The sequence below is a fragment of the Lepus europaeus genome, unplaced genomic scaffold (assembly GCF_033115175.1).
Source record: "Lepus europaeus isolate LE1 unplaced genomic scaffold, mLepTim1.pri SCAFFOLD_44, whole genome shotgun sequence".
Taxonomy (NCBI): domain Eukaryota; kingdom Metazoa; phylum Chordata; class Mammalia; order Lagomorpha; family Leporidae; genus Lepus; species Lepus europaeus.
Genome location: NW_026909316.1, coordinates 28,088 through 100,176, shown reverse-complemented (window position 1 = coordinate 100,176; position 72,089 = coordinate 28,088). Strand labels below are relative to the sequence as shown.

At 41.2% G+C, this 72,089-nt stretch overlaps 1 protein-coding gene and 1 pseudogene across 2 annotated transcripts; one reads left to right on the top strand and one right to left on the bottom strand.

Annotated features, from left to right (window-relative positions):
* LOC133755406 (ubiquitin-conjugating enzyme E2 variant 2-like) overlaps positions 1-396 on the bottom strand; it is a 438-nt pseudogene extending 42 nt beyond the window's left edge.
* A 16,147-nt stretch (positions 397-16,543) lies between these two features.
* On the top strand, positions 16,544-57,140 carry LOC133755407 (zinc finger protein 260-like). Of its 2 annotated transcripts, XM_062185513.1 has the most exons (7): positions 16,544-16,779; positions 28,974-29,102; positions 40,299-40,603; positions 48,900-48,957; positions 50,730-50,856; positions 51,110-51,202; positions 53,033-57,140. In XM_062185513.1, exons 3-7 carry the CDS (start codon positions 40,578-40,580, stop codon positions 54,952-54,954), a joined length of 2,226 nt encoding a protein of 741 aa, XP_062041497.1. In that variant the 5' UTR covers positions 16,544-16,779; positions 28,974-29,102; positions 40,299-40,577; the 3' UTR covers positions 54,955-57,140. The 2 variants fall into 2 exon arrangements, with proteins under 2 accessions (XP_062041497.1, XP_062041499.1); XM_062185515.1 differs by lacking the exon at positions 40,299-40,603.
* Positions 57,141-72,089: the final 14,949 nt, after the last annotated feature.

The window sequence follows — 72,089 nt, the reverse complement described above, 5'->3', positions numbered from 1 at the left end:
CATGTTTGCTTTGGACACCATTAGACGTCTTGGCTCTTGAAGTACAACTTGAATGCTATATGCATTTTGCCATTTTGCTACTACTAGTATGCTCTGTGCAGACATCATTCCACTGGTGTTATTTATCCCATTCATATTAATATTCATTATAAATCTAAGTGATGGAGGAGCTTCTGGGTATTTAGGTGCACATTCTACTTTCAGGCTATATATTCTGTTCTCATAATTTGTCCTTGGTGGCCCCATAATCATGCCTGTCCACCTTGTAAGTGTCATATCTTCATCATCTTCAAGGCCCTAGCTAACTGTACCATCAACTACTCCTTTTTGTCCTTCTTCAAGTTCTTCCAACAAGCAAAAATTATGAGGAATTTTAACTCCTGTGGGGATTTCCATCTTCTCCCACAGTCCAAGGCAGCTGCTGCATGCATGGGACAACCACCAAAATGAATTTTTAATTTCAGTTACCATACTTTTAAACACAATTTCTATTTCATTCCTTTTTATAATAGCTATTTTTAAAATTGCTATTCTACATTGGGTAGCACATTTTTTTTGGCAGGCAGAGTTAGACAGTGAGAGAGAGAGAGACAGAGAGAAAGGTCTTCCTTTTTCCATTGGTTCACCCCCCAAATGGCCACTGCGGCCAGCGCACTGTACTGATCCAAAGCCAGGAGCCAGGTGCTTCTCCTGGTTTCCATGCAGGTGCAGGGCCCAAGCACTTGGGCCATCCTCCACTGCATTCCTGGGCCACAGCAGAGAGCTGGACTGGAAGAGGAGCAACCAGGACAGAATCTGGTGCCCTGACCAGGACTAGAACCTGGTGTGCCGGCGCTGCAGGCGGAGGATTAGCCTATTGAGCTGCGGCATCAGCCAGGTAACACATTGTTCTTATACTTTTCTGTAATTTTTGGACATGGGTTTTTAGTTCTCTGAAGATATTTGACACAGTTAATTTGGCCAGCGCATGGGAGACCAAGAAGAAGCATCTGACTCCTGGCTTTGGATCGGCGCAGCATGCCAGCCATAGCAGCCATTTGAGGGGTGAACCAATGGAAGGAAGACCTTTCTCTCTGTCTCTCTCTCTCTGTCTAACTCCACCTGTCAAAACAACAACAAAAAGACAATTAATTTAAGCCTATGTCTAGTAAATAGAACACCTGGGCTTCCTAACAAGAATTTCTGAGGACTGCTTTTTTTTATCTCTGTATTTATGTGCTATATCTTGTTATATTTACTGTTTTCCTTTTATATTTTTTGTTGAAAAACGCACATTATGAATAATATAATATGGCAACTCTAAGAATTACATTCTATACCCACTCAACAGGGCTTGTTGTTGCTGCTGTTTATTTTAGCCAACCTTCCTGGAATATACTTTGTATGTTATCCACTTAAATCTCTGTTAATTTTGTTAGTATATAGCCAATTATTAGACAAAAATTTTCTTAAATTTCTTAACCTACTTATTACCCTATTATTATTTTCTTAAATTTCTTAAACTACTTATTACCCTATTAAACTCTGTATGTGCTGACACATGCTTTCATCACTACAAAGTAAACAGCTCTGCCTTAGCAATCACTTCCTGTTTGCACACTCCATCAAGTCCAAACAGAGGTGAGAGTTCTATGGCTGCTCATTTTCTCAGTCTGCAAAAAGCTGCACAAGTGTGTGGCCTTCTAGATCTCTGGGAACATTTAGAAGATTTTCAAAGCCCACTACAGTTATCTCATTTCCCATATTTTCACTTTACATTTTTTGGTCAGCCTTTTTTTGGCCTCAACTAGAATCATTGTCTTGGACAGTTATAATGTTAAACAATTACTTCTAATTGTTTTCAAAAATAGGACTAGCAGTGAAGTTTTTCTCACAGAGTGTGCACTGAGTCAGGTCAAACACATGTCTTGTAAACACTGCCTTTCCAGGGAGCTGTCAGTCAATTTAAAAAGCAACAGCTCTCTGGGGGTGGGGCTTCTTGGAAGCTCTATCCTCATTTTGCCTTTTCCACTAGCTGCTGGGTTACTGGATTTCACAGCTATTATAAGGCAATTAAAGGGTAATATTTCAAGATTACTATGGAGCTTAGGAAATGAAAATGAAAATAAGGCAAGTTAAAACACCACAAACCTTATTGTTCCTATTGAGATTCAGCATTTTTCTTGAATAACTTCCCATCAGATTGTTGTCATCCTTTGGTTGAATTCCAAAGGTCTCAGAAAGCTGATTTGGATAATATTGCCATGGTTCTTATTGGCTTAACAAATGAACAGCTTATCAGAGGCTCTTATTTCTATATTTCACAAATACTTCACATCATTCATATTTAATGTATTATTTCATGTTTATTTACATTTTATTGCTCCTCTTTGCAATAATAGGATAAAGGTTTCACATAAGATACTGCGAATTCATAATTTCATACTACATTCAAATATTTCCATTAATGGGTTAAAAGTTAATTTTTTTTTAAATTTACCCATTTGAGAGATAGAAAGAAAGAATGAGAGACAAAGAAAGAGCATGCTCCCATCCCCTTGTTCACTCCTCAAATGTCTGCACCGGCTGGGAGGCCAAAACCTGGAGCCAGAACTCAATCCAGATCTCTCAATGGGTGGCAGGAATTCATCCTCCAGAATCTGCATTAGCAGGAGGCTAGAATGAAGAGCTAGAGCTGGGAATTAAAGTGAGTTACTCCTATATGGGATACAGGTAAGTTTTTTAAAAGATTTATTTATTTATTTGAAAGGCAGAGTTATAGAAGGAGAGAGAATGGTCAGAGCTAGGCTGATCTGAATCCAGAAGCCAGAAACTTTTTCTGGGTCTCCCACATGGGTGTGAGGCCCACGGACTTAGGCTGTCTTCCACTGCTTTCCTGGGCACATTATCATGAAGCTGGATGGAAGTGGAGCAGCTAGGACTCAAAATAATGCCCATATAGGAGTCTGGCACAGAAGGTGGTAGCTTTACCTACTACACCACAGCAGTGACCCTGGATACAGGCATTTTAACTGGCATCTTAACTGCCAAGCCAAATGCTCACTCTAGGAATTTAGTTTTTGAAGGCTTTATGTATTGCAAATATCCTTAGCAAATTATTATATAGGTTGCACTTTCTCCATCTAAGATAAAGCAATACATTATGGTACCATTTAAATAGTCAGGAGAGTGAAGAGGCAACAGACAGAATGGGAAAAAATATTTGTAAACCATGCTACAGATAAAGGATTAATAACCAGAATCTACAAAGAAATCAAGAAACTCCACAACAATAAAACAAACAACCCACTTGAGAGATGGGCCAAGGACCTCAATAGGCATTTTTCAAAAGAGGAATCCAAATGGCCAACAGGCACATGGAAAAATGTTCAAGATCACTAGCAATCAGGGAAATGCAAATCAAAACCACAATGAGGTTTTACCTCACCCCAGTTAAAATGCCTCACATTCAGAAATCTACCAACAACAGATGCTGGTGAGGATGTGGGGAAAAAGGGACACTAACCCACTGTTGGTGGGAATGCAAACTGGTAAAGCCACTATGGAAGTCAGTCTGGAGAGTCCTCAGAAGCTTGAATATAACCCTACCATTCAACCCAGCCATCCCACTCCTTGGAATTTACCCAAAGGAAATTAAATCGGCAAACAAAAAAGCGGTCTGCACATTAATGTTTATTGCAGCTCAATTCACAATAGCTAAGATCTAGAATCAACCTAAATGTCCATCAACAGTAGACTGTATAAAGAAATTTTGGGATATTTACTCTATAGAATACTATACAGCAGTAAAAAAAAAATTAAATCCGGTCATTTGTAACAAAATGGAGGAATCTGGAAAACATCATGCTGAGTGAAATAAGCCAGTCCCAAAGGGACAAATATCATATGTTCTCCCTGATCAGTGACACCTAACCGAGCACCTGTTAAAGTGAAATGGACACTATGAGAAATGGTGACTTGATCAGCCCTTGTCCTGACTGTTGATGAACTTAATACTTTATCCCTCTTAGTATTTTTTGTTTGTTTGTTCTACTTAATACTATTGGTTGAATTCTGTAATCAATACACAGTTATTCTTAAGTGTTGAAACTTAACTGAAAAGTGATCTCTGTAAAATATATGAGTGGGAATAAGAGAGAGAAGAGATGTACAATTTGGGACATGCTCAATCGGACTTGCCCCAAATGGTAGAGTTAGAAATGTGCCTGGGGATTTCAATTCAATCCCATCAAGGTGGCATGTACCAATGCACATCACTAGTCCAAGTGATCAATTTCAGTTCACAATTGATCATAATGATAGGTCTAAGAGTCAAAGGGATCACACAAACAAGACTAGTGTCTGCTAACACTATAACTGATAGAATTAAAAAGGAAGAGAACGATCCAACATGGGAAGCAGGATACACAGCAGACTCATAGAATGGTGGATGTCCTAAACAGCACTCTGGCCTCAGAATCAGCCCTTAAGGCATGCAGATCCAGCTGAAAAGCCCATGAGAGTATTTCAGGCATGGAAAGCCAAGACACTGTGGCAAAAAAAAAAAAAAATGACCTAAATGAAAGATCTCTGCAAGTGAGATCCCAGTGGAAAGAACGGGCCATCAAAGAAGGAGGTACCTTTCTCTGAAGGGAGGAAAGAACTTCCACTTTGACTATGACCTTGTCTAAATATGATCAGAGTTGGCGAACTCAAAAGGCTTCCATAGCCTTGGGAACTCATGACAAGAGCCTAGGGGGATTATTACCATAAAGAAGAGTGTCAATTTGTTACATCAACAACAGTAGTCACTGTGCACTTACTCCTCTTGTGGGATCTCTGTCCTTAACTAGTACTAAAACAGTATTTTACACTTTATGTTTCTGTGTGGGTGCAAACTGTTGAAATCTTTACTTAATATATACTAAATAGATCTTTTGTATACAAAGATAATTGAAAATGAATCTTGATGCAAATGGAATGGGAGAGGGAGTGGGAGATGGGAGGGTTGCAGGTGGGAGGGAAGTTATGGGGGGCAAAAAGCCATTGTAATTCATAAGCTCTACTTTGGAAATTTATATTTATTAAATAAAAGTTAAAAAAAGGAATCTCAAAAATATCTTTTAGAGTTTAACCATTGTTTCCTAATTTTAGATTTTTGTTTTATTTTCTACTTTCTGTAACAGGACTGCCCTCAGTCTGCATGTAACTTTTATAATAGTTCTTGCAGATTCATTAAGAAGCAGTATATTTTTTTAAGATTTGTTTTATTTATTTGAAAGACAGGGTTATAGAGAGAGGCAGAGACAGAGAGAGACATCTTGCATCTGCTGGTTCACTTCCCAGAGCTACACTAATCTGAAGCCATGAGCCAGGAGCTTCTTGTGGGTCTCCCATGTGGATGCAGGGGCAAGCACTTGGGCCATCTTCTGCTTTCCCAGGCCATAGGAGGATTAACCTACTGCACCACAGCACCAGCTCCAAGAAGCAGTATAAACATCAGTCAGTACAAAGAAACGTTTAACCTAATTCATCATTTCACATATTTGTACTTCTTTGTCTTCCCATTAACCTTTGCTGGTTTTATGATTACATAATTTTTTAAATGCTGGTTAAACAGGAATGCTTAAAGCTTTAAAAGTTAACACTCTTAAACATTTTTTGCCTTTATTCCACTGCAGAATAATATTTTTATTCCTACTTTGAGTTTTGTTCTGTATCATGTCTTATGCTAGAAATACTTAAATGATGTGAAACAATGCAGGACTAAGTTGAACTTCAGCTGGCCTCTGTCATTGTGATGGTGATACATGTCATTAGTTGCCACTTCTTCAGGGTGATCTATAGTTTGAAAACTAAGAACCCAAAAATAAATCTTTCAGAATCATCTAGTTCTGTAAAACTGACATTATTTGTTGGTTATTGATTTGCCTTTTTTCTTTAAAACAATGTCCTTTCTCTGATCCCTTAAGAAAGCTGCACCAAATCATTTCCCTGTTGCTTTCTTGGTACTTATGAAAATAGAAGTTTTTATTGCAGGGGTTTCAGCTTGTATCTTTGTTATGAATGATGCCTTTTTATATTTATGAATATAAAATTCACTTATGAATAAACTTGATAATGGAAACAAAATAAATCAAGTGCATGTGTGTCCTTGACCATGTTCTTTTTCTTATGTAATAGACTGATTATTGAGACATGAGAGTTGACCCGCACCTTTTGTTCAGTCATGGAACCTGGTTTCCTTTTACCATGGAATTGTCTTACTTGGAAACGTTGATCCTGATGAGAGAGAAGATGGTGCCAAAACTGTCTTCAGATGATGCGCTCAAATTTTCTACCTCTTCAGGGCTGATATTTCTAACTGAACTGCTGCCTATGGTGTCTTTTGGAAAGCTCCTTCAAGGGTGATTTTCTGTTAATTTTTAACAAATTTTTAAATCATGTTCTGCTATACCTCTTCTGTTCATATACAGCAAAACTTCAAAAATTACCAGCTTTGGTGAAAGGTCAAATTAGATAATTTGGAACCAGGATGATAATGGTTTTTCATCTTGACTTTTATTATATTTTTAAATCCTAACATAAAGTGAATTTGACTGGCAAGGCAAGTAGCTATTAGGGAAGCGATTTGATATTTTTAAAGAATTATCTGTACTTTTTTTAATTGAAAAAATATAGAAATATATGTAAAAAATGTAAGACAAGCGTACTGAATGGATGACATCCTAGGCTTTTCCCTCCCTTTGTTTTTCTTTTAGCAGCAGGAAAATAGTTTATGCCCTCTCCGCATTACCTGTAACAGTTAATTTTCTAATGTTAATTACATTGTATGTTTATAGTTCTAAGCTTACTGTTGAGCATATGTTGGGAATAAAACTACACAGCATTACTTGAAAAATTAATAATGTGTCCCAGCTGTTTTTTCTGTCTTACTGTGTAACATTTTTTGAAGAAGGTCTTAAAGCAGTGGTGCTGCCATGAATTTTGTAAGTGCATCTGGAGAGAAAAGATTCACCAGGAGCACAACTGCAATCCAGTGTATATAGATGGCTGTATACACATGCACATATTACACTTTATCTTAAGAAGAAAAGGCATTTTAAACATTGAAACATTATAAACATGTAAACTCAAAATTGCTTTATGCACCATGATCTCTGGTGTATTTTGCAATCATTTTAAATCAAAATATTGGTTTAATGTTAACCTCTGCTTTAGAATTCTTTAATTACTGTTGATGGTCCAGTAGAGTGACTCAAGCTGGATGATAATTCTGCCACTGGATCAAGCACCTGGCATTGAATAGCAGACACTCAAGAAGTGGATGAACTATGTAATAGAAAAGTATGGTTTAAAGTGTCTAAGTGAAAGCTAATCTATATAAGTATTAAAAAATAATGTTTAAAGTTCTCTATTTTCAGTTGATAAGGCTATGATAAAGCTATTGCTCATTCAGTTCACCTTGTGCAGTATACCCTTACCTTGTTCATTCTAGAAACATACTTCGATGTCACCTATCAAAGAATTGTCCCAAAAAACTGTTGTTTAAATTTTTTCTTCTTTTTCTCGGCCAACCTAACTCAATGTAATTCACTTACTGCACTGCTCAAAACTAATTAAAAGCATGACATTCCAGGCTGCTTTGTATTTCACTATGGAATCTCTAGGAGAGGCAAAAGGCCAATATCCCTTTGAAAGACAGAATGAAAAATAACTATACATCACCCGCTCCTGAAAGTGGGCTGATATGAGAGACCCCAGGATTCTTAGATTTCTCATCCAAGGTGGGAGAAAAGTCCCTTGGGCCACAAATTCTTCTCTAGCTCCATAAGTTCAGTCATGTATAATGACTTTTGAAAGTCTTAACCTTCTCTACTGTGCAGAGACTATACAGAGTATGTACAGTCAGCTAGACTCTGACACATCCTAAAATTAAGCATCATCATTAAGGAATCCTTGCAGGTTTGAATGTTGGTTTTTCCACTTCTTTTTTAAAATTTATTTATTTATTTATTTGTCAGATAGAGTTAAACAGTGAGAGAGAGAGACAGAGAGAAAGGTCTTCCTTCTGTTGGTTCACCCCCCAAATGGCTGTTATGGCCGGAGCTACACCGATCTGAAGCCAGGAGCCAGGTGCTTTCTCCTGGTCTTGTTATGCCCAGTTCAGTTGTCCCCAAAGACCACCAAGGAGCCGATAGCGCTGTAAAGCACACAAGAGTTTTCTTACAGCTCTGGGCCTGGACTCTCAATCAGCACCGATGCAGTGGGTCTGAAGTGAGAGCCTCAACCCTTCAGTTAACAGGGTTTTTATAGGGTTTTCAGAGATATTCTATACATTATGGTACCATTTATCAAATCATCTCATCCAGCAGGAAATCAAAAGGACATCTCTTAGAATTGATTAGTCCATCCAGTGGCGGGAACGGACCTACTAAAGGTGGTTGGATGGCTTGGGGCTGATGCCTTTTGAATTGATTGGACAAAGCATAGGGTCTGAGCTGCTAGGGTATACGTGCCAAACTGCAGGGTCTCAGGAAGCTATTAATGACTTTATCTGCCCTGAGAAGACACCAGAAACTCTAGGTATTTCTCTGTTATCTGCTAATCGGCTGTTGCTAGGAGAGTTTATCACAAGGGGAGTTCATTTATTTACTTTTAGGAGCTTCTGGCTTAGGGTTCAGGGCCTGGTCAGACCCAAGTTACAAGATGGAGGCCTAATTTAAAATAGTTACACCTTGATCCAGGCTCAGGTCTCACAGTCTCTCATGCGAGTGCAGGGCCCAATGACCTGGACCATCCTCCACTGCCCTCCCAGGCCATAGCAGAGAGCTGGACTGGAAGAGGAGCAACTGGGACTAGAACCAGGTGCCCATATGGGATGCTGGTGCCTCAGGTGGAGGATTAACCCAGTGAGCCACAGCACCAGCCCCCAGTTTTCCCACTTCTTAGCAATAGCATCTTGGGAAATCTGTTCTTCTTCACCTGTAAAATAATAATAATAATACCTACCATTTAAGCAAGAATGAAATAGGGCAACATATCTGGCATATCTGGCATATCTGGCATGTCATGTCTGGCATGTAATTACTCAGTACTAGCTTGCCTTTATTACTACTATTGTCCCATCAGGCTAAGTCCAATGGGCCACACTTGAGTTTCTATACTCTGAGCCTATAATGCACACAATGCAGTCCCAGACATAATAATGTCCTCTGTATCCCCAGAGTGCTCTGGACCTCACATAGTGTAAACTATATCCAAAAGGATTGTAAAAAGTTCACAGGAGAAATGGAGTTAAAAGGTAAGTTAATGTTGGTATAATTTTTAAAAATCAGTATCTAGGTTTTCCCTTATAGACATTTTTTATTATTTTTTTTAATCTTTTTTATTTATTTATTTTTGACAGGCAGAGTGGACAGTGAGAGAGAGAGAGAAACAGAGAGAAAGGTCTTCCTTTGCCATTGGTTCACCCTCCAATGGCTGCCGCGGCCGGCGCACTGAGGCCAGCACACCGCACTGATCTGAAGCCAGGAGCCAGGTGCTTCTCCTGGTCTCCCATGGGGTGCAGGGCCCAAGCACTTGGGCCATCCTCCACTGCACTCCCTAGCCACAGCAGAGAGCTGGCCTGGAAGAGGGGCAACCGGGACAGAATCCGGTGTCCCAACCGGGACTAGAACCCGGTGTGCCAGTGCTGCAAGGCGGAGGATTAGCCTGTTGAGCCACGGTGCCAGCCGCCCTTACAGACATTTTTTAATGGAATTCTTGCAGACTCCTCATGCACCCTAGTCTCTACTATGGACAATATGTTGATGGCCAGAGTCCTCTTGCTTACACATTATCCTTTCTCATCTGATTTCACTCACATAAAAAAGCTATAGGAAATCATGGGGTAGCTATTAGGAGGTTAGGGCTCCCAACAGTCCCTGGGTTCCACACTCCCTTTTCTTAACTACTAAGTAAAGGAAAAAAATGTAGCTCTTTGTCTTCTCTTCCTGAAAACTTCACTTTCAAAACATTAAGTGAAGTCCTCTTTAGAAATTTCAAGTTGTATAAAGAACACAGCCAAGGTCTATGACCTAGATAGCTGATTATTTTCAGCATCTTTCGGTAGGAATTGTTAATGAGACTTTAATATGAAGAGCTTAAATCACCAAAGTGTTAAAAGCTTTAGTGAAGCATCACAGAACTCATGAAGAAAATCTCAACACTCTCTTCCAGGCAACTCCCTTCCTGACACCCACCTCCCAATAAAAGTAGCCAAGAGGGTTTCTCAGATCACAGAAACACACTCCAAGTCCTTGTTTATAAATTGGCTTTTAAATTGTAGGAGATTGAGGTAGTATACTTAAATCTCCAAATGCAAGCCCACAAGACAAAACATGCTGTGAGTTAGGAAAGAGGAGAAAGCAAGAAGCCACAGTCAGACTAGTTTTATTTGGAAGACTAAAACCTGGGAGGGGCTCCCTCTCAGGTGAACTCATGAAAGAGATTTGCCAATGAACACAAAATGAAAAAAGAACAACCTCCCTTACAGACTAGTGGTTTATATTATAGGAGTGGGAGTCTTCTGTACTCTGGCTGCTTGCTTGCCTGCTATGCTCCCCTGGAATTTATGACCTCCTGCCCCCCACCATCTCCCCTGGGATTTATGGCCCAATGCTTCCTGCCAATTCTTCCCCATGCCATCTCCTTTGTATGGCCTTCCTGCCACATAACATATATAGTCTTTACGTTTAAATGAACCAATGAACATGTTAGGTCCCAATTCCTTGCCATATAGAGAATAAGAAGATACCGGCTGGTAACAAATAAACCTCTGCTTTTGCATCCACGACTGTGCCTTGTGCATTGATTGGGAAATTCGGACACAACAATATAATACAAATGGGCTGGAAGGGACTTGGAGGTTTGAGCTAAAGCTGGGCTGCTGAGACAGAGGAAGAGCTTGGGCTAGTTTTAAAGGTCCTTTGAGACAACAGTGTGAGATGGGAGGGGTTTAGACTGAGGCTGGACTGTGAGGATGATCTGTGAAGGGGGAGACAGCTTGGGAGGAGATGGAGAGCTCTCAGACTGATATGAAGAGTCTTCAAATAGTGTTGTGTCCAATAGGCCAGGAAGGGCAGGAATAATCAATGTAGGGTGGGGTTGCATTAGCAAGGTAGAGAAACAAGGGAAGGCTTGTTATGTAAGTGAAGGGTGAACATGGATTTAAGGCTTTTTGTCCTTGCTCCATCACTGTGCATCAAAAAGTCAGAATAAAGCAGACTTTGATGAAGGCAAGTTCTGGTAGAAACTTTGTAATGAAAATTTAGCAATTACAATCTATTGCAGTTCAGATAGATTTTAGTCTTTAGCTAAAGAGATTCATGTTTGGTGCCTTTGAGCTGGAAACCTGAAGAAATGACTAACAAAGGTAAATGCAATAGGAGTGGCCAGAGACTCCTTTGTGCTCTACCAGAGGCAAAATCCAGTCCTAATGATGAAACTCCAAACCCCAATGAGTGGCCACACACATAACATGTTTCAAGTCTGCAAGGACTTTTGCAAGAACTCTCAGTAAAGCCTCACACTATGTGCATGCCTGTTTTTGTTTCAAGGAAATATTATTTGCTGGGCCTTTTTCAGGAAAGACAGGCAGAATGTTAGCCACAGTAGTCCCTTCTTCACAACTTCAAACATCACTGCTACCACCAATTCAGATTTAAGAGGAGGACAACTGCTAACTTTGAGGAAGGAGCAAATGGGATGTACTATCTGCTATCTCTTTACTCTGTTTCTAGCCTGCAAACCTCCTCTCCCCTTCTCTAGTAGACTCAGGTAAGAAGTCAGCTTGTTCACTCACTCACCAGACTGTCTTTCAAACCCTATGCTCTACTCTCCCTGTGTCAGATCCTCATTCAGATCATGCATGTGGGTTACTACATTGACCAACACCCAGTGTTGCACATACCCTTTGCACTGTGACTCACAACCTGCACACATTAACCAGAATCTCATCTGGTGGCCTCTCAGCATCACCCACCCAGGTTGTTGGGCTCAACCCAGGCTCAGCTAAGCTTAGAGGAGCATAAGAGGAAGGACATAGGATCAGGAGATCAGCCCACCTACCCAGGGCTCCTGCCACATCACCCCCTGTAAATGCCATTGCTATGGCAACTCTCCAACCTTGCAGCAGTGCTTTCTCCTTCCTCTGACTGTAGGTCTCCATGTATCTGTTGGCCTCAGCAGGCACTCCAGGTGCAGGCTCTGTCCTTGCATACTATGGTGCTGGCCAGACAGAGGCAAGGATAGCTTAGACTGCTGCCTACCATTCATTCCTAGTGTGCCAGTAGCTGCAGTCAGTATCACAAGGCCACAACTCACAATACACCTTCATGCCCTCTGTGTCTTGCCTCCCCTATGGGCAAATGTGTGATGAGGCCAGCCTCTGAGGCTTCTGCTGGATCCTTTGACCAATGGGTTCTAGTGAGTTTGGGCTTTTTCTCCCCATATGCTTTCTAGGGTGTCAAGATGGTGCCTGCCCCTACTTCTGGCTTTAGGGAATCTATCATTTTCCAGGAGCATGTACTCAAGAGGTGGGCAGCTGGGCATTTCTGAGCTATGAAGGATATTTTTTTTTCTTTCTTTCTCTTTTTTCTTTTCTTTTCTTTTTTGCTTTTTAAGGAGGACTCTAAGGTTGAGCATGACCAAAATCCCTTGCCTCAGTTTTCTCACCTTGCAGTACCCCCATAAGGTGAATTTTGACTCTTAAGATGAGTCTTCCATTTAGATGACACCTCAATATTTGGTGCACTCAACAAGTCATTATCATCTGCCCTCTGATGTGGGCCTGTGGGAGATCTGGTGGCAGGAGAGCTTTATGCTAAGAAGAAAATGCTAGAAAAAGAGCTTTCTTATGAAAGAGAAAACCTCTGGGTAAAAAGATTCTGGCCTCAAATGTGGGGAGCTCCCACAGTCCCTCTAGTCAGCCGAAGACAGAGATGAGTTTCTCTTTCTTAGTAATGCCTCTCTGCAAAGATATGGGCACCAGGATAGAGGCTGGGAGAGCTCAGGCTTGTCCAGGTTAATGATGGGCTTGACAGCCTCCCAGTTAGGACCCATGTTCAGGCCCCAGCTTAAGTTACCATGCCTCTATCTATCATTTGCCTATCTTCATTTCAGACTAAAGTGTCATTTCTGGACTCCACCACCTCTGAAATCTGACTTAATCCAATGTTTCCTGACTGTCATGGGGATAGTATCCACAAATGATGTAGGTGATTCTACTGTGCATCTACAGCTTTTGTAATTGTTTATATCTTTGTCATCTGTCCCCCAGGAATGTAAATGCCTTTATGGTAAGCACTATATACACATCATTCATGTTGTATCAATTATACCCAGGGAAGTTCCAGACATAATGCATACAAGTCACCCCTGTCTTCCTCCCTTCTCAGTCCCTCATTCCCACAGTGCTAGGGGCTCTTGCTCATCTCTTCCTCTGCCACTCCTCCTTCTGCACAGCTATCACCACCATGAGACACCCACACACCACGCTCCTGGCACCTTGTGCTCTCCTGCTCCAATGGCTCCAAACAGGATGATAGCAAACAGGATGATACAGCAAGTGAGTGAGGCTTACTGATATCCATGAAGCTAAGCTACTGTGCTCCATTCTCACTAACTGAATTGCAGATGCTGGCCCTGAATGCTCTGATTGTGCTCAGTTCATATGGTTTGATGACAAGTGAGAGCATGGTAGTCTCCTAGAAATAAAAAAAAAAAAATGCCTGCCTGCCTATTACATTAGTTAGGGCCCACAGAGCTCTGCAGCACTCTTGTTGGGGCCCTTTTCACTTCCTGTTCACATCTATTGCTTTATTCTTCTCTTTTTGCCCATCCACTCCCACCAGAGTAGCCAAGACACAGTGAGTTTATTTAACAGCCATGATGCTGACCCAGTGGCATGACACCCCACTTGGACTTTATAATGCATATTTTGTCTATTCTGGAAAATTCTTACTTATTTTCTGCTTCATTGCACATTGAGTACTTGAGGTTGTTGGATACATGAACTGTGAATTAGTGAGGTATGCCAAATTCAGCTTTGAATGATATAATCTTATAGGTTTTTTAATTTAACTTTTTTTATTTAGATTGTTCTTATAAACACTGATTATGTCTTCTAGTTTCTAAGTAACTACATCATAATAAGGATTATTGTATATGGTAGCAGTTAAAAATGTTTGGTTTGATGATTGACATAGGGCTTGTAGGTAGCATCAACCTATGAGATTGTGTCCTGGTTTTATGGGAATCCTATAAATTGATTGGAGGTAGACATTTATTATTGATGAACGTTATGCACTGAGAACACCTTGTACTTTAAATAATAAAATCCAATTTAAGATTTGCACAGTTTCCTTCTGCCTTCATCTACCATATTCAATTATTGAAATACTGTTGATTCTACCTTTTAGATCTCACTGTAATGTGTTGCCCCTTCTTCATTCACAACTGGTGCAGGTCCTACTAAATTACCTGTAAAAGACTCTTTGACTTCCCTGCCTTTTGTCTTTTTACTTTTGTGTGCAAAACCTTTCATGATTCAGCCCACTCTCTCTGCCTATATTTGGTTGCTTAGTATATCTTACTCCAATTGCTAAGGAAATCAAATGGCTGGTAGTTCTATCAACACACCACACAAAAGATTGCTCAATAAATGCTTATTAAATAAATAAATGGAATGTCTTACATAGCTAGGGTGAACATTTAACACGCATGGCCCTGGATGTTCTCTGTTTATATACTTCAACGCTGTGTAGTGATTTATATGCCCCTTTTATGATGAAATTTTTATCAGAACAACAGATTATATACCCATCTAATTGTGGCAGTCATCAAATAGACTTGGATCCTCTACTAGACAGTTTTTGGAGGTCAGAAATCTTATTTGTTTATTTTTTATATTTTCAATTATTCATTCAACTAAGAGACTGACTGTCAAGATGCTGAGCTACAATAGCAATGCAAACACATTTCATGTCTTCATGAAATTTTCAATTTGGCAAGAAAGAGGAATCTACTGAAAGAATATTGCCTAACATAGTAAATACTAGTGTGAAGTAAATGGATACAAATTTAACCATTCCTAATCCAGCAACAGCTTAACCCCATGGACTATAATGGACAGAAGTAATCATAAACATAGAACTCCATGTCATCCAGTTATCCAGTTACATTTTTACTTAAAAATTTTTTTAAAAACCCACACATATTCTTAAGAATACTCATATATGCTTTCTTGATATTAAACCTAAGAAAAATTGACCATGGAATAATAGCAACTTAGAATCTCCTTCCTTTTTTAGATAAGTTGTAAGTTATAATTGTTAGTGGTTCCCTATAATGTAGATTATTTCTCACTGTTTTTTCAGATGAGAAATCTGTGGTTTTAGAAACTGAGCCCCAAGACAAAAGAAAGATTTCGTAAACCAGTATTAGATTTTGGTTGACCTTGAACCCAGACCTTTTAGTGGGTAAATGCTGAACTCTTTGCACCTCAGTTTCTTCTTTGTAAACTCCTGATGATACTGTCTGCAGAATTAATCTAAGGTATAAATTATATGATGTAAGGCATTTAGTCCCTTAACCCAGCTCCTATAAGACACACAACAATGCTAATTCTGTATTATCCAGTTCCCTTGTTTGCTTCTGTGCTTGGTGAATTAAAAGATGGTAAAAAATAATTTGAAAAGAACTATATGTGGTGTAGCATGTAAAGCCACTGTCTACAGTGCTGGCATATAATATGGGTACTGGTTTGAATCCAGGCTGCTCCACTTCCTATCAATTTATCTGCTATGGTTTGGAAAAGCAGAGGAAGATGGCCCAAGTACTTGAGCCCCTGCATCCATGTGGGAGACCTGGAAGATACTCCTGGCTTCAGATAGGTCCAATTCCAGCCATTGCAGTTATTTGGGGGAGTGAATCAGTGCATAGAAGACCTCTCTCTCTCTCTCTCTCTCTCTCTCTCTCTCTGCTTCTGCTTCTCTGTAACTCTGCCTTTCAAATACATAAAATTCTTTAAAAAATAGTTATAAACATGAATAGGACACAAATAAAAATTGTATTCTCTTATTTGGATGTTAAACTATGCCTTCTACACCTCTGCTAAAAATTATATTGTATTCGTAGTCGTTTATTATTTGAGAGAAATTTCCATGGACAAAGTAGCAAATAAGACTTTTCCAGAAGAATGCATTTTATGAAGGAGCAAAGGTTTGGGTACCAGTTAGCAGCAGCGGGGGTCACTCATTAAGATTTTTGTTCAGGAAAGGAAGAATACCAACTGATCCTTGAGATTTTGAGGTGAGAAGGAAGAGAAGGAGGAATGTAAACAAAAGCAAATGCCCTCTGAAGCCTTTGGGAAGAGCCAGATGCCCCAGCCCGGACTCCATTTCCCAGAGTCCTCAGGTGTTCCGACGTATTCCGTGTTACGAAAGAATCTGTGCGTGCGCATTCCTGCCCATGAGCCTCTGAGTTAGGAACAGAGGAAGCTCATTCACAGACCAGAGTCAGTACCGAGAGCCTGCTCTGACTGCTCTTATCCTTTCCACACATTCACTGCCTCTCGCTCCGCACTGCAATCCCAGGCAGTTTGCAAGCACACACCCAGAGCCTGGCACTCGCTGTGCTGTGCCTCTTCATTTGCTGCCTGTGGATCCCACGTGCTGGGGATTTTTCTGCTCCACACTCTACTTTGCTCCTCGTGTGCCCTGAAGAAAGAGGACGTGCTCCCTGGACTTTCTGTGGCAAGTAGGGAGTATAGGAAGGGGCCGAGATGCGTGTGTGGGGGAGGGGTGGGTTGTAGGGTGGCTGGCGGCTCCCAGATGTGGCTCGCTTGCTTCTCAGTGATCCTGGTAGCTTTTCCCTGCAAAATCAGGGCTGGAATCCGGGCTGTCCTGCCTTCCACCGCTGCTTGCAGCCTTCCAGTGCACAAAGAGTGGCATGTTACCTCTCCCAAACTTTCCTTAACGTGCTTTATTTAGTGGTTACAAGGGGAAGGTTGTCGGATGGGGGAGCTGCACAAGCAGGACAGGTAAGAGCACAGCGAAGATCAGCGAGACTCCTGTTCTCTAAATATTTAAATATATTTATTAAAATATTAGTAAGGCTGGTTCTCAACTTTGAGTGGATCAGAGAATGCCATCTGGTTGGGCCTCCTGCTGTATCCAGAGGCTATTCCAGCAGGGCGGGGCTTGATGGTCTTCAGCAGGGAGCCCGAGGGGGCAGGGGTTGGTGAAGGAGGATCAGACTAGAATCTGCTTGATAGTCCCCATCTTGCACCTCATTGTTCCGATTGGGTCCTCGGGGACACCATTGGCAGCTGGGACCCTAAGTATTCAGCTGACTTTTTCCAAGCAGGAGTAATGAAAAGTGTGCTGTAGCTTTGTGGATTTATCTCTCTTCCTTGTTTAGTTGACAGACTTTTTTTCAATCTTGAATTTGAGGCCATGGAATCATAGCTGTTGATTTATTTTGCTGCTTTTTGAGGTCTGTCTTCCTTCTTCTGTTAGCAAGGATGTCAAGTTATTACTGTTAGGGAAAGAGTTGCAGATTGGTGCCTCCTCACACAGGGCACCACAGTGTTAGGAAAAGAGGCACAGAATAGAGAGGAGGCAGTGTATGAATTTATAGCCAGGCTGAATTTATTCAGAGAAAATCGTAGAGGTGTGTGACCAACTGCCTTCAGGAACATTGATGGAACTTGTGGCAGGATGCCCAGACCCCAGGGGCTATACCTTTTATATTTTAGAAGGGTTAGGGGCAGCAGGTTGAGGGGAATTCCTAGAACTGGGTGGGGCTTTGGGAACCTGAAAAGAATGCAGGGTGGGGAATGAAGGCTATAGGGTGTGAGACTCAATTGAGATTCAAGGGCAAGGATTTCATTCCAATGTTTATTTTGGGCAATGTGCAAGAATGGCTATGGTTTATATCCTTGTTCATCAATTAGCTGCCACTGATCCCTTTGCAATGTGAGCTGAAGTTAACACAATCTACTGTGTGGGTCAACTGGAGCTATTTCAATCTGGATTTGCATAAAGTGGAGGACTATAAAAACATAAATACAGAAAAGTAACACTTTTTCTCTGCCCAATTCTTTACAGTTACCCAATGATCCACCAAGGTGAATAACTTAATAGTCCATATGATTTTAAGAGGGCCCATTGTTTGTCTTATTTTAGGTTCTATGTTTAAGCCTATGACATTTTTGACATGGGAAGATATTAGTTCTATATTTTCTTTTTTTCTTAAGATTTATTTAATTAATTTGAAATACAGAGTTACACAGAGAGTTAGAGACAGAGAGAGAGGTCTTTCATCTGCTGGTTCTCTCCCCAGATGGCCACAAGGGTCAGAGTCACGCAGATCTGAAGCCAGGAGCCAGGAGCTTCTTCCAGGTCTCCCACATGGGTGCAGGGGCCCAAGCACTTGGGCATCTTCCACTGCTATCCCAGGCCATAGCAGAGAGCTGGATCAAAAGTGGAGCAGCCTGAACTAGAACTGGTGTCCTATGGGATGCTGGCACTGCAGGCCAGGGCATTAACTCACTGTGCCACAGCACTGGCCCCTAGTTCTATATTTTCATAACTGTTCCTTGGAAGCATCTATACAAGTTGTTAATGTGAGGAAGGGTAAGAAAGAAGAGAAAAAACAAAAAAGTGCCTCTCTCTCCACACAATGATGCCCATATAGTGGAGTAGAAGATGTGGCCTTGAAAACTATCTCTGACTTTCAGTATAATTAAGTTTTCACAAGCATAACTGTATTTTAGTGATTTATGTGTTTTTTGGTTTTTTTTGACAGGCAGAGTGGACAGTGAGAGAGAGAGACAAAGGTCTTCCTTTTTCCATTGGTTCACCCCCCAATGGCTGCTGCGGCTGGTGCACTGCAGCCAGTGCACTGTGCTGATCCGAAACCAGGAGCCAGGTGCTTCTCCTGGTCTCCCATGCAGGTGCAGGGCCCAAGCACTTGGGCCATCCTCCACTGCACTCCCAGGCCATAGCAGAGAGCTAGACTGGAAGAGGAGCAACCGGGACTAGAAGCCAGTGTGCCAGTGCCACAGGCAGAGGATTAGCCTATTGAGCCACGGCGCCGGCCTATGTGTTGTGGTTTTATCACAGGTTACTAATTGTTGAGCATAATGAGAATATCTAGGAAGTAAAAATAGGAAGTGAATCCTGGATAGTGTCCTTGGATAGCTCAGTTGGAAAGTGGATCATGGATAGAGCCTGGAACACCTTTTGGGACTCCCATGTGGTGGCAAGGACCCAAGTTGTTTGGTTTAAAATAACTCAGGATTCTGGCCTTTCATACCCCCAGGAGAAGAGATGGAAAAAGGAAACAGATCCACCTCAACAGAGACAGGGTGCTTTATTGGAAATAAAGAGGGGCCGCAGCCCATTCTCAGTAGAGGGCTGCTGGCCGGTGAGTTAGGACTCCAGGTTTTATCCAGTTAGGAAGGAATTTTTCACTAAGAGGGGTGGGGAGGTATAGAAGGCAGCTGGGGAAAAATGGTTGTCTCTTTGAAGCCTCAGGGGACTTTCCATTTATTTGTTTCATGAGATGCTCTGTGCCACTTATCAGCTTTTCTATTTGCATTGCAATGAGACAGGAAAGGTCCCTTTGGCACCTAGGATCTCCACAAAAGTGAGGAAGTGGGACAGGGAGCAAGGAAGGAGGAAGAAAGAGAGGAGGAAGGGGAGGGTGGGACAAGTCCTTTACAAGTGTTGGGCCATTTTCTGCTGCCTTTCCCAAGCCTATTAGTGGAGAACTGGATTGGAAGTGGAGCAGCTGAGACTTGAACTGGTGCTCACATAGAATGTTGGCATTGCAGGAGGTACCTTAAACCAGTGTGCCACAAAAGTAGGCCATCAATAGACAACTTCAAGTGGAATTAGTGGCTAGGAAAATGCACTCTATGGGGCCGGCACAGTAGGTTAATCCTCTGCCTGCGGTGCCAGCATCCCATATGGGTGCTGGTTCTAGTCCTGGCTGCTCACTTCCAGTCTAGCTCTCTGCTATGGCCTGGGAAAGCAGTGCAGGATGGCCCAAGTCCTTGGGCCCCTGCACTCACGTAGGAGACCAGGAAGAAGCTCCTGGCTCCTGGCTTCGGATCGGCACAGCTCCAACTGTTGCAGCCATTTGGGGAGTGAACCAACAGAAGGAAGACTTTTCTCTCTGTCTTTCCCTCTCACTGTAACTCTCTCAAATAAAATAAACAAACTTAAAAAAAAAAAAAAGAAAGAAAATGCATTCTAAAGTTACAAGGAAAATGGAAAAAAGTTTCTGCTAACTCCAGTAGGTTCTAAGGGCCTTTATTGGACATCGGCTCTGACTTGGCCAATAAGCAAAGCTAAAGAAGTAAGAACTTTAGTTATCATTTTACTCTAAATCAGAGATGAGGAACAGCCAATCTGTGGGCCATATAGAGTCCATGAAATCATTTGTTCTGGCCCTGCCAAGGCAACTACATGTGGTACTGGATAATCAATCTATGGCATATGAATTTCTAATTTGGTAATTTTGTGTGATCCATCAATGATTTTATAAATATCCAAGTGACTTGGCAGAAAAAAAAACATTCCCACCCCTGTCAAATGTAAATGACAGGCCAGCACGGTGGCTCACTAGGCTATGCCTGTGGTGCTGGTACTCTGGGTTCTAGTCCTGGTTGGGGCGCTGGTTCTGTCTTGGTTGCTCCTCTTCCACTCCTGCTCTCTGCTGTGGCCTGGGGAGGCAGTGGAGGATGGCCCAAGTGCTTGGGCCCTGCACCCACATGGGAGACCAGGAGGAAGCACCTGCCTCCTGGTTTTGGATTAGTGCAGCACGCCAGCCATAGCAGGCATTTTGGGGGTGAACTAATGGAAGGAAGACCTTTCTCTCTGTCTCACTAACTCTGCCTGTCCAAAAAAAAAAAAGTTAATGGCAAATCCAAGGCAGTTCACAAATCTGTTTGAATGAATGGCTACAGTTACCATTCCTGTGGAAGACAGACACTTCTAGACAACACATTCCAAAGACATCAATTATGTTTCTACATACTATCAAAGGATGTCAATCATGTGGTTGAAATTGATTTATTACTTCTCAGAAAGAGAAATAGGAATCCTGTGTGATGAGAGAGGTGTGTGCATCAAAAATAGTGTTGCTACTATTGGTTCACAAGGAGCCTGTTTCTGGAAACAGTCTTTTAAAATGGCATGTGGAGATGCATGTTTATGGCCAGTGTGCATGAAGTATTCATGTGTACAATTTGTACCAACTCATGTGCAGGTGTTCTTTTCTAGATGTGCATGATGTGGAGATTCTTCAGTGTCTGGTCTTTGTTGGGGAGATGAAGAGAGGATGCATAAGTGGGTGAATTGTAAAACTCAAAACTGGTCTCTGAATATCAGGTCTACCATGAATGGTGCTTCTTTAAAATATAGATTCCCCCACCTACGCTATTGGGTGACTTGGCTTTGCAAAGTTCATTCCCATGGAATATTGTGTTTGAAGGTTTTTGTAAGTCTTTTTCTTGATTCAGGTTCATTTTACCTGCAATGTGTATAGACCAAAGTCAGCTATGTATAGACAACAGGAAGCTGTCTGTTGATTTTCCTGAGTGACCATGATGTGCTGCTCCCCCTCAGTGGCTCCTTAAATCTGTGGTGGCTCTTGCCTGAGCATCTGTAAGCCAGAAAGATGAAGTCTCCACAAATTGAGATTTCCATTTTTTTTCTTCCCTAACTTTCTTCTCCACTTTTTCTCTTTGCTGTTTCTGCTGGTCTGCAAAGGGGGTGATGGCCCAGAAATAGTCACTGCCTTGATCCAAGATGCCACTTGGCCTCTCTCACTGGGAAGACTGCTTCTCGTGTGACTCTGGCCATTGAAAGAGACTCTGATAGACTCACATTGGGCACTTTCAAGTAGACAACTTGTCCTACCTTCCAAGGTTTTGTCAGTGGGGTGAATGCCACCACATTAACAAGTGTGGGTTCCTAGGGAATTTGATGGAGGAAAAACTCTGAAGAAACTCATCCATCTCTCATTTCATTGCTTTTCTCATTTTATTTCTCTGGTCTTGACATTATTTTCTAGCTTTTCCATTGATTCACATCTAGTAGACTGCATGTAATTCTGTTTTCATAACTGTCAGCTCTTGTCCACTTCAGGACATTTTTTAGACAAGAATAAAGGTGTTATCAGTCACCATAAAGCATTTCAGGCAGCTGTGTTTTCTTTGTGACTGCAAAGCTAAACAGCTGACTTCTCTTGGGACCTAACAGGTTTACTAAGGGGTTATTCTGGGACTCACATTGAGCACTAGACATAGTTGTCTTTTGTGTCTGGTTCATATTTCATGTTTCCTCTTGTGGAAAAGCTTTGCTCGTATTCTCTGCCTGGTTGGATGACACCTGCCCATAGTGGGAACTAAACCGTTATTTGGCTCACATGGGTAGTTTTCTTGACTCCTGGTAAGAATGGATGAATTGATGATGTTTTTTCAACCCACATTATATTCTGAGATTTATTTCACTTTATTTTCTTAAGAAAACTACATCTGAGCTTTTCTCCTCCTCTTCTGAAATTAGTATGCTTCCATCTTCTTTATAACCACAGATATGAATACCTTTTCTCCTTCTGTTTATGATGTTCAGAAGAGTAATGGAGATATTTCAGCTCTCTCCACTGTCAGCACATCTTCCTTAGGCTGTCTCCTTGAATTAGGCACTGGGTTAACTTGGGCACACTAAAGGGGATCTGCCTATTGTTAGTGTAACTTTACAGTAAAAGTCATCATAAAATCAACCTGCCTTGTAAACCTCTCATCTGTTATTTTGAAATATGTTGTAAGTGTGTTTTATGTCAGTGTCTGTAAGCTGGAGACTTCCCACTTAAGGCAGAAGGCTGCTGAGGGATACCACAACCATAGCTTTGCTCTGTTATTTGTATGTGGCTCCTCTTTTACCTTTTCCCTTTATTTGTAAGAATTAAGCATTTTATTTTAAAGGTAGATTTACAGAGGAAGAGGGAGAAACAGAAGGAGGAGGATCTTCAATTTGCCTGTTCATTGCCACAATGAACAGGATTGAGCCAGTTGAAAGCCTGGAGCCTGGAATTCCATCCAAGTCTCCCATGTGGGAGCAGGGGCCCAAATACTTGGATCATCTGCTTCTTCCCCAAGTGCATTAACAGACAGATCAAAGTGGAGCAGCTGTGACTTAAACTGGCACTCATGGGGCCAGCATTTTGGCACCATGAGCTAAAACCATTGCCTGCAATTCTGGCATCCCAAATAGGTGATGGTTCATATCCCAGTTGCTTCACTTATGATCCAGCTCCCTGTTAATCATCTGGGAAAAGAGTGAAGGATGGCTCAAGTGTTTGAGTTCCTGCTACCTTTGTGGGAGACCTGGTTGTAGCTCCTGGCTCCTGATTTCCACCTGACTCAGCCCTGGCTGTTGTGCCCATCTGGGGAGAAAAAACTGGCACTCATAGGGGATGCAAGCATTTGAGGCTGTGGTGGCTAAACCACTGTGCAACAATATCAGCCCCACCATTCCCCTTCTGTTGAATTGTGTGTCAAGGTCTGTTAAGATGTGTCAAGATGTCTGTTAAACAGGTGTCAGCAATACATTTGAATGTTGTATTTTACTTTGTCATTTGAGTGAGAGGTAGTGATCAAGGCTAGCTGTAATGTGATCAGTGGCTAAAGCTGCTATGCGTTAGGATGAAAATGACTCAATCTTTTTATTTCCTCAAATATAAGTAGAAAATGAAACTCTGAAATGGCATTTTGATCAGGACATTCTTGAGATTGTGGTCAGCAGGGTGGAGAAATTTTGTTTAACACATGTCTGCCTTGTCTAGTGCTCTGTGTTCTCCTTCCATTGTACATACAGGGAGCCTATGACAATGTCTGTGATTGATTGAAGGTGTTTGGGCAGCTCTGCAGTATCTGAAGTTCCCTGTGTGACCATCTCCAATTAGAAACCTAGGTGCAAAGTGAGGAGGATACTGTCACCCTGAAACCTTCCTGGGTTTGTGCCCCTTGCTCCTTTTCTTTTCCTTCAATACTGAAGCAGCCTTAAAAAGAGTTATGCTGGGTAGCATTGGTGCTTTTGATATTTGAGTGCTTGGAAAGCAAGATAAATGATTTTTCTATAGGAAAACATTAAGAGGCACTAGACAGCACTAGCTTTCTTGGATCCATCATATGTCAACTTGAGTCATAATATTTATGATCAGTTTTTTATTTTATAATTTTTTTTAAATCAGAAAGGCAGAATAACAGGATTTGTTTTTGTGTTCATTTCTTTTTAATTTTAATTTTTTTATTTTATTCTAGGATGTTCCATCTGCTGGTTCACTCCCCAAATAGCTATAACAGCCTGTGCTGTGCTAGACTGAGGCCAGGAGCCATAAGCCAGATTCCTGATGTGGCTGTAGGGGCCCAAGAAGTTGGACCATCCTCTGCTACTTTTCCAGACCATTAGCAGGGAGCTGGATGGGAAGTGGAGCCACCAGGAAATGATCTGGTACCTATTAGGGATGGTGGCTCTGCAGGCTATGGTTTTAACTAGCTGCACCAGAGTGTGGATCTTTTTTTAAAAAATGTTTATTTATTTACTTGAAAGGCAGAGTTAGAAACAGGGAAAGATACCTGCACCCCTACCACACAAAGAGATAGAAAGAGATAGAGAAACAAAGAGAGAGAAATGAATCTTTCATCTACTGGTTTGTTCCCTCAGTGGTCACAACAGCCACGGCTGGGCTGGGTCAATGCAGGAACCAAGAGATTCATTCAGGTCTCCTATGGAGGAGAAGGGACATAACTACTTAGGCTATCCTCTGCTACATTACCTGGAAGCTGGATTAGAAGTAGGGTAGCTGGGACATGAACCCCAGCCCATGTGGGATGCCAGTGTCATACATAGTGGCTTTACTTAATATGCCACAATGCTGGTTCCACATATGCTAGAAATATAATTAAGGGGTGTTAGAAGACCTGCTTATTGACATTGGATGCCATTCAGGCATGCCCTACAGAATCATTTTGAAATAAGTAACATTCTTCACATGACTGAATGACAGTCTACAAGACTGCTCCAAAGGGAGAGAGTTGCAGGGGCATATGGGGCAATGATGCAGAAAAGGGATGAGGGGTGAGGGAGGAGGGGAAAGCCAGAAGAGAGGTCAGGAAGTATTCAAAGGCACAAATAGGGCACAGGTCATTTGTGTAGATTGTCAAAATTAGCCTTTTATCTTTTAGAGTTTTTATTTTTTAAATTTAAAGTTCAATTTTTTAAAATAGTTTGTGATATAGTTGACTTATTTTTCAGTTTTTTTACGTAGATATTTTATAAAAATAGAGTAGAGAACTGCTATGATTAAATGCAAAAGACACTCCTAAATAAGCAGTTTTCATACAGGGGTGAATGTGGCTGTGTGTGTGTGTGTGTGTGTCCTTTGCTAAGAGCAGAAGTTTTATGACTGAATATGAAGTCATTAAAATCAGTTGTATAATGCAAATGCTGACCACTTCTACTGACATGGTTACTGCTGGCTCACATTCTACTCCCCTATACAGATAGTTCACATGTGAGTAGAATGAAAAGCGGTGCAGACCTGGAATAATGCACATGTGCCCTTTGCTTAAACCAGGGGACTGAAGGACAGATCGTTGTGTCAGGTTGCATTTTTCTGTAGAATGAAATATAGCCGTTTGGGTAAAGTGTCCTTTCTCCTAGAGGATGACTCCCATTGGCTTGCTTGTCCATCCACCTGACATCACAGGTTGATTTCCAAGGCAGTTGTTGGGCTATCTGGAAAAAAAGAAGCCTCTTCAGGGATGAATTATTTCCCCTGAAAAAATAATACAAATAGCAACAATAAAACGAAGAAAATCATGAGCTGTTGATTCCAAGACAATAATCCTGTTCAGTACAGAATATAGAAAAGAAGATTTTTTTTAAATGAAAAATGAGATAAGTAGTTTGCAAGAAGAGCTTCATGTAGGGTGCAGAATTCCCTAGGAACAGGACTGAAGTAATTTCCTTTAATTGTTCCTCCCTGGGGTAGTTCCTGATGCTCGTTGCTCAGGGAAATAATAATAATAATAATAATATTTATAGACCAATTGCAAATGGCCCATGTGTATCCTACATATGAATTGTCTACAGGTATGTTCCCCAAGGCTTTTAAAATAAGACTTTACAACAGAAAAGGTTGGCATTGTCTTCTGTCTTGTGCTAGAATCTGTGCATTTATTACCTGTTTATCACCCTGGCTCCTATTGTGCACATCTGTTGCTAGTTCTTTTTAGGTCACTCTTGTATCCAGATTCCTGAATAGGTGACACAATTTTTTTTTTTTTAAGATTTATTTATTTATTTGATAGGCAGAAACAGAGAGGCATCTTCCATATGCTGGCTCACTTCCCAAATGGCTGCAGTGGCTGGAGCCAGGATGATCTAAAGCCAGGAACCAGGAGCTTCCTCCAGGCCTCTCATACAGGTGTAGGGGCCCAAAAATTTGGGCTGTCTTCTGCTTTCTCAGGCCATTCATTGCAAAGGGCTGGATCAGAAGTGGAGTAGCCAGGACTTGAACTTGGGCCCATATGGGATGCCAGCATGATAGGTGGTGGTTTTTACCCAGTTCACCACAGTGCTAGCCCCTTGATGCAATCTTTGGCCAGCCTGTTGGTCTGCTCACTCAGTCTAAATTGGAGTTGGCTAGTTTGTGCACCCATTCCAGGTTAAAGGGGCCCAGAACTGCCATGGCTGGCTCTTCCTTCTTGCTCACTCAGGAGATGGACTTTGTTCACAGGTCCCAAGTGCATTGCTTGGTCCTCTTTCCTTGGTTCCCCTAATGACCAGGCTGATTCTCAGGTAGGCAGGAAACCTGTTGGCTCACAGCAGCGTCTGGGTTAATGTTTTTCTCTCCTCTGTGATACAGTTAAAGTTTTCTCTTAGATACCAGAAACCTTCAGTGGGAGGTATTATTTATGCTATACTGAGATGTGTCTTCATAAAGGCAGATATCACCAAGGACTCTGTCCTTGGGATCAGTTCACCCAGGCCTGAATGGAGTTCCAGGATCCTGGCTTCAGTTTGGCACATTCCCAGCTGTTGTGGGCATTTGGGGAGGTACCAGCAAATGGAAGAAATCTGTTCTCCTTCTTCCCCTGCTTTTCAAAGGAAATGAAAAAAATAAATAATTAAAAAATTGGAAAAAATAGATTTTGCCTTATGTCCTAAGGGGGATCAAAAATCACTGTTGCTGTATGTAGCACTCATTTGTACACTTTGCAAATATTCATAAATCTCAACTTAAAGGCTGATTGATCACTGCTGTCTGGGCTGCCTACTTTAGCTCCCATTCTGTGATCCATCCTTTTCCATCATCTGTAGTTCACTGTGAGTGTTCATAAATCACCAAACTGCCTCACAACTTTATATCCTTGTGTTCTTTATACACAGTTTGGCCATAATCTCACTTTCTTAGCAGCATGCTTATTTCTAAGATGCTTCACAGGCAAAAAGATAGTGAAGTCATTGATTTTTCTCTGAGCCTTCCTCCTAAGTGGATTATTTAATGAAGCTGATTCTGGGTGATTGGTCAGAAGTTGGGGTGCAGAGGTTGCTGTTAGAGGAATAGAGCTGTCACTGCCCATTCTACTCTGCCCCAACCCTGCAACCCATGCTTGCCTTTGGATTCTATTTTTAGAGCTTTGGAATGAGGCAGTAGTGATTCAATAAAAAAAAAAAGCTTTTAATTTTTAAACAGATTTATATTTATTAATATAAAGAGAACAGATTCCATGTATTTAATGGATACAATTCTAAGAACATAACAATACTTCTTTGCCTATTTCCTCCTCCTTTCTTCATTTTTGTTTTTAAGGCTTTAAGAAGTTGGTTTTATTTCTTAACCTTACTTTTATTACCTCTTCTCCAGTCTTCCTGTCCAATATGGTACTTATAGGTTTTAATTTTTTTCCTTCCTTTCATCTACTTTTTTGCCTACTCCCACTCCAGTTCCAAAGAAGGAATAATGAATAAAAATCATTAGTTATTGTTTCAAAGACAGGAATTCTATCTAGTATGGAATATAGGAAAAAAAATTCCATTTTTTTAAAAGATTTATTTATTTTGAAAGTCAGAGTTACACAGAGAGAGGAGAGGCAGAGAGAGAGAGAGAGAGAGAGAGAGAGATACGATGGTTCACTTCCCAGTTGGCTGCAACAGCCGGAGCTGTGCCAATCTGAAGCCAGGGGCCAGTTGCTTCCTCTGGTCTCCCACAGGGGTTCAGGGGCCCAAGGACTTGGGCCATCTTCTGCTGCTTTCCTAGGCCATAGCAGAGACCTGGATTGGAAGTGGAGCAGCTGGGTCTTGAACTGGTGCCCATATGGGATGCCGGCACTTCAAGGGCAGGGTGTTAACATGCTGAGCCAGAGCGCTGGCCCTGATTCCATTGTTTTTAAAGTTACTTGTATTTTTTTTTTTCTTTTTATAAGGTTTATTAATTTCCTTGAAAGGCAGAGTTACAGAGAAAGAGATCTTCTATCTGCTGGTTCACTCCCCAAATGACAATGGCCAAGGTTGGGCTAGACTAAAGCCAGGAGCTAGGCACTTCATTCAGGTCTCCTACATGGGAGCAGGGGCCCGAGCACCTGGGTCATCATCTGCTGCTTTCTCAGGCTCATTAGCAGGGAGCTGGATCAGAAGTCGAGCAGCCAGGACTCAAACTGGCACCCTTTGGAATGCCAGCACTAAAAGCAGGAGCTTTACTATGGCTATGCCACAGTGCCAGCCCCAGACTCCATTTTAACAAAAGACAATATAGAATTCTTCTAGATGGCTTTTCCCTGTGGCTACACCAATAGGAATTTATTTCTTCTTATAATGTGACCCAGATTAATTACTTCCATGTTTCCTGATTAACATTCTCTATTGGTTCAGGAGCTGGCAGGTTGGGAGGCCAGGAAAAGAGCACCTGTTTTCTGTTGTGCTGAGCTCCATGGAAGCCATACAGGAAGTTTGTAAGCAGGAAAAGTGAGGTTGGAGGCATGAGAGAAGGCAATGAAGAGGGTGAGTATAGAGGAAATAAGTGCACAGAAAAGTTTGGTAAGAAAACTAAGTGTGATCAGAGAGCTAGAAAGAAGAAAAGAAAGCTTGAAGATAGAGATCAAAAGAGATGGTAAGTGGAAGCATCTGAGGGAATTCTGATCACACATACACTTATTGAAGGTGTTAGAAAATGGGTTCTTGCACTCATTGGTGTGAGTGTAATGCAGTAGAGTCTCTTTGGAGGAAAGATTTGACATATCTCTCTACAAAATATTTTAAATGCAAATGTTCTTGGTATGATTTAACTGCATGAATTTATCTTACATATATTTGGGCAAATACATAAAGCCATGTAAGTTCTTTGTAATATTGTTCATCATAGGAATAAAACAGAAACAACCTAAATGTATATTGATAGAGAATGGTAAAATACATTATGGTATATGTGTACAATGAAATAGTGAATATGTAATGATCTGAAAAATGATTTAGGTACAGAGTACTTTTAAGTAAAACAAGGTACAGAAAAAATGCCACTTTTCAATGAAAAAAAAAAAGGCACATGTATATATATCTCTTTTAAAAATTTTATTTACTCATTTTCATTTCATTCATAAGATAGAGAGACAGGCAGGGAGGGATTTTTCATCTGCTGATTCACTTCCCAAATGGCTGCAATGGCTGCAATGGCTGCAATGGCTGGAGATGGGCCAGGCTGAAGCCAGAAGCTCCAACTGGGTCTCCCACATGGGTGCCAAAGCCATGGACTTTGGCCATCTTTTGCTGCCTCTCAGGCACATTCACAGATATTTCAATCAAAGTGGAGTATCCAGGACACAAGTTATTGCCTATAAAGGATGCCAGCATCAAAGACTGTGGCTTCACCCACTACACCACAATGTTGGCCCATGCATATATATCTTTATGAAGGCCCTTCAAAAGGTTCATGGAAAATGGAGTTAAAAGCTGACATTATTTTGGTGCAAAAATTAAGATTCTTTTAATTTTTTTTCATAACACACTCAATGGTTTTGAAACCTTCTTGTATGCATGGACTTAAAAATTTGTTACAGTAAAACAGACAATAATTTAATTCCACTTTTTTATGATGTTTTAAAGTACCCTTCTATATTTGCATATGGAAGTCTCAGAATGGAATGTAAGAATCTTTTAAGAGTAGTGTGTTCTGTGAAGTATGACTAGTACTCCCTAGAAAGAAGGGAATAATGCTTATATTTTTATGTTCTGCAATTTTTAATAGCTAATATGCACATTATTGCTAAAGATATATTTTCTAAAGGTAGAGACTGAGAAAGTGAGAGATAGATCTTCCATTACTGGTTCACTCCCCAAATGGCTACAATAACTAGGGTGGGCCAAGATGAGGCCAATGACCAGGAACCCCATCTGGATCTCCCACATAGTTGTTGGGTACCCAAGCACTTGGACCATCTTCCTCTGCCTTCCCAAGTGCATTACCAGGAAGCTAGATTATCAGGAAGCTGGAACAGAAGAGGAGCCAGGACTCATATCAGGCTTTTATGGGATGCTGGCACTCCAAGCAGCATCAGCTTAACCTACATAATCACAATACTGCCCCATGTATTATTTTTATAATTAAAAGGTCTAAAAGACTCTGATTTTCAAATAATAATTTGGAGTTACTGGAATAGAAAAAGGATATTATGTATCTAATCTGCATGTTAGATTCATTTCCTCCAGACATGAAGCAATGAAATTCTGGATGGCCATGCACATGAAACCTCAAGTGGAGACAGTTTCTGTGAGCTGATGTTGCAGCCCCTTGAGAAGCCACCTTCTGCCAGAACCCTGTCTTGACCATGAGTCCCTACATCACCCCTATTCAGCTTGAAAAAGTAAAAGCTGTCTTCACCTTAACCTCTGATGGCAGCTAGGGTTTCCATAAGCAGAGGGATGAAATGGGGGAGCTCAGGACTATAAGCAGACCAGACTTACTCCATCCTACAGCTCCTTGCCAGCACATATACGCTAAACACAACAGGAGTGTTAAGACATATAACTGTCTTCACACTGTGGACAGGACTCTTGCTTTCCTACATCCTCCTTTGTCCTTATCATTCTTGCCATCTTTTCCACTAGGGGCAATGTTTCTCATTTCTCCTTTTAGCCCCATAATCATAGTGCTCCTATACCTACCGTGTATAATTGACATGCCTCAAAGATCATTACAGGAGCATTTGACTGCTGTATGCCAAGCCATCATGCAAGAACACAAGATTGCACTTCTTCAATCAATCTGTTCCAGAGTATAGATACCTCATCCCATTTCCATGCTTCATATCAGCAGTAAGTAGCTGAAAAAAAAAACAGCACCCCATCTCCTTATCTATACTCAGAGTCAGGATTGATGGAACAAGGACATAAGCCTCAATCATTTTAGGTTCTTGTTACCCCTGCCTTCTTTCAAGAAACCAGTGCAGTCTCACATCCTGTATTGTTTCCCACCACACCTCCTGCATTCTTCAGGTTTGACCACCCACAAATGAACTTGAAAAACCTGTGTGGAAAAGTTCACCTCCACATACTGTTCTGCATCCCCACTCCTAGCCTACCTAAATTATAACAAGGCCCAGCTTCCTGGGGTCTTTGCTCTCTGCCATGTTTGGTCTGTATGCACACTGGTAGTTGGTAAACCTCTGCAACATTTTTTTTTTTTTTTAATAAATGTGGTCTGGTTGTCTCCTCTGTTTCAGCTCCCTTTTCCTTACAGCTTGTCCCAGCCCCAGTCATTGAAGTCACTTAGGGAGTGAACTAATGGATGAGAGACTTCTCCCTCTCTCTGTAAATCTGCTTTTAAAATGAAAATAAATATTTAAAAAAGAAGATAGTATATAAATAGTACCACATTGGTTGTGGTAAGTGTACCATGTTAATATGAGATGTTAGTAATAGTGAGAACTGGAGTGTGAGATATCTATAAACACTTTTGTCTTTGCAATTTTTTCTGTAAATCGGAAAAATCTTTTAAAATAACATTTATTTTGAAAAAAAAAAAACTTGGAAGTCTATATTATGGGAAATGGCCATAACTTGGCATTTAAAAGTTGAAAATTGAAGTGATGGGCTGGCGCCATGGCTCACTAGGCTAATCCTCCACCTGCGGCACCGGCACCCTGTGTTCTAGTCCCAGTTGGGGCTCCGGATTCTGTCCCGGTTGCTCCTCTTCCAGTCCAGCTCTCTGTTGAGCCCAGGAATGCAGTGGAGGATGGCCCAAGTGCTTGGGCCTTCCACCCGCATGGGAGACCAGGAGGAAACACCTGACTCCTGGCTTTGGATCGGCGCAGTGCACCGGCCATCGCGGCCATTTGGGGGGGTGAACCAATGGAAAAGGAAGACCTTTCTCTCTGTCTCTCTCTCTCACTGTCTAATTCTGGCTGTCAAGAAAAAAAGAAAATTGAAGTGATGAATTAATACAGAAAAATTGTTACCCTGGATCTAGAGCAAATTAATTGGTTATGCTTCCTTCGAATGATGAAATGAATGGGAGTATAGTCATAGTTGTTGGAAAAGTCATTTTGTTTTCAAAATTAATTTGATGAATAAGGTTTTTTTTAAAAAGATTTTTATTTATTTGTTTGAGAGAGTTACAGACAGTGAGAGAGAGAGACAAAGAGAAGGATCTTCCTTCTGTTGGTTCACTTCCCAAATGGCTGCAACAGCTGGAGCTAAACTGATCCAAAGCCAGGAGCCAAGAGCTTCTGGGCTTACCACACAAGTGAAGGGGCCCAAGGACTTGGGCCATCTTCTACTGCTTTCCCAGGCCAGAGCAGAGAGCTAGATTAGAAGAGCAATAGCCAGGAGTAGAACTGGCACCCATACAGGATGCCAGCACCACAAGCAGTGGATTATCTTACTGCACCATGGTGCCAGCCCCGATGAATAAGTTATTTAAAAAATTATGTGATGGTTATTTAAATCTCATAATCCAGAAATCACAGACTCATTGCAAGCTATGTGGTAAAAGAGTTTAAAAATGAAGGCCTTAGTGTGGGTGTTATGTTTTTTTTTTCAAAGATTTGTTTATTTATTTGAAAGTCCAAGTTACACAGAGAGAGGAGAGGCAGAGAGAGAGAGGTCTTCTGTCTGATGGTTTACTCCCCAAATGGCTGCAGCAGCTGGAGCTATACCAATCCAAAGCCAGGAGCCAGGAGCTTCTTCCTAGTCTCCCATGTGGGTGCAGGGGCCCAAGGACTTGGGCCATCTTCTACAGCTTTCCCAGGCCAGAGCAGAGAGCTGGGTTAGAAGAGTAGCAGCCAGGACTAGAACCAGCACCCATATGGGATGCCGGTACCACAAGCAGTGGATTATCTTACTGCACCATGGTGCCAGCCCAATGAATAAGTTATTTAAAAAATTAAGTGATGGTTATTTAAATCTTATAACCCAGAAATCACAAACTCATTGCAAGCTACATGGTGAAAAGAATTTAAAAATGGAAGAAAAAATGGTGTTATGTTGTAGTGAGTTAAGCTTCCACTTGGGATATCTTCATCCTATGATGGAGTACATGGAATCTTATCTTGTCACCACTCCAGTCTAGCTTCTTGTTGATGCTGAAGAATGAGAAGCAACATATGATGGTCCACGTCCTTAGATTCTATTCTGTCCAGCAATATGAGAGAACCTGGTTCCTGAGTCTGCATGGCCCAGTTTCATTTGGGAAGAAAACCAACAGATGGAAGATTGTCTATCTTTTTCTTTGTTCATTTTCCCTCTTTTGTTCACTTTTTCAAGTAAATGAATCAGAGAAAAAAAATTTTTTTGAATGAAGAGACTTAAAAGTGATCAAATGCTTGCTGTTTTCTTTAAGTGAACAAAATGGAGTGGACAGAAAGCAGATGTGATTTGTTAATGTAAATTCATTTAGCCAGCTCTGTGAGTGGTGATTTCTATGAGGAATTTTTTCTTTAAGATGGCATGATAGGAGCCAGGTCATGACATCTCATTCCTAGTCATCTTACAAATTAGATCCCTTTGCTCCTCACACAACATCAGAGGTGATTGTAGCCATTGTCTGAGTTCTTTGCAGGATTAGGATTGAGGAACAGAGCCTTACCATTGACTCAATATGATATGTGTTCATCTCTCTTCTTGCCTTTGCTTGAGACCAAATGTAAGAATTTCCCCCTTTGAATCAATTTGTATTCTCACCAGAGGAAGGCACCTTGGTATTACCTTTCTCTGTACTAGAGGAAGAATCTCTGGACCCTGTTACCAGTTGTTGGCACCCAGTTTAAGAACTGGTATCCCAGCAGACTCATAGAATGGCAGATGTCCTAAACAACACTCTGGCCTCAGAATCAGCCCTTAAGGCATTCGGATCTGGCTCAAGAGCCCATGAGAGTATTGTAGGCATGGAAAGCCAAGATACCATGGAAAAGAAAAAAAAAGAAGACCTAAATGAAAGATCTCTGTGAGTGAGATCCCAGTGGAAAGAACGGGGCCATCAAAGAAGGAGGTACCTTTCTCCAAAGGGAGGAGAGAACTTCCGCTTTGACTATGACCCTATCAGAATAAGATCAAAGTCAGCGAACTCTAAAGGCTTCCATAGTCCTGGCAACTCATGACTAGAGCCTAGGGAGATTACTGACACCATGAACAGGAGTGTCAAATTATTAAGTCAGCAACAGAAGTCACTGTGTACTTACATCCCATGTGAGATCTGTCCTTAATGTGTTGTCTAATGTGCAGTGATGCTATAACTAGTACTGAAACAGTATTTTTACACTTTGTGTTTCTGCGTGGGTACAAACTGATGAGATCTTTACTAATTATATACTGAATCGATCTTCTGTATATAAAGATACTTGGAAATGAAAAAAAAAAAAAAAACCTGGTGTTAAATTGGAAATGGCATAGAAAATTAATTAATTTTTAAAAAAAATATTATGTAGGATCTCTGTCTTTAATGTGCTGTACACTCTTATTTAATGCTATAACTAGTACTCCAACAGTATTTTTTTTCACTTTGTGTTGTTATATGGGGGCAAACTGTTGAAATCGTTACCTAATATATACTAAACTGATCTTGTGTATATAAAGAGAATTGAAAATGAATCATGATGTGATTGGAAGGGGAGAGGGAGCGGGAAAGGGGAGGGTTGTGGGTGGGAGGGAAGTTTTGGGAGGGGGAAGCCATTGTAACCCATAAGCTGTACTTTGGAAATTTATATTCATTAAATAAAAGTTTAATAAAAAAAAAACTGGTATCCTTGGTAGTATAGGGTACAGCCACTCTGGTATATTTTAATACCATTTTCTAGTTCTTCAGGATTCAAACACAGGTACTACTACACATGATAAGTAGCTTGTTACCCACTCTTCCAAATATACATCTCTCATTTTGATAGGATTTCATTTTGTCTATTAAGATCTATCAAGGATCAATTTTTCCTAAAATTTTCTTTTGATAATTTTCCTAGAACTTATAATACACATTTATAATTGATAAACTCACTTTCAACTAGCAGTTCACTATTTATTGGGCACTCAAATCATATTTCTATAATTTTCTTAAAGATTTGTTTATTTTACTTGAAAGAGTTACACAGAGAGAGAGATAGAAATCTTCCGTCCACTGATTCAAAATTCAGATGGTTGCAATATAGCTGGAGCTGTGCTGATTAGAAACCAGGAACCATGAGCTTCTTCTGGGTCTCACACACAGGTACAGGAGCCTAAGAGCTTGGGCCATCTCCCACTGCTTTCCCAGGCCATAGCAGAGAGCTGGATAGGAAATGGAGCTGCCAGGACATGAACCGGCACCCTTATGGGATGCCATTGCTGCAGGTGGTGGCTTTACCCACTACACCACAGCACCTCCCCCTTCTATAATTTTTTTTTTTTAATTCTATTTGAAAGAATTACAGAGAGGTGAGAGATAGAAAGATATCTTCTATCTGCTGGTTCCCTCCCCACATGGCTACAAAAGTTGAGGATGGGATAGGCTGAAGTCAGCAGATTCATCTGGTCTTCCATGGGAGTGACAGGGGCCCAAACAATCAGGCCACTTTTGTTGCTTTTCTCAGGCTATTATCAGGGACCTGGATTGGAAGTGGAGCAGTTGGGGCACAAATCAGCATCTGTATGGGATACTGCCATTGCATATGGTGACACCATGATGCCCACTCTTCTATAGTTTCTTTTATCTATGAGAAGCTACAATTATCCAGTTCATTTTCAATATTATTATTTTAAATAAACATTTATCCATTAGATCAGATGGAAATAAAGTAAATATTTCATTATACTGTCATTTAACACTTATCACACTCCTTTTTGTGACCTGGCATCTAAATCTTATCTCTTTTTCTCTGATGAATTCCTTTCTTATTTAATTTAAGAGACTTTGAGACAGAGGATTCCTGTTTGCTAATTTATTAAACAAATGTCCACAAATGCCATGGTAAGCGTCATGGCAAAAGCTGGTTGCTGAGAACTCAATAATGGTTTTCCATGTGAGTTTCATGAACCCAATCATCTGAGCCATCAGCACTGCTTCTCAGGGTCTGCACTAACAAGATTTTGGAGTCAGGAGCTATATCCATATCTAGGAATTGAACTCAGGTACTCCAATAAAGGATAGAAGCTATTTAACTATTGGGCTAAATACCCACCCTCAGTTTATATTTTAAATGTGAGACACAGATGAAAGTTTAATGACCCTCTGTGTATTTTGATAGCAGTATTTAAATAAACCAGGATAAGTATCCTCCCATTTGAGTTCAAGTTTAGCTTTCCAACAGTGACATTTTCAGAATACCAATTTATCTGGTTGCAAATCATGTAAAGGCTGATCAGAAAGTTATAGTGAAAAGGCCATCTTGATCTGCTGATTTTGGGGCTGTATATTTCAATAATCAGTGACAGGGATGGAAGGTATTGTCTTCTAACTGTATTTTATGCTGTTATACATGGAAATGTTTTCTTAATTTCATTTTTAAATAGTTTATTGTTAGTATATACAAATGCCTCTGATTTTTAAAATTTTATTGAAATAGTTATTACTGTATACTATTCATTCATTATAGGGGATAATGTAATATTTGAACACCATAGAAAAGCTAGACAACTAATATTTCCATTTCCTCCTCATGTTTTGAGCCTAACAGCTCCTATCCTCCAGTTGTTTATACAGTACTTAATTTGTACACAGTTGTCATCTAACTATACTATGGAACAGCAGAAGTTACTCCTGCCTCACTGTATTTTGCTTCCTGTTATCCATTCCCCCTCTCTCCCTAGCCTCCACACTTCTCAGTCTTTAATAATCATAATTCTATATTCATATCAATTTTTTTCACTTCTATATATGACAAGGAAAGTGGGACATTGTCTTTCTGTGTCTGGCTTATTTCAATTAATTTAATGATCTCTTTTTATACATTTTGCAGGATGTAACAATGTTGTATTTTTTTTGTGTCTAAATGATGTTCCCTTGTCCACTTTTTCATTGATAGACAGCTAGATTGGTTATAGTTCATGGCTGCTATGAGCTGTGTTATAGTGACTATAGGAGAATTGCTGTCTCTTTGATATGAAAGTTTCATTTTCTTCTGATATATAGCCAGGAGTAAGATAACTGTCATACAATAGATCAATTATTATCTTTTTTGAAGAATGACCATACTGTTCTCCATAACACCTGAACTAAGTTGCATTTTCACCCACAGTGTCTGAGAGTTATCTTTTCCCATATTTTCACAAGCATTTGTTCTTTTTTATCTTTTTGGTATAAGATGACATAATATTGTGGGTTTTTTTCTTATCAGTTTATTAACTTATTAAAAATTTATTTGCTTATTTGAATGGCAGAGTTACAGAGAGAGAAGAAAATACAGAGTTCTTTCATCTATTGGCTCATTCCCTGAAGATTCACAACAGCTTGGGCATGACCAGACTGAAGTTAGGGACTTCAGCTAAGTCTTGAACATAAGAGGCAGGGGTCCAAGACCTTGGGCCATCTTCTGCTACTTCCCAAGTGCATTAGCAGGGAGCTCAATTGGAAGTGGAGTTGCCTGGACACAAACTGGCACTCACATGGAGTGCTGGCACCACAGGTGGCAGCTTAGCCCACTGTACCACAATTCCAAATTCTCTTTATCAATTTAAATTCCTCAAAAAAAGTCACTATATTGGCATCCATGTCATTTTCTTTTTATTATTATCATTCAATTTAATGAGTCTTATTTTTATTTCAACTATTCCTTTCAAATTGCTCTTCCCAAGATCATTAGTGATTACCATATTGGTTAAATGGAGTTTATGCTTTAAATTTCGCATTTATTGAGTGCGTGGACCAGTGAATGGGAGGACCTCTGTCTGTCTCTGCCTCTGCCTCCCTGTGACTCTACATTTCAAATAAATGAGTGGATCCTTAAAAATAAAGCAAAATAAAATAAAAAAAATTAAATGCTGCTTTTGGTAGTATGGGCCTTTTGGTGATATTAATTTTTTCAATTTGTTAATAGGAAATATTTAATTTATTGATAGGGAATATTTTCCTTTCAAGCATTTTCTTCTATTTGTAATTTTCATTGTAGACTTTTTTCACTTTCTTGATTTATTCCAAGACAATAAAAGTTTTTTTTAGCTATTCTGAATGGTACTGACATGATAAGTTCTTTATCAGCCATGCGATTTTTGTGTGTTGATTTTATATTTTGGATCTTTACTAAACTCTCTAAGGAGTTTTAATAGTCTTTTACTGAGGTCTTTTGGTTTCCTTATATATAGGATTATGTAATCTGCAGGTAGGGGTAATTTGACTTTCTCCTTTCTAATTTGTATCCCTTTGATTTCTTCTTGCATTGTTGCTCTGTTCAAAACTTTTAGAACTGTTTTGAATAGCATGGTAAGAATGAGTAACTTTGGTCCCAGATCTTATTGAAAATGCTTCCAACATTTTTCATTCAGTATGATGCTGGTTGAAGATTTATCATATATTGTCTTGAATGTGTTAAGAAATGTTCTTTTTATACCCAGTTTGCTTAAGGTTTTTATAATGAAAGCATATTGTATTTTATCAAGTGCTTTCTCTGCATCAATTGGGATCATCATGTGGTTTTTACTCAGTGTATTTGATGTGTTACATTTATTGATTTGCTTATGTTGAATCATTCCTGCATACCAGGCATACATCCCTCTTGGTCCATGTGAATAATTTTTCTAATGTTTTGTTAAATTCCACTAGTTAGTCTTTAGGTGAAGATTTTTGCGTATATATTCATCAGTGGTATTATTCTGTAATTCTCTTTCTTTGTTGTATATATTTTTTCTGGTTTAGGAATTAAGGTGATGCTGGCCTAATAGAAGGAGTTTGAGAGGATTCCCTCCCTTTCAACAATTTTGAATAGCTGAAGAAGAATTGGAATTAGTTCTTCTTTAAAACTCTGGTAGAATTAATAGTGAAGCAGTCTGGTTTGGGGCTTTTCTTTGTTTGGAAGGTCTTTATTATTGCTTCAATCTGTCTTGTTTTTTGGTTTGCTTAGGTTTTCTATGTGTCTTCATGACTCAAATTTGGTATATTGTATGTGTCCATGAATCTTGATGACTTTTAGGTTTTCCATTTTGTTAGCCATCACATCAAATGCTCACAGTCTATTTTGCAGTGGCAATCTGAGTTTTGGGTACACCACTTCCAAACCAGTTTCATGCTAACATCCCTGGGAAACAGTGGATGATGTCTCAAATTCCTTAGTTCCTGTCACCAAATTATTCTGTCACCTAAGTGGAGGCCTTGAGAGCCTGGTCCACTCACAACTGTTGCAGACATTTAGAGAGTGAACAAGCAGTTGGAGATCTCTCTCCCTCTCTCTCCCTCTCTCTTTCTCTTTCTGTGTGTGTATCTCTCTACCTTTTTAAAAATCAATTTAAAAATACAGGCATATGATGTATGCTTGTATTCCCATTGGAAAAATTGTTTGCTGGCAAAATCAATGAGGTGCCCATGTATATCCTAGAAGTGTTCCTTCAAAGTGAAGGCAGAGACTGAGGGACTTTTGGTTAAAGTTTTGAACAAAATACAGTTTCCACACTTGTAATAGTGAGACACATCATTTATCTATTGAGGCATCAGATATATTGATATTAGATATATGGTACAGTGGACATAATGGGTGGCACATAGGATTAAGATTTAGTCATCTAACTTGAGATGATATTTATTTTTTCCAGATTTAATAGATAAAATTGGGCTGCCAATAGGGGCAGCGTGGTGGTGCAGGGGGTTAATGCCCTGGCCTAAAGTGCCTGCATCCTATATGGGCTCCGGTTCACGACCCGGCTGCTCTGCTTCATGTCCAGCTCTCTGCTATGGCCTGGGAAAGCAGTAGAAGATGGCCCAAGTCCTTGGGCCCCTGTATCCATGTGGGAGACCTGGAAGAAGCTCCTGGCTTCTGGCCTTGGATCGGTGCAACTCCGGCCGTTGTGGCTGTCTGAGGAGTGAACCATCAGATGGAAGACCTCTCTCTAAGTCTGAGGTAAAAAATTTTAATGCATGAAGACCTTGAGTTGGTGTTTTTTTTTGTGTGTGTGTATAGGGCCATCTTAATAATTTTAGTTTGTGATCTATGAATTTTTATTTTCTGTAGCCAAGTAACTTACAAACTTTATTACTCAAAATGTTAGACCATCACTGCCAGCTGTGGGATTTTTTGAGTACATCTGACTTGAAAATTTAGGCAGTACTATAGTTAAAGTGAGATGCAGCATGTAAATTATTTATTTTTCTTCTGATACATGTTTTGAAACTTTTTTTAAAATTTCTGTTGAATATAGTGCTTAAATTTAGTGGGATCCCTGGATAAGACAGTTATTTGAGCCTCATTACTGATTGCACCTCTGAAACTTCATGAATAAGTGCATAATAAAACCTGTTAAAGTTGATGTATATCTTATGGTGTAGGATACAAGAATCAATATCTTTTAAAAATAAATTTAAAAGTTTCATTTGTATCAAGCTATGTACTTTTCAGAAATGCATTCATATAAGCAACCACAATTTATACATCTCATATTTTCTTTCTCTAAGTTTTAGGAAATATTTATTGAGGCTTGTGCTGTAGTCTAGCAAATAAAGACTCCACCTGCAGTGCCAGCATCCCATATCGGCATTGGTTTATATCCCAATTGCTCCACTCACTTCTCATCCAGCTCCCTGATAATATGCCTGGGGAAACTCCAGGAGATGCCACAAGTCTTTGGGCTCTTGCATCCATGTTGGAGACCCAGAAGAATCTCCTGGATCCTGGCTTCTTATTGACCTCTGCCATTGCTACCATTTGGGGAGTGGAGTAGCAGATGGATGATTTCTATATGTCCTTCTCTGAAATTCTGCCTTTCAAATAAATAAATAAATCTTTAGAAATATTTATTAATTTGACAGGCATAGTTACACAGAGGTCTTCCATTCATTGATTCATTGATCAAAATGACTGCTATGGCTAGGAGTGGGCCAGGCTGAAGCCAGGAGGTTCATCTTGGTCTCCCATGTGGGTGGCAGAGGCCCACACACTTGGGCCATCTTTTGCTGCTTTCCCAGGTTCAATATCAGGTAGCTCGATCACAAGTTGAGTGACTAGGACACAAACTGGCACATGTATGATATGTCAGAATTGTAGACAGCAGCTTAATCCACAGTGCTACAGTGCTAGCCTCATCTACATTTTTGTTATATCTTTCCTTTAATCTTTTGCTTTTTTTCTCTTTCTCTCGTTTAGGTCTTTAGATACTAAAGCCATAGTTTACTTCTTTATTTAAAGATTTGTTTTTTGAAAGGCAGAGTTACACAGAGAGAGCGAGAGGCAGAGAAAGATAAAAATGTCTTCCATCTGCTGATTCACTTCCCAGAGGGCTACAAATGCCATGGCTGGGCCAGTATGAAGCCAGTAATCAGGATCTTTATTTGGATTTCCCTTATAGATTTAGAGCCTCGAGTTTTTGGGCTACCCTCCACCATTTCCCCAGGTGTACCAGCAGGGACCTGGATAAGAAATGGAGGAGTCAGAACTCAAACTGGTACCCATATGGATGCCAGCCCCACAGGCAGTGGCTTAACTGACTGCACCACAATGCTAGCCCCATAAATTTGTAATTTTTTTGTTTCTCTGAAAACTTGTGTGGATCATGTACATGGCAGCAGATAATGCAGGCAGAGGTAGATGTTGTTTAGTTTGCCAAGGTCACCATAACAAATTACTGAACATTGGATTGTTTAAATAAAGACATTTATTTTCACATAGTTCTGTAAGTTGAAAGTCCAAGATCAAAGTGTCAGTAGGTTTGCTTTCTCCTGACAACTCTCTGGCATCCAGTCAGATATCATCTTGCTGTGCCATCTCATATTTCCTTTGTTCATGTCCATCTCTTGTTTCTCTTCTTATAAGGTCATAAGTCTGGGTTATAGTCTCACACATTTGATTTTTTTACTTTAATTGTGCCATTAAAGGCACCATCTCCAGATAGAGTCACACTGCAGGTTCGAGATTGGAAGATAGAAACTTTGGAGAGACACAATTCAGTGCATCACAATGGAAAGCACCCAGACGTCTGCCTCATGGGCAGCCAACTCTAAGTAGGACTTACCGTGTAAAGTGAGTCTTAGGATTCCTTTTGTTATTATTTTAATACTGTCTTACCAACCTGGGTGCATGCATGTACCCAACAAATTATCTGTGTACACCTAGAATTTAGATTACTGATAGTAGTGTACATGTAAAATCAATACAGCAGTCCATAAGATAGAATATTTTGAAACTAAAACTGATGAGTAGAAAAATAACAAAGTCTGAGCTCCATTACGATATATGATATCTACTATTCATATTTTTTAAATAAATTACTATGAGGAATATAACAAAAATATTCACACCTTACAGATCCATTTACGTGCAGGTTAATCAGATAGTATTGAAATTAAAACAAAAGGAATCTTAAGACTCTCTTTACACAGTAAGTGTAATATTCCAAATTAATTTCCTCATACAATGTGACTTCTTTTCTGCATGATACATTCTATACTTATTTGTGAATATGGCTATTAATTCATAAGGAAATGTATGAGTGTGTCTACTGACCTAATATGCTAAATCAGGAAATAGACCTTTTCTGCATGTGGGGAAAGGTGCCATTCAATGTTATCCTCTGTTTTTAAAAAATATGTTAATGAATCAAATAATTAGAAAATAAAACATGATGAAACAATGCTGGTTGGTACATTATTGTGTATTTCCATTAGTGATGAGTAGCTCAAGATTGACCTCAATTTTTACTCCTTGAGGGATCCTGAATTAATTTCTCTGTGGTCATCACTCTCTTTATATCATAGGGGCTATATTTTTCATTCTTCAATAAGTACTAATCAGGTACTAGAGCTCTTCTCTCTGACTCAGTGCTTGAAATTATAAATGCCAGCCATTACTCAGAAGGTATAACTAAGATGACCCAGGGAGAGAAAGTGAGTTGTAAAAGGCCAATCAACAACAACTTAGAGTAGCCTTCCTACTTTCTCTCTTCTCAGGAATCCCCACAGAATCTTCATCTCCAATTCCAAAATGAGCAACTTTTGCTGGTAGAGGTATGTGGCTATCACTATAGAGCAATAACTCCTAGAAAGGACAAGGGAATCCACTATACCACTGTAGTTCTTTTATGCCTGCAACTTGATTTTCTGTTAAAATTGTATGATGCTGGGAACTAAGAAATAATTTGCTTCTATGTTTGAGGTGAAATTACTTAAGATTGAAGCTAAAGACTGAGGTCCTGGCATTGGCACTGTGACATAATGGATTAAGCATCTGCCTGCAGTGCCAGCAGCCCATATGGACACCGGTTCATGTCCCAGCTGCTCCTCTTCTGATCTAGATCTCTAGTATGGCCTGGGAAAGCAGTAGAAGATAGCCCAAGTGCTTGAGCCCATTCACCAGTGTGGGAGACCCAGGGGAAACTCCTGGTTCCTGGCTTCAGATCAGCCCAGCTCTGGCCATTGTGGCTATTTGGAGAGTGAAGCAGTAGTTGGAAGACCTCTCTGTCTGCCTCTCTCTTTCTATAACTCTGCCTCTTAAGTAAATAAATCTTTTTAAAAAAATTCTGTAAATATAAAAAAAAAAGACTGACCTCCCTCAATTTGCATAATAAAGTCACTGAAAGGCAATTACCAGATTAGAGATGATACAAGAATTTAAACAGCACAATTAATACATTTTACATAGAAAACTGACCAATAGCTGTGAACCAAGAGTCAATGGTCTATGCTACTACCACTCAAATCCCCAATAAGTTGATCATAATTTCATGCCCATTCTCATCTAGACAGGAAAATGAGTAAAAGCAGGAACTCCATGACATCCTGTCTTTGCCTAGTTTGTGGGAGAAACCACAAATTAAGTGCAATTCTTAAAAAAAAAAAAAAGTTTTGTTAAATATACACAGATGACTAGATGAAGTGATGAATAGATCAAGTTCAGTAACTTTTGGATATAGAATTACCAGGTACTGCAATTTTAAATATTCACAAACATTTCAGAAGACACTCACTTTGTTTTCTAACCATATTAATCCATTTAAAGCATTAGAATAACTTTCTCACTGTGAAAAACAGTCCATTGATGGCAAACATTTATTTTAGTAGGTAAGATCAAGCACCATTTTAAAGGATTGAAAGTTAGTTTTTCAGGAATATTAGTTTCTTTTGTGAATGTATTATGTTAAAAAGAGTTCTTGGGTTTTTTTCCCTAAACATCTGTAAGAAAGGCTCTGGAACCACAATTTAATTATAAGCATCACAAAATAAATTTCATGACAATTTCTAAAAATCATTTCCACATTTGAATTTCTCCAATTATGATTCTTTCAAATATAAATCTGTCAAACTAAGAATTAATATGGAATTGGAGTATTATATGAATATCTCATGTGGTTAGACAAGTTCTGATGTACAACCTCTGTATCCTAGGAGGCTCATTGTCCAGTAAATATATGGATCATCCTTATTGCTTTCTAATGGAAGTCTGCATTGTTTTATGGGAAATGTAGCCTCATCTGCCCATGATGTCGGGAGGACAGAACCATGCAAAGTCTCCTCTGTTTTCCTTCTCAGAATGTGCCATTCCAACCACTACCATCATCTTCATAGAATTGAATTCCTGGTGCTGGGCTTTCCTCATATTACTCAAGAACAGTATGGGTGGTTTCTGTGTCTGTGAATGTCAGTGTGGGGGTAGAGGGAACCTTGGAGAGCAGTACAGGTGCCTGTCTCTTGCTGGCATAGGTGACAGTCATGGATCTGAGGTATCAGAATCTGTTATTCAGATGCACCCTAAAGATCTTGGCTGTTCCAGGAAGACACCAGTGGAAGATCCTCAGTTCTAGAGCTGGAGAAAGGATGAATTAGGTTGGGTTTTCAAGAATTTTTTTGTCAAATGATGTACTGACACAAGACCAGTGTGACTACAGGTGTACAGAAGGTAGTTCCAAAAGTCTTATAGACAGTCTGTCTAATCCAAGATAGCCACAGAATGGAAGTGCGTTTTCAGACCCTTTTAGCTAAAAGGTGTATGTGGTGAATGTAGGTTGCACCTCTGTCACTGTTTACCCATCTGTAAGATAAGTATATTAGTAGTACTAGTGAAATGTCCCCACATTTCCTGAGAAATCATTGTGAGATATGTGCAAGCTGACTTACACTCTGTGGCAGTTGCATTTGTGGGGTTTCATGGTATATCTTCCCCAAATGAACTTTCTGGTTTCCTACAATGTGTAGACTGACCAGCACTGATTTGACATTATAGATTTTTATACAACACCTAGTTTCCAGGAACATGTAAGTTTGGGTACTGAGTGACAGTTCCATTTTCTTTGGAAGTGAATAAGTTTTATAATACCTGAAGAAGGGAGCTCCAGGAATAAGAATCATTTCTAACAGAATAACACTCGATGCTTTCTGAGACAATACCTTACTGCTTCAGAGCAGAGAAAAAAGTCACTGAAATTCAAAGATCGTAGATTTGCACTGTCCAAGCAGTTCTTGATCATACTGACCAGAATGAACAAGGTTTAGCTGATATTACCTTACCTCATCCATAAGTTATGACAACCCAGGGGGCCAGCACCGTGGCTCACTTGGTTAATCCTCCACCTGCAGTGCCGGCATCTCATATGGGTGCCAGATTCTAGTCCTGGTTGCTCCTCTTCCAGTCCAGCTCTCTGCCGTGGCCCAGGAGGGCAGTGGAGAATGGTCCAAGTGGTTGGGCACCTGCACCTGCATGGGAGACCAGGATAAAACACCTGGCTCCTGGCTTCGGATCAGCGCAGTGCTGGCTGTGGTGGCCATTTGGGGAGTGAACCAAAGGAAGGAAGACCTTTCTGTCTTTCTCTCACTAACTCTGTCAAAAAGAAAAAGAAAGAAAGAAAGCCCAGGTGATATTGGAAGCTCTGGACCAGCCTTAAAAAAAAAAAATAAAGGTTGTGAATGGAATGGATTAGAAATAAAGGCAAGGGCCTAGTGAGTGTTGCTTATTTAAGTGGTCTTGAGGGTGTGGCCTGGGGTGGAGAGATAAACTGTCATGTCTGAGAGTGACTGTCTACATTGCTTACTACCACATTCCCATTACTTCATTCTGCTCTCATGATTTCCAGAAATGGAGGTCTGTGAAACCTAGTCTGCCATACACTTGGTATCTAGAGTTATGCTGCTGCCCCCCTGTATACTAGTAATTCTTCCAGGTAGCTCAAGGAACATCTGTGAGGGTCTCTGCATGTAAAAAAGATGAAATAAATTGCATTTCAGGAGATAAGTGGTTTGAGTCACATGATTTGTAGATACCTGGCATCCTAACTTTTGGATGGTGATTTCTATTTTGCCACACTTCGTTAAAAACACATTTATTTTTCAGATTAATTTCAGAAACTGTCACCAGTATTGCTTTAGAAGATTGCCCTGAGCATGGCTTTCCTTTTGATCCTGATGTTACATATGTATTGTGTGACTTCAAAAAGCATATCAAAATTTCCCACTCAGTGTCAACAATTTCATCTTGAAAGTTTTATCCAATATTTAGTATACATGCAGCTTCAGAAAATTACTATTTTATGAACAGTAAAATTATACTAAATTAGATTTCATGTGCTAATAAGTTTCTTAAAATATAAACAAAAAGAATATGACCACATATAAGCAGAAATGTGAAGCATTATCTTATGATCTCCAATGAATTTGTGATTTCCCAGGACTAAATTTTTTTAGTAGCAGCAGCTTTGCTAAGACGCAATTGACAGGCACAGATCATGTTTATAGAAGCTTTTTTCTAAGATTTTAAAAAATTATTTGAAAGTGTGATATATAGAGAGAGGGAGACACACTAATCTTCCATCTGCTGAGTCACTCCCCCAGATTGCTGCAATGGGCAGGGCTGGGACAGGCTGAGGCCAAGAGCTTCATCTGGGTCTCCTATATTAGCAGCATTTACCCAAGTACTTGGGCCTTCTTCCAGTGCTTTTCTCAGGCCACTAGAAGGGAGCTGGATTGCTTGCATTCCAGGTGGCAACTTTACTTGCCATGTGGCAGTGCAGGTCCCATGTTTATGGAAACTTCTGCATGAGATTGTGAAGTTCTATTAATTTTATTTTGCATGTAATGGAACTTTCTTCCCTGCTCACCAGGGTGTATCAGCATTTGATATAGGACAAATCAGAAAATACAATGGTTTAACAAATAGCCATTTGATTTATGGTTCTAATTCAATATTTTGGTATGAGCTCATCTGGGCAGTTGCTATCATCAGCTTGGGATCAGAAATGATGAACTGATCTGAGGTACTGATTGACACTCATGCCTTAGAGATGCTTTCATTTAAAGGTCTGGTGGTTTGTGATAAATCTTGGTAACACCCTATCTCTTCAATGGGCAGGACCCATGGCTTTCCAGAGCATAAGGAAAATCTGAGAAGGCAAATACTTTACAAACTATCTGTTTCTGTCACATTTACTGATATCCTGGGGGGTTAAACATATGAAAAATGAAATCCAGAGTCTTGTGAAGGGATGGATACCAGGAACGGTTTCATTTGGAATCATTACTGGTAATGTGTACTGCATTAAATATACATTATGTATATTTGTTCCAATGCAATTTTGGCCAAAAACATCTGAATCTGTAAATTGCATGCTTTCTATAGAATTTCAGGTCTAAAAAATAAAGTGTTCTAAAGTACACACAGATATGGGATCCTGTGTGATACTTTTGCTTTAATAGAAAAATGGTAATTCAAAAACAAGTTTCTTCAGTTTAAAATTTAGTGACAGTATAATGTTTATCTCTTTAATAACCTCATTTATTTGAACAATCACCCTTAAATTTTACTATCTCATTATTTAAGTGGTCTTGAGGGTGTGGCTTTGGGTGGAGAGATAAACTGTCATGTCTGAGAGTGACTGTCTACATTGCTTCCTACCACATTCCCATTACTTCATTCTGCTCTCATGATTTCCAGAAATGGAGGTCTGTGAAACCTAGTCTGCCATACACTTGAACTTGTAGATAATGCTTTCATTAAGCCAATGATAATTGTTTAATCTCTACTACTTAATAGAAGTGAATGTGCTTTTTTATATATTTTCTTGTTTAAATATTTCTCCACAGGGAAAATGATGTTTCCTAGGTTAATGTATTCATTACTCTTTATTCATTGTATTTCATTCTTTTTTTTTTTTTCCCAGTTCAATATAGAAGGAAACCAGATAAGCTTTCTTTTAACTCCTTCCATTTGTCTTCTCTTCCAGGTATGATTCTGGGCACCTTCACATATTTCCAAGACTAAACAAAATTATTACATACCCTGTAAGTGGTTTTCTTAATTATTGCTCAGCTGGTTGTCAGTTTTCATTTTAGGAAGATTATAATAGTTTATTAATTAAAATGGAAAAATAAACATAAAATTTATTCTCAGAGAATGTTCACAAACAAGATGAATGATGAATTTGCCTTGATTATGAAATGTTACAATCATCTAAGATACAGCTATTTGGCCTCTGGTCTGTTGCCTTAGCAAAATATACATTTGTTACATGTTTTGAGTTGAAACGTTGAGTACAATATGCTAAATTTTTTGGTCATGATGTCTGAAACAACAAAGATGATGTAGTGAGCAGGGTTTTCATGTGTCCCTGGAAATAAACACTTAGCATTCTGCAAGGTTAAGAGTCACCTATTACTAAAAAACACAAATCAGTTTTCAGTCCTTAATGGTTTTGAGAAGCTGAATTTGATTCAGGGATAGGATCAGGAATATGTGGGGAAAAGAATCTCCTGCAGGTTCTTTTATTTTTTAAGATTTATTTATTTATTCAAAAGACAGAGCTACAGAGATTGGGAAAGATGGGCAAAGAGAAATAGACACTTTCCATCTACTGGTTCATTCCCCAAATGACCACAATGGCTGGGACTGGGTCAGACCAAAGCCAGGTACCTGGAATTCCATCTTAGTCGCCATATTCATTAAAGGGGCCCAAATACTTAAGCAATCTTTGACTGCTCTTTCAGGAACTTTAGCAGAGAGCTAGATTAGAGTGGAGTACTCTGGACTCAAATAGTCTTCATGTGAGATGCCACCATTGCAGTTGGAAGCTTAACTGGCTGCACCATAATGCTGGTGACTACTGCGAGTTCTTTAACAAATCTCTATGTATTTCTCTTGGTCACAAATGCAGATTATACTACACACTTTCCCAAATTCTGTTTTGGGGCAATTAATTCCATTGTTTTCACTTTAATTTGGTATAATGTTATCTCAGTTCTTCAAATGTATGTTAGTAGAATAAGCATAGTCAAAGTCAAAAGCTATTTTCTATTCTTTGTCTTACTTGAATCTTCTCTTATTTAGAAATATTTATGAGCTTGATTGAGAAAGAAGCTGATGGACTGAGAGAGAAAAAAAGAGATTGCTCCCATGCACTTATTCACTATAAAAATAACCATACCAAGCCAAGGTTGGGCAGGACTGAAGCCAGAAGTCAGGAATGGAGTCTAGATTTTTCTCATTGGTGGAATCACTACTGCTTCTCCAGCATTAGCTGGGAGCTGGAAACTGGAACTGGCACTGGAATTTGAACCTAGGTACTTTGAAGTAGAAGTAGGATATCTTAGCTGGCATCATAAACACCAAGATGAATGCCTGCCTTTTTTAAAATATTTTTTTCTGCCATATTTGAAGTCACTTTGCATGGTGTTTTTCTGGAAATTCTTCTCTGTTCATTCCCAACATAGCTCCACTGATGGTTTCTTGTTTTTTCACCTGAATACATTCTTCACCTTAACATAGCTCATTCAAGAGTCAACATTGTCTTCCTTTCAGGCTGCTGTGCGATTCCCCTTGACAGATGTGGCCCTTTGTGACCTGAAACTCCTGTTTTCTTCCAGTTGGGGCATTTTTCACAGTCTTTAGACCATAGGTTTGACTCCCTGCTGAATGCTTCTGTGTGGCTGTCCAAATGCTCAAGTCTAAAATGAAACTACATCCTTTTTTCTTCCTTAATTCTTATGTATAAAATAAAAATGGTCAGTGTTTGTTTTGTGACAGAGTTAATGTGTTGACCAGAAGTGTTCTATTACAGGTGATGCTAACATTTGAAGACCTGGCTGTTTACTTTACCTGGGAGGAATGGCAGAACATGAACAAAGCTCAGAAAATTCTGTACAGGGATGTGATGTTGGAGACCTACAGCAGCCTGCTCTTCTTGGGTGAGTGACACCCATCACATGCCCAATGATAAAATTTTATTGCTGTTTGAAAAATCAGTGAACACTTTATAAACTTTATAAAGTTTAATGGTGGGCAGGTAAAGAATTTGAGTCCATGAATATTCTGAATGTCTACCATCTAGGAAAGGACTCAAATTGGAACATTTGTTGCATAGTTCCTGGAATAAGCTGTAGTCCTTTAAATAACTCAAGATAATGACTTCACAAAAGCTTACATTGTTTCCATTAATAGGGCACTGCATTACCAAACCTGATTTGATTTTTAAGTTGGAGCAAGAAGCAGAGCCATGGATGGTGAATGAGTGCCTAAATCAGAGCTTTCCAGGTCAGTATGTACATAATGATGAGGGAGCCAAGGCAGAAAGAGCACAGAAGATGTTGAGTGAGGCTCTTTCTATGAATTTCTCCCAAGTGTTACTCCTGATGAAAGCTGGTTTTTTGTATCAGACAATGGATTCTAGAGTTTCTAGGGATGCCATTATATCTCTAACTCTTTTGTTCTTGATTAAGTTATTCTTTGCTTTAAAAAAATAAAATTCCAATCCTTTTGATGTTACTAAGGATTTTTTTCTAGGTTAGATACATTGCCCTTCTCTGTATTTGATATGTTTTCTTTCATGCATTTATTCTTTTCTTCAGTTCTTGTCAGTTTGGCAAGTTATAGAAACTTGTTTCAGATTGAGTCCCCACTCATGGTTTTGACCAGGCACATAACTTGCTATTTTAAGGATCTCATGACTGAACAAATAAATGTGAACTCTCTCTCTCTCCTTTCTCTTTCTCAGTGCCTTTCACATAAAATAAGAAAAAATGCGTTGCTAGAAACATTGGAGGAGAAAGCCTGTGGCTGTCAATCTTCTGTTTCATTCTCCCTTCTATCTAATTCTCTGACTCTCAAGCATATAAATAAATAAATAAATGCTAAGGGAAGGTCAGAAGTAAGCCTCTGTGCAATGACATCAGAAATCCTGAAGCTAAGCATGCACTTGTATAGAAACATGAAAATAACTGATCCTAAACTCACCAAGAAAGTCTTGAGATTCTGAATCCCAAGGTCAAATTATCACATAAGTGTGTTTATGTAAAAAACTGAAGAGTGATACTCAGGGCTGGTGATTTCAGAATCAGCTAGAAAACATTTTTCAAAGAAGGTAAACACATTCTGGGTTGCAAAAACAAATTCTTTAAACTCTTAGGGAGTGTATACCCAAGGTGGTATAGTGCGATGTTTCTGTACCTGTTGTCATTCTGAGAAGCTGAAGATGTTAAATTTCCTTAGGAATATGGGGAAGCTGTCATAGAGTGCAGATAAATGCAGTTTCTCATTTGAAAATTCCTTCAAATGCTGTTTACCTGGGAAGACTGAACATGAGACAACTATAGATTCAAATCTTGTCTCTTAAATTTGATCCTGTTTGGAGTACAGACACATTTCACTCTTCTTCAAGTGCAAGTAACTGATCCAGTAAAACATTCCCATATTTATGGTCAAAATAGGGAAGCACAAAACATATCATTTTAATAAAAATTAACTAAAGAAGAAGGACAGGGAAAAAAACTAGTTGCTAGGCAATGGGGGAATATACTGACTAAATATTTTTCCATTCTTTAACATCTTATAGTACTGTCATCATTGTTATTGACAGTGACAATGAGTGGAGAAAGAGAGAGAGATCATTTAGTAGCTCAAGCCCCCAATGCCTACAACAGTTAGATCTGATTAGTCTGAAGCCAAAAGGCTGGAATTTCATCTAGTCTTCCCTGACATATCACAGGGTCCCAAGCACATGAACCATTATTTGCTGCCTTCTAATTTACATACACTAGAGATTTATTGGAATCACAGTAACCAGAGCTCAAACTGGCACTATTTTGAGATGCAGGCACCCTAAGCAGTGAATTAACAAATCTAACAAGGAAAGCCATTTTGCCATACTTGAATAAAATTCAAGTAGTAAACAGGATCAATCATGATTGAACATTTGGAAATCTGTTGGTACACCCAAAAACCATATAATAGGTATAAATAAGTGTCTTTTACTGATTATGTTAACATCTTATGCCACTTAGATAACAAGCAACTTCATTCCCTTTACATCAGTATTCCAGGAGAAAGCATTTATATGTGATTCAGTGAATTTTTTTCTCATTTCAGTTGCCATGAAAAGTGATGACATAATTAGGACCAATAAGAAAATTCAAGAAAAAAAATTTAATAACATGGCAGAGAAATCTTATGAATGTAATGACTGTGGAAAAGCCTTTGACTCTAAGTCAGCATTCATGAAACATCAGAGAATTCACTCAGGAGAGAAACCTTATGAATGTAATGACTGTGGAAAAGCCTTTGGCCAGAAGTCACATCTCATAGTGCATCAGAGAATTCACACAGGAGAGAAACCTTATGAATGTAATGCCTGTGGAAAAGCATTTGGCCAGAAGTCACATCTCAGAGTGCATCAGAGAATTCACACAGGAGAGAAATTTTATGAATGTAATAAATGTGGGGTAGCCTTTGGTTTGAAGTCAGACCTCATCAAACATCAGAAAATTCACACGGCAGAGAAACCTTATGAATGTAATGACTGTAGAAAAGTCTTTGGCTATAAGTCACAACTCATAATACATCAGAGAATTCACACAGGAGAGAAACCTTATGAATGCAATGCCTGTGGAAAAGCCTTTGTCCAGAAGTCACATCTCCGAGTGCATCAGAAAATTCACACAGGAGAGAAACCTCATGAATGTAATGACTGCGGCAAAGCCTTCAGCCATAAGTCACAACTCATAACCCATCAGAGAATTCACACAGGGGAGAAACCTTATGAATGTAATGACTGTGGCAAACCCTTTGGCTTGAGGTCAGCACTCATGAGACATCAGAGAATTCACACAGGAGAGAAACCTTATGAATGTAATGACTGTGGAAAAACCTTCAGCCGTAAGTCACATCTTGTAATGCATCAGAGAATTCACACAGGAGAGAAACCTTATGAATGCAATGACTGTGGAAAAGCCTTTGGCCAGAAGTCACATCTCAGAGTGCATCAGAGAATTCACACAGGGGAGAAATTTTATGAATGTAATAACTGTGGGATAGCCTTTGGTTTGAAGTCAGACCTCATCAAACATCAGAAAATTCACATGGCAGAGAAACCTTATGAATGTAATGACTGTAGAAAAGTCTTTAGCTATAAGTCACAACTCATAACCCATCAGAGAATTCACAAAGGAGAGAAACCTTATAAATGCAATGCCTGTGGAAAAGCCTTTGGCCAGAAGTCACATCTCAGAGTGCATCAGAGAATTCACAAAGGGGAGAAAACTTGTGAATGTAATGAATGCGGCAAAGCCTTTGGCTTAAAGTCAGCACTCATCAAACATCAGAGAATTCACACAGGGGAGAAACCTTATAAATGTAATGACTGTGGCAAAGCCTTTGGCTCAAAGTCACAACTCATAATACATCAGAGAATTCACACAGGGGAGAAACCCTATGAATGTAATGACTGTGGAAAAGCTTTTGGCCAGAAGTCAAATCTCATAACTCATCAGAGAATTCACACAGGAGAGAAACCTTATAAATGCAATGACTGTGGAAAAGCCTTCAGCAGGAAGTCAGACCTCATAATCCATCAGAGAATTCACACAGGAGAGAAACCTTATAAATGCAATGACTGTGGAAAAGCCTTTTGCAGGAAGTCACATCTTGTAATCCATCGGAAAATTCACACAGGAGAGAAATCTTATGAATGCAATGACTGTGGAAAAGCCTTTGGCCAGAGGTCACATCTCATAATTCATCAAATAATTCACACAGGGGAGAAACCTTATGAATGTAGTGACTGTGGAAAAGCCTTCAGCCTTAAATCACATCTCATGATCCATCAGAGAATTCACACAGGGGAGAAACCTTATGAATGTAAAGACTGTAGAAAAGCCTTTGGACAAAAGTCACATCTCATGATCCATCAGAGAATTCACACAGGGGAGAAACCTTATGAATGTAACGTCTGTGGAAAAGCCTTTGTCCAGAAGGCAGACCTTATCAAACATCAGAGAATTCACACAGGGTAGAATCCTTATGAATGTGATGTCTGAAAAAGCCTTCAGATATAAGTCACAGATCATAATCTATCAGAGAATTCACACAGGAGAGATGCCTTATGAATGCATTCCCTGTAGAAAATTCTTTGTGAAAATCCCACCTTGTCAGAATTCACATAAGGGAGAAACATGAGTGTAATGACTGTGGAAAAGCCTTTGGCAATAAGTCACAACTCCTAATGCACCAGGGAATTCACACAGGTGAGAAACTTTAATGACTAAGGAAAAGCTTTTGGCCAGAAGTCAGACCTTTTTGAACATCAGAGAGTTTGAATGGGGGAAAACCATGAATGCAATGACTGGAAAAACCTTTGGCCAAAAGTCAGACCTCATCAAACATCAGAGAATTCACACAATGAAGGAAGCTTATGAATGTAATGACTGTGGGAAAACCTTTGGCCAGAAGTCACAACTTATAATGCATCAGAGAATTCACACAGGTGGCCATGGGTTTATCATAAGTTGCCTTGATTGTGTTGAGAAATGCTCCTTTTCTACCCAGTTTGTTTAATGATTTTTACCAAGAAAGGGTGTTGTATTTTTTCAAATGCTTTCTCTGAATCAACTGAGATAATATCACTTTTGTTCCTCAGTTTGCAATGGGATGAATCACATTCACTGATTTGGAAATGTGGAACCATCTCTGCATATAGTGATAAATACCCCTTGGTCCAGGTGAATGATCTTTTCTGATGTGTTGTTGGGTTCAATTAGCTAGTATTTTGTTGAGGATATCTGCATCTGTGTTCATCAGAGATATTAGTCTGTAGTTCTTTCTCTGTTTTATCTTTTTCTGGTTCAGGAATCATGATGCTGGCTTTCTACAAAGATGTTAGGGGTACTCCTATAAGGAAAAGGGAGAAGAAACAGAGAGGAGACTGGATACAAATGCACAGCAAGTCTGAATTTATTCAAAGAAAATTAACTCACAGTGGTTGATCAATTGCCAGTGTGAACAAAGAATGAACACATGGATTGAGGGTTAAGACTCCCGGGTCTGGGCATTTTTATATCTTAGGCAGGCTATGGGTGGGGGTGGGTGTTAAAAGTTGGAGATGAACTCCTTTATACAGGATCTTCAAGTTTGCTTCTACCAAACCAGTGGTTGAGTGCAGGGATTTGGGTGGAGAATAATAGGGTGTGAGACTGAATTGGGATTCAGTGACAAGGGATGGCTTCATGACTTAATATTGGTAGATTGTGTCCAGGAATCTATCCATTTCTTCTGCATTTCCCAATTATTGACATACAGAACTTTGTAGTAATTTCTGGTGATTCTCTTTATTTCTCTGGTATCTGTTGGTAGATCTTGTTTTTGTCTCTGATTTTATTGATTTAGGCCTTCTCCCTTTTTTTTGTTGATCAGTTGGGCCAATAATGAATCAATTTTGTTTGTTCAAAAAAACAGCTCTTCCTTTTACTGATCTTTTGTAAGTAATTTGCAGTTTGGGCTGTTGTTTTCCTTGGTCCTTGAGATTCATTGATAGCTCATTTGTTTAACACATTTCCAATTTCTTCAGTAGGCACCAGTTGCTCTAAACTTCCCTCTTAACACTGCTTTTGTATTATCCAATAAGTTTTGATGTGATTTATTATCATCTTCATTCATTTCAAGAAATTTTTTGATTTCTTGATTTCTTTTATGACCTACTGTTCATTGAGGAGCATGTTGTTCAGTCTCCCTGTGGTTGTATATGATCTAGAGATTCTTGAGTTGTTGATTTCTAGCTTTATTCCATTTTTATCAGAGGAGATGCACAATTTGACTTTCACTTTTTTTTTTTAATTTGCTGAGACTTGCTTTATGGATGACCATATAGTCTTTTCTTAAGAAAGTTCCATGTACTGCTGAAAAGAATGTGTATTCTGCAATGATGGGTTGAAAAGTTCTGTAGATAGCAGTTAGGTCCAATTGGTCCATAGTTTGAATTAGTTTTGTTCTTGTTAATTATTTGTCTTGTTGATCTGTTCATTAATGAATTGGGTTGTTGAAGTCTCCCATTACTATTTTATTGGAGTCTATTTCTCTCTTTGTATCTTTAACATTTCTTTTAACACCAACATTTATTTTAAATAGCCAGGACCCTAAGCATTCTGTGCATATACATTTATTTATACTCACATCTTCCCGTTGAATTGATCCCTTAATCATTATATAGTGCCATTCTTTGTCTCTTAATAGTTTTTGTTTAAAGTCTTTTCTTTGCTATTAGCATTTCTACATTTATCCTTTTCTGTGTTCCATTAGCATAGAGTATTTTTCTTATCCTTTCACTTTCAGTTTGCATGCATCTTTGTTCCTGAGATGTGTTTCTTGCAGGCAGCAAGCAGATGAGTTTGTTTTTAATCCATTCAGCCAGTCTGTACCTTTTAACTGGAGAATTCAAAGTGACTTTGCCCTGTCATTGTTTCATAAATTTTCCTGTTGTTTACTTTGGATTACTTTTGTTCTTTTTTTGAAGTATTTTTGCTTTCACATTTTTTAAAGGTTATTTATTTGAAAGGCAGAGTTACAGAGGTAGAGGCAGAGGCCAGAGAGAGAGAGGTCTTCAATCCACTGGTATACTCCCCAAATGGCTGCAATGGTTGTAGCTGGGCCAATCTCAAACCAGGAGTCTGAAGCTTATTTCAGGTCTCCCATATGTCTGCAGGGGCCCAAGGACTTAGGCCATCTTCAGCTGCTTTTCTAGGCACATTAGCAGGGAGCTGGATCAGAATTGCAGCAGTCAGGACTTGAGCCAGTGTCCATATGGGATGCTGTTGCTGTAGCTAATGGCATTATCTACAATACAGTGCTACATTATGCTATAATACCATGCCGGCCCCTCTCATTCATGATGACTTTCTGTGTTTCTTAATGTAGCAGACTGAAAATTCTTCCTAGTTCTGTTATGAATGGTCTTTATTTCATTGTCATTCTTAAATGAGAGCTTTGCAGGGTACAGTATTCTGGATTGACAGTGTTGTTCTCTTAAGACTTAGACTATAACCTGCCATTCTCTCCTTTCCTACAGGGTTTCTTATGAGAAGTCCACTGTAAGTCTAATTGGAGATCCTCTGAAAGTAATTCGGTGTTTTTTGTGCACATTTTAGAATCTCTTATGTTTTACTATTGAAAGTTTGACTACAGTGTTTCACTGTGAATATCTCTTATTGGTTATGTCCATTAGGAGTTCTATGTGGTTCCTGCATTTGGACATCCCATTCTTTCTCCAAATTGGGGAATTTTTCTCTATATATTTCAGTAAATAGATTTACTAATCTATTTTCTCTTTCCATGCCTTCAGGAACTGCTAACACCAATATGTTGGGTACACTAATAGTGTCACATAAAACTCCAACATTGTTTTTAAGTTTTCTAATTTTTTTCTTCTGGACTTTTATTTTTTTGTCCAACTGAAAGATATCCAAAGGTCTGTCCTGTAGCTCAGATAATCTTTATTCTGCTCCATCAAGTCTGTTGTCAAGGCTTCCCCCTGCTTTTTTATTTGATCTATTTTTCATTTCTAATATTTCATTTTGGTTTCCTCTTAAAATCTCAATTTCATTGGGATAATTTTCCTTCATGTCATTGATTGCTTTTTAATAATGCTGTGATTAATCTTTTGAATTTCATTTCCAGGATTTTTCAATCTCTTATCTTCACATTCTAATGTTGAAATGTTATGTTCCTTTGGAGTACTCATAATGCATTTGTTATTCTTTTTTCTTGAATTTCTGTGTTTATTTTTAGGCATTTGTGGAGTTAGTTGTTGGTTTTCTCTTTTGATGGCTTTTATCTTTGAACTATATGCTTCTGTGGCTTTTGGAATATCTACACTTTAAATAAATAGCAAGAGTTGAATGTTGCATGTGACCAGAGAGCTCTGTTCAGTGCTTCAGGATGCAAGAAGTATTCAGGGTTACAACCAAGTTGGGCACCGTAGGTGACCCCCATTTAACAGAGAGGGAAACGGTCACCTCTGTTGGTATGATCACCCCATGCCTCCACTCCAAGCTGAGCAATCCAGTGTTATTCCCCAGTGGGTTCAAGACTCATCAACATCACTGTATGAGCCACAAAAATGACCTATGCAGTCCTCACTAAGAGTGCAGTGCCCACTGCAATGACCAGCCCTAGGAAACCAAGGCGGTCTGAGTATGTGAATCCACACCCAGTGATTGATCCAGAGACTCAGCTACACCTTGCACTGTCTCATGTAACCACAGTGCCCACACAGTTTCAGCACACAAGTCTGCCACAGTCTCTGGGTGCAGAGTTTCTACTCTGATCTGCCAGCTTGTCCACTGAACAGAAAGGCGCATATTCCCTGAGACAGCTCCACTGATGCAGCTTGATCCCCAGAGCCTGGTTTATTCCTTACTCAGGTTGCTTCAGAGTTCTTCATGGGTGTCTTACCACCTGCCAATCCTTCCAGTCAGACTCAAAGTAAGTGGGGAATTCGGCTATTTCTCTCCACTAGAATCTGGATCACACACATACACAAGAGCCATTAGCCAAGTGTTGCTCTCTCCCTGCCACTGCTGCCAGTGCTACTAAGACCATGGCATCCTGTCTGCCAGTTGCTGTGCATGCACACAAAGGCTTTGGCAGCTGCCACCCAAACCCCAAATGGCACCCATACTTTCTAAGCCAAGCAATGTGTGTTGTGGGGAGACTGAAGTGAGATAAATACACACCTTTTATTTACACTGAGTCCATGGGTAACTGCTAGTACCAGCTAGTCCCTAGAGCTCTAATCTGGACTCACACCATGCTCCAGCTATATCAGCACATGTTGCTGCAGTATGGTCTCACCTTTGTCTCTAAGCTGCCACCCTCTCTGACTTTGGCTGCAGCATCTGTTGTGTTCTTGTTCATGCTGCATGTCCATATCTTCTGCACAGGTCTGTGGCAGTCCTCTACCTTTTATAGTTTCCAATGTGATTTTCTCTCTAATCTCCACTGAGAGTGCATTACCTACACTTTTTTTTTTTTTCTATTTATCCCTAGCCTAGTGCAGTGCTTTGCTCTCTAATCAACCATCTTGGAATCTCCTAAACCTTATTTCCCACAATAAAAGATTTATATGTAAGTATGTAGATGTGTATTCATTCTGTTTTCATTAGAGCAAATGACTTGTCCATGGTATATTTAAATTTTATGAATTTGATATTATAACAGTTTATCGTCTCTGCAGAAAAAGTAAAGGATTTCTCTTAACACTTCAAATCACCAAACAAGATAGTTCCATTTACTTTTGGTTCTCAGGGGTATATTTACATCTTCCTGATTTATAACATCATGGCAGTTTTATATTTTAAGAAAAATGTATTTTTCAAAAGCCTGTATTTTTATCATCCTTTTAGTTTTCCTTTGGATTGTTATGTTTAAAAGTCTTCTAAAGCAAAACTTGGCTCATGCAGTCAAATGTGCACACTGATATGTGGCTAATTTCACAAATTTCTCTCATTTAGCTGGGGTAATCTTTACCAAACAATGTTTAATGGTTATCATAGAACAACCATTTCCTTTTAAATTCTCTAGAAACAAAAATGACTTTTCTATATAGTAACATTCACTTCCTCATGTGTCAATGAAATAAAACTATGGACAGTAAGTATATAATATATCTCACCCAGATAGATTTTACTTCTTAATATTTAGAAATCTATCTGAGAGGTAGAGAAATTTAATTCTCCAAATGTCTGCAATGCTTCTGGGCCTGTAGGCCCTGAAGCCAGAGGCTAGTAATTTAAACCTGGTTTCCCACATTGGTAGCAGGAATTTGATTACTTAGCCAACCCTACAGACCTCAAGAGCTGTGTTATCAGGACCATGGAGACAGGAGCTAGAATTAGGAGAAAACCAAATACTCAGATGAGGGATGGGTGCCTTTACCTGCATCATCATAACCAGGTCAAATGTCCAGCCCAGATGCATTTCAAATGAACATTAGGATTGTTAATTTTTATCAACATTGAAGATTTTAGTATTCCTCTGTTCCTTAAAAGTTTACTTAATTATTTGAAATGCAAAGTTGGAGAGGGAAAGAGGGGGAGAGAAAGAGACAGAGAGAGGGAGAGAAACCATCCTTCAACTGGTTCACTCCCTAAATGGCCATAATGGCTGGGACTCATCTAGATGGAAGCTAGGAGCCAGGATTTTCTTCCAGGTAGCCCTTGTGGGTGACAGGGGCCCAAGCACTTGGGACATCCTCTACAACTTTCTGAGGCCATTAGCAGGGACCTGGATCAGAAGCAGAGATAGTGAGATCTGAACCTACACCCATATTGGATGCTGGAATAGCAGGCTGTGGCTTTGCCTGCACAATGCTAGCCCAAAATATTTTCTTGATTTATTGCTTGAAAATCACACTTGTTTACAAGTCTTGGCATACCTGGCCAAGGGGAGCTTCTCTGTATACACTGCAGAGTGAAACTGCCCAGAGGATGCATCATCAACTTTAGTAGATATGGCCAAATTGTTTTCAAAGTGACTGTTAACAATCCAAACCATGCAGCAATTTACTCCAAAACCTAGATACACCTCATACTGTCAAACTTAGTTATGTTTATTCTAATTAATTTATTTTTTTAAACTTTTTCAAAAAGCTTAACTCAGTATGATTAGGAGTATCCATATTGAATTCTGCTTATCTCTGGCCTCAGGAAGTAACAAAGGAGTGTTAGAAAAGTTCCCAGTTGAGACTGGGCAAGTTTCCTATGCCAATTTATTTGATTTTCAATCTGTTCATTATAATTAGTGGATCTCAAGAGTGGAAGAATTACTGCAGCAACTGTCTTTGGAACTCAGTTCGAACTCCTGCCCATCTCTGCTCATCTTCAACCCCCATAGAGCATTGGCAAGGTGTCAAAGAACTGGAAAAAGCATTCTAACCAAGAGTCCTTTATTTCCTTTGTCATTGCCAAACATTCTCCAAGTCTTACTCACCAGAAATTAACATAGCTTCTTCATCTCTCCTCCCTGACAACCTTCATTTACTGAAAGGGCTTTACCGGGTTAACTGCCAATGAAAATGTGGAGTGGATACACCATTCCCTTCACTTGCTTCCAAGTTCTCTATGCTGGTAGTATCAAATGCAGGATTGGATGCTCCCTTGTTTGAAAATGGTCTTCACAGAAGCCCACATTTTAAAGATATTTGGAGGAGCAAAGAGAACAAAAAAGTGGTACTAGCCTTTCAGAATTTGGAAAGGTTGTACTCATCCATATCAGGGTTAATTTTTTTATATATGACATATGCCACAAACAGGCAAGAATATTTATGTAAAAGGGGAAGAGAATCCAGAAACACAACAAAGCTGCTCTAACCAATGCTCCATAGAAAGCAATTCAATTTTGTTGATTTCTTCTCTAATTTTAATTATTTATTTTCTAATATTAGTTTTGGGTTTGTTTCACTGTTGTTTTTCTAGATCCTTGAGATGCATCAATAGTTCATTTATTTGGTGCCTTTCCACTTTCTTGCTGTAGGCATCTATTGCTATAAACTTTCTTCTTAACATGGCTTTTACTGTATCCCGTAAGTTTTGAAAAGTTGTTTTGTCATTTACTTCCAGAAAGTTTTGATTTCTCTTTTGATTTCTTCTATGACCCACTGTTCACTCAGGAGCATGTTGTTTAGTCTCCATGTGTTTGCATATGCTCTAGGGATTTCTGAATTGATTTCCAGCTTCATTTCATTGTGCTCCAAGAAGATGCATGGTGTGATTTTGATTTTTTTGAACTTTCTTAGACTTGCTTTATGGCCTAGTATGTAGTCAGTCCTAGAGAAAGCCATTTGCTGCTGAGAAGAATATGTATTCTTCAACTGTGGGATGAAAAGCTCCATAGATATGTTAGGCCCATTTTGTCTACAGTGTCAATTAAATATTCAGTATTCTTGTTGATTTTTGTCTAGTTGATCTGTCCATTGCTGAAAGTGGAGTATTGAAGTCCCCTAAAACTATTGTATTGGAGTCAAAGTCTCCCTTTCTTCCCTTTACATTTCTTTAAATAGCCAGGTACCCTGTAATTAAATGTATATATGTTTATAATAGTTACATCTTCCTGTTGCATTGATTCATTAATCATTTTATAGTGCCCTTATCTCTTTAAATAGTTTTTGTGTTGAAGTCTATTTTGTCTGATATTAAGATGTCTACACCAGCTTTTTTTTTTGGTTTCTGTTGGCATGGGATATCTTTTTCCATCCTTTTATTTCTGTCTGTGTGCTTCTTTGTTGGTAAGATGTGTTTCTTGTAAGCAGCAAATAGATGGGTTTTATTTTTTAATCAATTCAGCCAGTCTGTGTCTTTTAACTGGGGAGTTGAGGCCATTTACATTCATGGTGAGTACTGATGTGTTGTCCTCCTTATTCTTGTTTCTTGGATTGGTGCATTTATTAAGCATTTGTGGAGATACCCATTGATTTCTTTTTTCTTCTCTTTTTTCTTTTCCTTTCTTCCTTTCCTTTCCTAATTTTCTTTAATTTTCTTTTCTTTTGATGTGGCAGCTTTTATTTATTTATTTATTTATTTATTTATTTTTGACAGGCAGAGTGGACAGTGAGAGAGAGAGACAGAGAGAAAGGTCTTCCTTTTTGCCATTGGTTCACCTTCCAATGGCCGCCACGGTAGGCACGCTGCGGCCGGCGTACTGTGCTGATCCGATGGCAGGAGCCAGGTGCTTCTCCTGGTCTCCCATGGGGTGCAGGGCCCAAGCACTTGGGCCATCCTCCACTGCACTCCCTGGCCACAGCAGAGAGCTGGCCTGGAAGAGGGGCAACCGGGACAGGATCGGTGCCCCGACCAGGACTAGAACCCAGTGTGCCGGCACCGCAAGGCGGAGGATTAACCTATTGAGCCGCAGCACCGGCCAATGTGGCAGCTTTTATTATTGTACTATGACTCTATAAATAAGTGGAATGTCTGTTTTCAGTGAATCACTAGAGGCTTGTAGTGGTTGTGTCCAGAGAGCTTTGTTCAGTTCTCCAGTGTTAAGGGCGTGCTTAAAGGTAAATCTTCTATCTCTCTTTTTTTAATCAGAAGGGAGGTACATTCTTCTCAGCTGACGTCCTCTCCTCAGTAGAGACCAGTGCCTGAGTGCTAGCCCTAGTTGGTATAATATTCATCTACTCTGTCCCAAGGACCACACAAAGGATCTGTGTAGTCCTCAATGTAAGTTCAGAATCCCCAGCAATGTCTCACCAGGTAACCAGGAACCCCCAAGCTTGTGGAGTCTACCACTGAGACTGCTCAAAGTCCCATCCACACTGTGAGACCTCCCAGTTTTTTTTAAAGTCCTCATTCAGAAGCTTCACACAGTTGCAAGCTCATAGTCCCTTGGTAATTCCCCCCACCAGAGTCAGGAGTCTCCACTCGGCTGGTTGCTGGGCACAGGCACGAGCTGGCACAGCTGTTACCTATATCCAAAATGGTACTCACTCTATCAGCTTGTTACAGTACTTGTAACAGGCTTGTAATGTGATCAGGGAGAGAGAAACGTGTTTTTCCTATCTTTTTTTTTTTTTTCCTCCTGTAGTTTGGCTGGTACACTTTTCACCCATGGAGCTCCAAGCCTGGTTCCCTCTAGGTTCTTCCTGCTTCTTTTTCACAAGTAGCTTGGGCTGCTGCAGTCTGGCCTCACCTCACTTTCCAGCACTGCTGTGTAGGTTCTTGGCTATTGGAGTCCTGAGCTGTGGGTGCCCACACCCTCCATGTAGGTCCATAATTTCCCTCTAATTTTGGTAGAGTTTCCTCTGCCATTTTTTCCCTAACTATTCCCTGAGACTACACTATCTCCACTTTTTTAAACTATCTTCTCCTGGGCTAGAGCAGTAAGCTCCCTCCCCACTCCACCATCTTGGAACCTCCAATGTCAATTTCAAAACAAAGAATGTAACTCCCATTAAATGAATTTTCAGTTATAATGGGGGAGAATCAAGCAGAAGTTCATAACATTCTTTTAAAAAAGATTTTTATTTTATTTGATAGGCCATGTGACTGGAGGCAAAGTCAGAGAAACAAGTTTTCTATTCACTGGTTTACACCCTAAATGGCTTTGATGGGCCAGGCTGGGCCAGGCTGAAGCCCAGAACTCCACCTGGGTGTCATCCAGGGGTGGCAGGGCCCAAGTACTTGGACCATCATTGACTTCCTTCCCATGTGCTTTAGCAGGGAATTGGATCAGAAACAGAGTACCAGGTACTAGAACTAGTGATTGAATATGGGATGCTGATGCTTTAGGTGGTGCCATAACCCACTGTGCCCCAACACTGGCCCAATGTCAATGTTCCTAATAGCAAAACTTCAAAATACATGAATATTGATAGAACTGCCAGAAAATAGCCATTCAACAAAATTGATATTTAACAGATTCCAATGCCATCTTGAAGGCATGTAAAATTTTCAAGTGTTATATCCTAGAGTACAAAACTCTCTTAATATATTTATAAGAATATAGTTTATTATATAAAGGTAAGGATATTCACTACAAATAGGACATTATAAAGCATCTATCCAGACATTTTGAAAAGAAAGATGATATTTTCTTCCTTTTGGTTACTCACAGTAGCAAACCTCTTTTTCTTATTATAATTGGAATGTCTGACAAAAATAGTTATCCTTTCTCAGCTTTAGAACAAAGCTATAACTGACACCTATAGAGGTCGAAGAGAATTATGTTTAGTTTTGAGTTGGTAAGTTAACCAAATTCTAGGTCATAAGACACAGTCAGTTGTGTTCTGTGATGTTTTTATAAAATCAGTATTCTTCAATAAGTAATAATAGAATTATAGTTTGTAATTTTTTCTCTTTAAAGATTATGATGTTTGGCCGAAGCCACGGCTCACTAGGCTAATCCTCCGCCATACGGCGCCAGCACACCAGGTTCTAGTCCCGGTCAGGGCACCAATCCTGTCCCAGTTGCCCCTCTTCCAGGCCAGCTCTCTGCTGTGGCCAGGGAGTGCAGTGGAGGATGGCCCAAGTACTTGGGCCCTGCACCCCAGGGGAGACCAGGAGAAGCACCTGGCTCCTGCCATCGGATCAGCACGGTGCGCCGGACACAGCGCGGCGGCCGTGGCGGCCTTTGGAGGGTGAACCAACGGCAAAAGGAAGACCTTTCTCTCTGTCTCTATCTCACTGTCCACTCTGCCTGTCAAAAATTAAAAAAAAAAAAAGATTATGATGTAATTATTAAATATCTTTACAACTACCATTTTTTATAATACTGATATTGGGAATTGAATGGCTGTATAGAGCTAAAAACGGCCCTATGAATGTAAATCTCACTACTTTAATTGTGTAGCTACCTTTTTTTTGCACTTTTGTTCTGAAAGTTTTACAAATCATTTTGTTCAGGTATTTTATCATTCTTTTAACTTTTGTTCTCATGTATTTTCTTGTGTAGATTTGAAAATTGTATGCCAATATTTCTGAATACTATAATGCAGCAGCCCCGTTAGCTCTCTAGTACCCAAGGGCAAGCCAGAGTCAGATTTCAGGTGGGGTAGTCACAGAGTGGGAACCAAGCACTGCAGGAGTAAGCTAGGCCCGAAACTGCCCACCACCCTTCTCACCACCTCTCAAGGTGGCTGCTGGGAACTGGGAGTGGGAGTGGAGGTGGTATCCGGGGAGCTGGAAAGAAAGGTGCGAGGAGGCGGTGTCAGCCTGGACGGCACCATTGAAAACAGCAACTGCCAGGTTCCTGTTTCCGCCGGGGAGATCATTGTGCACAGGCAGAACTTAGCTACGTGGACCTCAGCACCATTGCCCTATATCCCCTGAGTGCACTGCGCAGGGCAACGGCCGTGTTCGTGCTTGCTAACCTGCAGTTCGTACGACGCGGGTTGAGTTTCGCTCCATGGATCGCGGTGCCGGTCAGCTCCTTTCGCCTAGCGCCTATCTCAATGCACGCAGACTGCACTTCCCCAGCTTCTACGCTGACCCGAGACCGGGAGCCAGCAGGTTTCCCCTGGTCTCCCATGGGGGTCCAGCTCCTGCTTTCCCAGGCTGGAGCAGAGAGCTGGATCAGAAGCGGAGCAGCTCCAACAGAAGCGGCCCACTCTCAAACCGCCGCTCCAGGTTGCTGCTTGCCTCGCTACCTAGGCCGCACTGCCGGCCTCCTTGAACGAAAGCTCCCAACAAGAAATGCTCTCTGCCAACTCACCGCAGAAAACCTATGTTCACTCCTGTTGCCCCAGTGCTGAAATGCAGCAGCCCCGTTAGCTCTCTAGTGCCTAAGGGAAGCCAGAGCCAGATTTCAGGTGGGGAAGCCACAGAGTGGGAACCAAGCACTGCAGGAGTAAGCTAGGCCCGAAACTGCCCACCACCCTTCTCACCACCTCTCAAGGTGGCTGCTGGGAACTGGGAATGGGAGTGGAGGTGGTATCCGGGGAGCTGGAAAGAAAGGTGCGAGGAGGCGGTGTCAGCCTGGACGGCACCATTGAAAACAGCAACTGCCAGGTTCCTGTTTCCGCCGGGGAGATCATTGTGCACAGGCAGAACTTAGCTACGTGGACCTCAGCACCGTTGCCCTATATCCCCTGAGTGCACTGCGCAGGGCAACGGCCGTGTTCGTGCTTGCTAACCTGCAGTTCGTACGACGCGGGTTGAGTTTCGCTCCGTGGATCGCGGTGCCGGTCAGCTCCTTTCGCCTAGCGCCTATCTCAATGCACGCAGACTGCACTTCCCCAGCTTCTACGCTGACCCGAGACCGGGAGCCAGCAGCTTTCCCCTGGTCTCCCAGGAGGGTCCAGCTCCTGCTTTCCCAGGCTGGAGCAGAGAGCTGGATCAGAAGCGGAGCAGCTCCAACAGAAGCGGCCCACTCTCAAACCGCCGCTCCAGGTTGCTGCTTGCCTCGCTACCTAGGCCGCACTGCCGGCCTCCTTGAACGAAAGCTCCCAACAAGAAATGCTCTCTGCCAACTCACCGCAGAAAACCTATGTTCACTCCTGTTGCCCCAGTGCTGAAATGCAGCAGCCCCGTTAGCTCTCTAGTGCCTAAGGGAAGCCAGAGCCAGATTTCAGGTGGGGTAGTCACAGAGTGGGAACCAAGCACTGCAGGAGTAAGCTAGGCCCGAAACTGCCCACCACCCTTCTCACCACCTCTCAAGGTGGCTGCTGGGAACTGGGAGTGGGAGTGGAGGTGGTATCCGGGGAGCTGGAAAGAAAGGTGCGAGGAGGCGGTGGCAGCCTGGACGGCACCATTGAAAACAGCAACTGCCAGGTTCCAGTTTCCGCCGGGGAGATCATTGTGCACAGGCAGAACTTAGCTACGTGGACCTCAGCACCGTTGCCCTATATCCCCTGAGTGCACTGCGCAGGGCAACGGCCGTGTTCGTGCTTGCTAACCTGCAGTTCGTACGACGCGGGTTGAGTTTCGCTCCATGGATCGCGGTGCCGGTCAGCTCCTTTCGCCTAGCGCCTATCTCAATGCACGCAGACTGCACTTCCCCAGCTTCTACGCTGACCCGAGACCGGGAGCCAGCAGCTTTCCCCTGGTCTCCCATGAGGGCCCAGCTCCTGCTTTCCCAGGCTGGAGCAGAGAGCTGGATCAGAAGCGGAGCAGCTCCAACAGAAGCGGCCCACTCTCAAACCGCCGCTCCAGGTTGCTGCTTGCCTCGCTACCTAGGCCGCACTGCCGGCCTCCTTGAACGAAAGCTCCCAACAAGAAATGCTCTCTGCCAACTCACCGCAGAAAACCTATGTTCACTCCTGTTGCCCCAGTGCTGAAATGCAGCAGCCCCGTTAGCTCTCTAGTGCCTAAGGGCAAGCCAGCGTCAGATTTCAGGTGGGGTAGCGACAGAGTGGGAACCAAGCACTGCAGGAGTAAGCTAGGCCCGAAACTGCCCACCACCCTTCTCACCACCTCTCAAGGTGGCTGCTGGGAACTGGGAGTGGGAGTGGAGGTGGTATCCGGGGAGCTGGAAAGAAAGGTGCGAGGAGGCGGTGGCAGCCTGGACGGCACCATTGAAAACAGCAACTGCCAGGTTCCTGTTTCCGCCGGGGAGATCATTGTGCACAGGCAGAACTTAGCTACGTGGACCTCAGCACCGTTGCCCTATATCCCCTGAGTGCACTGCGCAGGGCAACGGCCGTGTTCGTGCTTGCTAACCTGCAGTTCGTACGACGCGGGTTGAGTTTCGCTCCGTGGATCGCGGTGCCGGTCAGCTCCTTTCGCCTAGCGCCTATCTCAATGCACGCAGACTGCACTTCCCCAGCTTCTACGCTGACCCGAGACCGGGAGCCAGCAGCTTTCCCCTGGTCTCCCATGAGGGCCCAGCTCCTGCTTTCCCAGGCTGGAGCAGAGAGCTGGATCAGAAGCGGAGCAGCTCCAACAGAAGCGGCCCACTCTCAAACCGCCGCTCCAGGTTGCTGCTTGCCTCGCTACCTAGGCCGCACTGCCGGCCTCCTTGAACGAAAGCTCCCAACAAGAAATGCTCTCTGCCAACTCACCGCAGAAAACCTATGTTCACTCCTGTTGCCCCAGTGCTGAAATGCAGCAGCCCCGTTAGCTCTCTAGTGCCTAAGGGCAAGCCAGCGTCAGATTTCAGGTGGGGTAGTCACAGAGTGGGAACCAAGCACTGCAGGAGTAAGCTAGGCCCGAAACTGCCCACCACCCTTCTCACCACCTCTCAAGGTGGCTGCTGGGAACTGGGAGTGGGAGTGGAGGTGGTATCCGGGGAGCTGGAAAGAAAGGTGCGAGGAGGCGGTGGCAGCCTGGACGGCACCATTGAAAACAGCAACTGCCAGGTTCCTGTTTCCGCCGGGGAGATCATTGTGCACAGGCAGAACTTAGCTACGTGGACCTCAGCACCGTTGCCCTATATCCCCTGAGTGCACTGCGCAGGGCAACGGCCGTGTTCGTGCTTGCTAACCTGCAGTTCGTATGACGCGGGTTGAGTTTCGCTCCGTGGATCGCGGTGCCGGTCAGCTCCTTTCGCCTAGCGCCTATCTCAATGCACGCAGACTGCACTTCCCCAGCTTCTACGCTGACCCGAGACCGGGAGCCAGCAGCTTTCCCCTGGTCTCCCAGGAGGGTCCAGCTCCTGCTTTCCCAGGCTGGAGCAGAGAGCTGGATCAGAAGCGGAGCAGCTCCAACAGAAGCGGCCCACTCTCAAACCGCCGCTCCAGGTTGCTGCTTGCCTCGCTACCTAGGCCGCACTGCCGGCCTCCTTGAACGAAAGCTCCCAACAAGAAATGCTCTCTGCCAACTCACCGCAGAAAACCTATGTTCACTCCTGTTGCCCCAGTGCTGAAATGCAGCAGCCCCGTTAGCTCTCTAGTGCCTAAGGGCAAGCCAGCGTCAGATTTCAGGTGGGGTAGTCACAGAGTGGGAACCAAGCACTGCAGGAGTAAGCTAGGCCCGAAACTGCCCACCACCCTTCTCACCACCTCTCAAGGTGGCTGCTGGGAACTGGGAGTGGGAGTGGAGGTGGTATCCGGGGAGCTGGAAAGAAAGGTGCGAGGAGGCGGTGGCAGCCTGGACGGCACCATTGAAAACAGCAACTGCCAGGTTCCTGTTTCCGCCGGGGAGATCATTGTGCACAGGCAGAACTTAGCTACGTGGACCTCAGCACCATTGCCCTATATCCCCTGAGTGCACTGCGCAGGGCAACGGCCGTGTTCGTGCTTGCTAACCTGCAGTTCGTACGACGCGGGTTGAGTTTCGCTCCGTGGATCGCGGTGCCGGTCAGCTCCTTTCGCCTAGCGCCTATCTCAATGCACGCAGACTGCACTTCCCCAGCTTCTACGCTGACCCGAGACCGGGAGCCAGCAGCTTTCCCCTGGTCTCCCAGGAGGGTCCAGCTCCTGCTTTCCCAGGCTGGAGCAGAGAGCTGGATCAGAAGCGGAGCAGCTCCAACAGAAGCGGCCCACTCTCAAACCGCCGCTCCAGGTTGCTGCTTGCCTCGCTACCTAGGCCGCACTGCCGGCCTCCTTGAACGAAAGCTCCCAACAAGAAATGCTCTCTGCCAACTCACCGCAGAAAACCTATGTTCACTCCTGTTGCCCCAGTGCTGAAATGCAGCAGCCCCGTTAGCTCTCTAGTGCCTAAGGGAAGCCAGAGCCAGATTTCAGGTGGGGAAGCCACAGAGTGGGAACCAAGCACTGCAGGAGTAAGCTAGGCCCGAAACTGCCCACCACCCTTCTCACCACCTCTCAAGGTGGCTGCTGGGAACTGGGAGTGGGAGTGGAGGTGGTATCCGGGGAGCTGGAAAGAAAGGTGCGAGGAGGCGGTGGCAGCCTGGACGGCACCATTGAAAACAGCAACTGCCAGGTTCCTGTTTCCGCCGGGGAGATCATTGTGCACAGGCAGAACTTAGCTACGTGGACCTCAGCACCGTTGCCCTATATCCCCTGAGTGCACTGCGCAGGGCAACGGCCGTGTTCGTGCTTGCTAACCTGCAGTTCGTACGACGCGGGTTGAGTTTCGCTCCGTGGATCGCGGTGCCGGTCAGCTCCTTTCGCCTAGCGCCTATCTCAATGCACGCAGACTGCACTTCCCCAGCTTCTACGCTGACCCGAGACCGGGAGCCAGCAGCTTTCCCCTGGTCTCCCAGGAGGGTCCAGCTCCTGCTTTCCCAGGCTGGAGCAGAGAGCTGGATCAGAAGCGGAGCAGCTCCAACAGAAGCGGCCCACTCTCAAACCGCCGCTCCAGGTTGCTGCTTGCCTCGCTACCTAGGCCGCACTGCCGGCCTCCTTGAACGAAAGCTCCCAACAAGAAATGCTCTCTGCCAACTCACCGCAGAAAACCTATGTTCACTCCTGTTGCCCCAGTGCTGAAATGCAGCAGCCCCGTTAGCTCTCTAGTGCCTAAGGGAAGCCAGAGCCAGATTTCAGGTGGGGTAGTCACAGAGTGGGAACCAAGCACTGCAGGAGTAAGCTAGGCCCGAAACTGCCCACCACCCTTCTCACCACCTCTCAAGGTGGCTGCTGGGAACTGGGAGTGGGAGTGGAGGTGGTATCCGGGGAGCTGGAAAGAAAGGTGCGAGGAGGCGGTGGCAGCCTGGACGGCACCATTGAAAACAGCAACTGCCAGGTTCCTGTTTCCGCCGGGGAGATCATTGTGCACAGGCAGAACTTAGCTACGTGGACCTCAGCACCGTTGCCCTATATCCCCTG

Coding starts and splice junctions, on each gene's coding strand:
- LOC133755407 (XM_062185513.1), top strand. CDS start 40,578: ATGGAAGACCTCTCTCTAAGTCTGAG. Junction 50,857..51,109: donor CAGCAGCCTGCTCTTCTTGG/GTGAGTGACACC, acceptor TTCCATTAATAG/GGCACTGCATTACCAAACCT. Junction 51,203..53,032: donor CCTAAATCAGAGCTTTCCAG/GTCAGTATGTAC, acceptor TTCTCATTTCAG/TTGCCATGAAAAGTGATGAC.